This window comes from Sipha flava, unplaced genomic scaffold (assembly GCF_003268045.1).
Source record: "Sipha flava isolate LNK unplaced genomic scaffold, YSA_version1 120_pilon_pilon, whole genome shotgun sequence".
NCBI classification, from domain to species: Eukaryota; Metazoa; Arthropoda; class Insecta; order Hemiptera; family Aphididae; genus Sipha; species Sipha flava.
Window position 1 is genome coordinate 1 of NW_020271746.1, and position 58,018 is coordinate 58,018.

A 58,018-nucleotide genomic window follows, 5' to 3' on the forward strand; every position below is an offset into this window, starting at 1 on the left:
GTAGATTTATCGTTTTAATGTTGGATATATATTTTTGTCTATTTTCTGAGAGGTATTTCTTGGTTTTTTATATTGTTTAGATGATTTGTATTAAGTGTTGTATAGTTTTTATGTTCTGGTTTTAATTTAGATAATATCATTATTAAGGTTTGATATTTTGTTGATTAATTGTTTATTTAGTTTTTGATTTAAGATTATTGATATATATATAGTTTGATGTATATATTTTATGTAAATTTTTATGATTGGTAATTCTTTTTCTTATAGGTTGTTTGTAGGTAGGGTTGAACAGCTATATAATTATATAATTCAAATTAAATCAATCAATCTAATTTTGTTTCAAAATATTTAAATTTAAATTCATTTTTTTTTATGTTTCTTTTTCATAACCTGGATTTTTTTTTTGGATCGACCCAAATCAATTTGCCTCCGGGAGCCGGGGATCCCCTTTTCGTTTCTACTTCTGAACTGTACACTTTGAATATTTAATGGTATAAAAATCAAATTCATCTAATTTACATAAAATATTTAAATCTTTATATCCTACGACAACAATTAACTAATAATTATAAAATCTTAATTTGTATGTTATGTTTCTTTTCAGAACTTGGATTTTGAATCGTTTCAATCTAAAGGAGGTGTCCTTTGAGAGCCGGGTAACCACATGTAATTTTTTTTAATTGAATTTTATACATTAAACGTTTAATGGAATAAAATTCAAATTCATTACTTTACATAAAATATCTTGAAACTTTTTTTTCAAAAAATTATTTTTCAGGAATTCATCAATTACATTGAGAAGAGTAATGGAAACAAGATTGGAGTTATGTATATTTAAGTATTTCTTTTTTTATTTATAATAGATTTACTAGGAAGAGCGCAATAGGACTTGTGTTTTGGCTTTCAATAAGAATTTAATTATTTAAAATTTTATAATCTTAATTTTGTCTAGAGTTGGATATATTTTTTTTTTTTTTATAATTATTAGTGGTTTTTCTATATATTTTTTTGATATTTTAATTATGTAGTGAAGAAAATGTGCTGACCTTTAATGAGGAATTCTCATTTAACTATTTGATGTAGGATTATTTATTGTTCTCTGGCTGATCTTTTTTATGACTTTTGCTAGGTATAAGTTTGATGAACTGTTGGCGTTTGGTGTTGGATATATTTTTTGTCTATGTTTATGAGTCTTAAATCTTGAATTTTTTTTTTTTTGTTTCGCTTATAGGTAGGGTTGAACAACTGGTCATTTGTTTTGCCTTATAATAAGGAATTTTTTATTAACTGTTTGTTAACTTGTTGATTTATTGTTTTTCTAGTTTTTGTTTTATGATTAAGATAGGTATTTGTTTGATGAATATTTGGCGTTTTGGTGTAGGATATAATTTTTGTCTATTTTATGATAGGTATTTCTTGGTTTATTAAATTGTTTAAATGTTTTGTACTAAGTGTTGAATAGTATTTAAGTATTGGTTTTTATTTTGGTATTATCATTATACGATTTGATGTCTTGTTGATTTATTGGTCTTTGGTTTTTGATTTAAGATTATTGATAGGTAGTTGTTTGATGTATATTTGTAGTTTTGGAGTTGTAGGTATATATTTTATGTGTATTTAAATGTTTGTTAATTATTACATCTTATTGGTTGTTTGTAGGTAGGGTTGAACAGCTGGTCATTTGTTTTGGCTTCTAAATAGTGATCTTCTTTATACGGTTTCATATCTTGTTGATTTTTTTGTTCTTTTGGTTTTTAATTCAAGATTATTCATCGATAGTTGTTTGATGTAAATTTGTCGTTTTTGAGTTGTATATATTTTATGTGTATTTTTATGTTAGATTTTAATATTTGGTTTATAATATTGTTTAGACGTTTTGTAGTAAGAATCGATTAGTATTTATGTTCTGGTTTTTATTTTGGTATTATGTGTTTAGGATTTGATGTCTTGTTGCTTTATTGTTCTTTGATTTTTGACTTAAGATTACTGATAGGTAGTTGTTTGATGTTAATTTGTTATTTTGGAGTTGTATATATTTTATGTGTATTTTTATGTTAGATTTTAATATTTGGTTTATTATATTGTTTAGACGTTTTGTAGTAAGTGTTGATTAGTATTTATGTTCTGGTTTCAATTTAGGGATTATATTTTAACAGTGTTATAATTGTGTTATGTGTTATGTCTTGTTGATTTTTTTTCTTTTGGTTCATGTATTAAGAGTTTTGTTAGGTAGTTGTTTGTTGTAAACTTGTCGTTTTGGAGTTGTATATATTTTATGTGTATTTAAATGTTTGGTAATTATTACATCTTATTGGTTGTTTGTAGGTAGGGTTTAACAGCTGGTCATCACCATTGGATTTGAATTAGGGAATTTCTTTAACTCATTGATGTTGGTCGTCATTTTTTTCGTGATTAGATTAGGTACTTGTTATCCCCCAGGGGAACACGTAATTACGTGTTTACGGGTCTTAGCGAACCCGGGGTCCTGAGCTCTTGTAGGTTGTAGCTAGTAATGATCAGTTGTTCAACTCTTTTGTCTTTAATTTAAGGAAATGTTTTTACTTATTGTTATAGGTCTGTTTGTGTGCTTCGGCTTCTTATTGTGATTTGTTTAGGGATTTTTAATCCCCCAGGGGGACACGTTCTTACGTGTTTATGGGTCTTAGCGAACCCAGGGTCCTGAGCTCTTGTAGGTTGTAGCTAGTAATGATCAGTTGTTCAACTCTTTTGTCTTTAATTTAAGGAAATGTTTTACTGTGTGTTATTGGTCAGCTTTTTTTCTTCGGTTTATCATTTTGATTTGCGTTAGTTATTTTTTTGATTTATTACCCTTTTTATAGTGTTTATTAGTTAATTATTTATAATTTTATAGTGTTATAGATATATTTGTTGTCAATTTTTATGAAAGTTATTACACGGTTTTTCTTAGGTGCTATTGAATATTATTGAATTCTCTTTACTAAATAGGGAAATGATTTTTACTGTTATATGCTTGGTTTTGTTCATTGGTTTTTTTTTTTTTGTGGTTTATTTTAGATATTCGTTTGATGGATTGTTCATTGTGTGGTATTGGATATATTTGTCTATTAATATGAAAGGTATTTTTTGGTTTATTACCAACAGTTTTTTAAGTTTTGTTAAATTGCAATAGTATTTATTTTTAATTTCAGAACTTGAACTTTTTTTTTGGATCAACATAAATCAAGGATTCTACAGGAGCCAGGTAACCACTTATTAATTTTATTTGTTGAATTATATACATTAAATGTTTAATGGAATAAAAATCAAATTCATTACTTTGCATAGAATATCTAGAATTTTTTAAATCAATCAATCTAATTTTGTTTTAAAATATTTAAATTTAAATTAATTTTTTTTTATGTTTCTTTTTCAGAACCTGGATTTTTTTTTTGGATCGACCCAAATCAATTTCCCTCCGGGAGCCGGGGATCCCCTTTTCATTTCTACTTCTGAACTGTACACTTTGAATATTTAATGGTATAAAATCAAATTCCTCCAATTTACATAAAATATCTTAGTAAAACTGATATGTTTCTTTTCAGAACATGGATTTTTCCTTCTTTCAACCTCAACAAAGTGTCCTTCGAGAGCTGGGTAACCATTTATAATGTTTTTTGTTGAAGTTTATACATTAAATGTTTAATGGAATAAAAATCAAATTCATCTAATTTACATAAAATATTTTATATCTTTATATCCTACGACAACAATTAACTAATAATTATAAAATCTTAATTTGTATGTTATGTTTCTTTTTAGAACTTGGATTTTGAATCATTTCAATCTAAAGGAGGTGTCCTTTGAGAGCCGGGTAACCATTTGTAATTTTCTTTTATTGAATTTTATACATTAAACGTTTAATGGAATAAAATTCAAATTCATTACTTTACATAAAATATCTTGAAACTTTTTTTTCAAAAAATTATTTTTCAGGAATTCATCAATTACATTGAGAAGAGTAATGGAAACAAGATTGGAGTTATGTATATTTAAGTATTTCTTTTTTTATTTATAATAGATTTACAAGGAAGAGCGCAATAGGACTTGTCTTTTGGCATTCAATAAGAATTTAATTATTTAAAATTTTATAATCTTAATTTTGTCTAGAGTTGGATATTTTTTTTTTTTTATAATTAACAGTGGTTTTTCTATATTTTTTTTTTGGTTTTTTAATTATGTAGTGAAGAAAATGTGCTGACTTTTAATGATGAATTCTCATTTAACTATTTGATGTAGGATTATTTATGGTTCTTTGGCTGATCTTTTTTATGACTTTTGCTAGGTATAAGTTTGATGAACTGTTGGCGTTTGGTGTTGGATATATTTTTTGATGTTTATGAGTCTTAAATCATGAATTTTTTTTTTTTTTTTGCTTATAGGTAGGGTTGAACAGCTGGTCATTTTTTTTTGCCTTATTATAATGACTTTTTTATTAACTGTTTGTTAACTTGTTGATTTATTGTTTTTCTAGTTTTTGTTTTATGATTAAGATAGGTATATGTTTGATGAATATTAGGCGTTTTGGTGTAGGATATAATTTTTGTCTATTTTATGATAGGTATTTCTTGGTTTATTAAATTGTTTAAATGTTTTGTACTAAGTGTTGAATAGTATTTAAGTATTGGTTTTTATTTTGGTATTATCTTTTTACAATTTGATGTCTTGTTGATTTATTGGTCTTTGGTTTTTGATTTAAGATTATTGATAGGTAGTTGTTTGATGTATATTTGTAGTTTTGGAGTTGTAGGTATATATTTTATGTGTATTTAAATGATTGGTAATTATTACATCTTATTGGTTGTTTGTAGGTAGGGTTGAACAGCTGGTCATTTGTTTTGGCTTCTAATTAGTGATCTTCTTTATACAGTTTCATATCTTGTTGAATTTTTTTGTTCTTTTGGTTTTTAATTTAAGATTATTGATAGGTAGTTGTTTGATGTATATTTGTAGTTTTGGAGTTGTAGGTATATATTTTATGTGTATTTAAATGTTTGGTAATTATTACATCTTATTGGTTGTTTGTAGGTAGGGTTGAACAGCTGGTCTTTTTTTTTGACTTCTAATTAGAGATCTTTTGACGAAATGATGTCCTCTTGATGTGTTATGTTTTTGGTTTTGTTTTAAGATTTTTAATAGGTATTTGTTTAGTGTACTGTTGGCGTTTTGAAGTTGTTTATATTTTATGTGTATTTTTACGTTTGATATTTCTTTTGTACTATTTCTAGGATTTTTTTAAGGTCGTGTCGAATAGTATTTAAGTTTTGGTTTTTATTTTGGTATTATCTTTTTACGGTTTGATGTCTTGTTGATTTGTTTTTTTTTTTTTTTGTATATGTTTTAAGATTTTTGATTCGTATTTGTTTGATGTATATTTGGCGTTTTAGAGATCTATTTATTTATATTTTATGAGTGTATTAATGTTTAGAAATTCTTACTTCTTTTTGGATGTTTTTAGTTAGTGTTCAACTAGGTATGAACGGCTGTTCATCACCATTGGTTTTGAATTTTGGAATTTCTTTAACTCTTTGATGTTGGTCTGATTTTTGTTGTTCGGCATTTTTTTCGTGAGATGTTTAGGTATTTGTTATCCCCCAGGGGAACACGTTCTTACGTGTTTACGGGTCTTAGCTAACCCGGGGTCCTGTACTATTTGTTTGGTTGTCTATTGTTAGGAATGATCAACTGTTCAACTTTTTTTGTTCGAATTAGGGAACTGTTTTATTTATTTGATGTAGGTCTGTTTTTTAGTTTTTGTGTTTTTTATTTGATGATTTTAGATAGGTATTTATTTGTTTAATGGATATTCTTTTTTATGGTGTTACATATATTTGTTATCAATTTTTGCTACCAAATAGAAATATAATTTTTAAGTTTTAGGTATGTTTTATTCCTTGGCTTTTTTTTTTTTTTGTTATTTTTTTTAGATATTAATTTGATGGATTCTTCTATATATGATATTCAATATATTTATTTATTTTTATGAAAGGTATTTTTTGGTTTTTTTTTCAATTATTTATTAAGTTGTGTTCAATTGTATTGATTTTTATTTTTTTTTACAGAACCTGGATTTTTTTTTTTGTTAAACCAGGGATTCTTCGGAAGCCAAGTTGCCATCAATTTAAATTGATCTGTTTAATTTTGTTTCAAATTATTTAGATTTTAATTCATTTATTTTTGTTTTTTTTCAGAACTTGAATTTTTTTTTTTAGACTGACCCAAATCAATTTTCCTCCGGGAGCCGGGGATCCCCTTTTCGTTTCTACTTTTGAACCTGACACTTTGAATATTTAATGGTATTATAATCAAATTGATTTAATTTACATAAATATTTTAGAAATTCAAAAGAGTGCAGCAATTCAAATACCTTGGCACACTAATTACACAGCAGAATGAAATAGGTACGGAAATAAAAGCAAGATTACAAGCTGCCAATAAATGTTATTTTGGCCTGACAAAGTTATTAAAATCTAGAGTAATCTCGAAAAATCTGAAGTCCCAAATATACCAGACACTTATCAAGCCAGTGGTGACATATGGGTCAGAAACTTGGACCATGAGGAAAAACGACGAAAATGCTCTTTTAGTGTTTGAAAGAAAGGTACTGAGAAAAATCTATGGACCATGTAAAGACGAACATACAGGTGAATGGATAATACGTAAAAACAAGGAACTTCAGGATTTGTATCAAAGACCAATCATTAAAGAAGATATCACCAAAAGAAGACTGAAGTGGGCAGGACATTCTTGGAGAAAAACAGGGTCATTGATAAAAATAGTACAAGAGAATGCACCAAAAGGAAAACGACCACTTGGAAGGCCGAGGTTACGCTGGGAAGATAGGATCAAAGAAGACATAGAGAAAGTGAGACCAGGATTGGATTGGAAAGAGTTAGCTTTAGATAGAGAAACTTGGAGACAAATCTGTTGGACGACATGGTCTTGAAGGCCGAAGTCATGGAAGAAGAAAAAAAAAAAAATATTTTAGATCTTTTAAATCGTATGACTACAATTATTTAATTATAATTAAATCCTAATAGGTATGTTTCGTTTCAGAACTTGGATTTCTTACGTTTTAACCTAAAAGAGATGTCCTTTGAGAGCTGGGTAACCACTTATAATTTATTTTGGTTGAATTTTATACATTAAATATTTTATGGAATAAAAATCAAATTCATTTAATTTACATAAAATATCTTGAAACTTTTAAATCATTTGATTAAAATTAACTAATAATAGTTAACTCTTGATAAATCACTCCCATAAATAAAAAATCTAATTCAATTTAAAGTAATCAATCTAATTTTGTATTAAAATATTCTAATTTGAATTCATTTATTTTTATGTGTTTGCTCTCTGTTTCTGAAAATGTATCATTGTTTTGACAGGGTTCATTATTATATTGAGCTGCATGATATTAAATACACCTATGTGAATACTTTTATTGGATGTCTTTAAACCATTGAGAATTTAATATTTTAATGTTAATTAAATATTATGCTACCTATTTTAAATCTGAATCTGAGCGAATTGCGTTTATGTTTTAATACAAGTAGGATATTCATAGACAGTTTTTCAAACCATTTATCGGTTAATATTTAGTTGATTTTTTTTCCCTTTCTTATTAACATTTTAATTGAAATGTCAAAAAGTGAAAACATTTAAAAACTTTTATTCTTCGTCAATCACGGAAAAGTTTAAACTTATTCTTGCAAACAAACTCTCAATATTTTAATTATATGAGAAAAGTTTGCGACTAATTTATTTTTTAATAAATTATATTCTGGTCGACAGAAGTGGAGAAATTCAGAATTATTTAAGCCTTAGGATCTATCTCAAATTGCAAGTCTGTATAATCTGCAAGTCATCAAATATATGATAACAACATTTTTTTGACATAACTAAGTCATCGTTAGTTAAATCACAGGTCGTTAAATTTGTGAATTTAATTTTTTTTTTATGTTTTTAGATAGTTATAAACATATGTCTCTTATTGCTTAACAATTTGTTAATTGTTTATTAACAATTCGTTAATTGTTTATTAACAATTTGTTAATTGTTTATTAACAAAGTTAATTAATTAACATTATAATTAGTGAAATCCAATGCTTGCAGGAATTATGTGATTTATTGTTCATCGAAATGACACCTATCAGTTCAGTTTCCGAGCACAAGTTTCTAGTCATGGTAGATTTCTCTGTTTTAATACTTATTACCAGTTGCATAATTGTGGTAGGGCAAGGTTCCCCCTTGGCAATTTTTTGAGAGATAAATGTAGAAATTTGCCCTCCCCCCAGATAACCCAACAGTACAAATAGCACCTTTTATTAATGAACTCTTATGGATATTATTTAACAATATTGGTACCTAGTACTTGCTACCTACAATTTATGTTTATCCATACCATAAAATGAGTTAAAAGTCTTATGTAAAATCAAATAATTAGATATACTGTATGAAATACGTACAATGAAAATATGTTTTAACTGGTGAGTGGGAGAGGTGTCTGGGTTTTGGTAATAATAAATATATTATATTCCCTCCTAGATTTTTATTTAACCAAATCAATAATGAAATATTCTATTTTATTTTAAATAATATTTATGATGAACTCAAATATTAAATCTTAATTTGATATCATCAATTGTAAGATACTTAATCAGTTGCCCTTTATTTTAATTTTCTTTATATCATGCAATATGTCGTTTCGTTATCACTGTATCATTATCTTATCAATTATGTTTTAGGACAAAAATATTATTGTTATTAACCAAATTAAAGATTTTTAAAGTGTGGAACATCGTTCTTAAATTAAATATTTTAAACGTTTAACTAAAAGTACATTTCTGCGAAACGAGTGCATTATGTTTAAAGTTGTAACTTCATGTACAAAAGTTATCGTGCCTGTCAGAAGATGTTTTCAAAGTAGTAATTACACATGCAGACTCGTCTCGATTCCACAAAAATATCAGACACATTTGCAGTTTGCTGCACGTTCAATTGGGCCGTACATACGTTGTCTGCCGAGTTGGACTAATGTCCGATCGTGTCATGCAAAATCACCTGAGCTGACTCCACGTGAAAAATTGAAAAAAGCTGCTAAAGAATATGGTTCTGTATTAATTGCATTCCATGTCGGCATTTCATTGATATCATTGGGTACAGTATATTTTTTAATCTCGAATGGTGTTGATGTCCAACAATGGATTGGTTGGATGGGTATGTCAAATGCAGATGAAAGTACTAAAATCGTAGCTGGAGCAAGTCAATTTATTATTGCGTATGCTATTCACAAATCTTTTGCACCAGTGCGCATTTCAATAACCCTTGTATCTGTACCATTAATTGTACGATATCTCAGGTCTAAAGGAATAATGAAAATGAAATAACATAGGTATTAACTGATTAACTAATTTGTTTGTATCTATGTGTAATGTATCTATGAATAAGTATTTTATTGTATGTTTAGATTTTTATTAAGAAAGGTTTGTTCATTATGTTAAATATGGTATTATACTGTTTGAAATATTAAATATTTTTGTATTTTAACTGTGAAAGTTATCATTACTTGAAAAATATAGTTTATAATTGTTATTAGTAAAAAATATCGGTGATAATATACTTGTATATAAACTAAGATATCAAAGAGAAACTATTGGTACTTATTAAATTTAATTCTTTAATTAATGATTGTGTATTTTTTTAAATGTTTACATTTATATATGTGTAGGTATACAAAATATGTAGATAATGTAGATTGTAAGATATTTGTTGAAATAAATTGCATTAATTAGTAGGGTAATAGCACCATAATTTTAGTTTTTCAATTGTATATTTTTCATAATAAATATATTTATTTTAAATTCAATATACAATCATAAAATATTTTTTAAATTATTTTTGCTTTTCTTGTTTACCTTTGATGATCGTTAATTGATTAAATTATCAAGTTCTATAATTTACATTCCAAGGTTCATTTTTTATTTTAATGAAATTAATTAATTCTACTTTTGGTATCAGAATTATTTTTATTGTATTCTAAATACTTTGAATGTATAACATTTCAGCTAGTAAACATAAAATGTTATCTATTTTTAAATTTTATCATACTGTATTTAGATTATTGCAATAGAATTTGTAGTTTCAACTATAATACAATAATAATAATTAAGTTTTATGTCTAAAGATGCAGTTTTTCTTGTTTGTTAATGGGAAAGCATAAGACAGCATTTTAAAACTATGACTTATGAATTTATACTTAACTTTATATTGAAAAGTACCTAAAATAATATCTATAAAACATTCCTATCCAAATTATTCTCCTTTTTTAATTTGCCTGCTGTTAATTTATTCCTGAGCATGAAATTTTAAATAATAGAATAAAATAATAATAAATAAATAAAACATATTTTATATTCTCAAATCTACACATGTAGTTTATTCTTATGTAAATCTTAAAACTATTGTTATGTATTATAGAACAAAATAAAAATTAATCAGTACTATATAATGGAAACAACTTTAAATGTCTTCCTAACATAAGATTATAACAATTAAATAATATTAATAATAAAAATATAAGAATAGGTATGTCTCATTTTAATTGATACAAAATAAAATAAATATTTATATTACATCAGATTATCTTAACAGTGAAACATAAAAGACAAGGGTTACTTTATAGTATTATAATTTTAAATAATGATTTTAGTTAAATTATAAAAAAAAGAAATGTATAAAATATAGAATATAAAGTCAGATTATAATTATAATAATAATAAATGTTGTGACCATGGTTAAAAAATATAAATAGTGTAAAGACATTAAGGTTGGAAAAAACCTATTTAAAAAAAAAAAAAACACGACAATATTAAAAGAAGTATGCATGAACATTTTTCTTTTTCTTAATTTAAGGTTGAACATTTGTTTAATATTTATTAATATGTAGTATAATAATGCACATATAATTAAAATTTAATAAATAGGTATTTGCGTATAACAAAATCAATACACTTCTTTATGTTATAAATTGTACATCTAAAAATACCACAATATTTTTGAAGTAGTTATATAGTTATATATAATTCAGTTTTAAACATACAAGTGAAAAAAAAAAAAAAATTATTCATAATTAATGATGAACCTTAATTTTAAAGCAAGCAATACAAATACATACATATATAATACCCGATATGTTTGGTAGAACAACACATTGCAATTAAGTTATTATAGCATAATATTGATCAGTAGTGCTGAATCCCATATTGAGGTTGGGATTTGGCCCAACATCTTTTGAAAATTTAAATGGGACTAAAGTTATGGCTGCTCATGCATTCATTACAAAATTTAAAGCGAACATCAATTTTTTTTGGATAAAAATCACTGACCACTATATCAAGATCTTTTTAAATATTTTTCGCCCAACTAAATTTTTAGGACTTCAGCATCACTGATGTTGATTATACAAAGCAATAACAATTTAAGGTATACAATTATATAATATGTTGGTACATATCGTATGTATAAAAAAAAAATTAAAGTAAGTATAATAAGACAATAATGAGCATAGGCTTATAATGTACATACAAACACAAAATTATTTAGTTTCACACAAAGAATCTTTACAATATCCTGTCATTAAAATAATTACACAAAATATGAGTAATGTATCTCTTCTAAACAGTGGCAAAATCATTATTTATATAATATATAAATACATTTAATGGGTATGTTATAGTTGAAACCTTATAACTTAGGATGTATATTTCAGATTTACTTTATTTAGTTTTTTTAATTTACTAAAATTGAATTCTTTAAATAAGATTACACATAAAATCCAAGATATACGAACAGATTTTATTATTCACTATTAACTTTAATCAATAAAAATAATTTAATATTATAATTTTGTAATTTTAATAATTAATACAATTCTTTTACAATTACCAATTCAAATATATACCAACATCTGTTTTTTATTATTATTTGCTTCTGTCCTACATCATACTAGCAATTTGTTTTGTAAATAAAATTAACATATAAACATGGACATATAAAAAAAAAAATAGATTAAGAAGTACCATTTATGGAAATAACAGAAGTAGAATTGGAATGGAGGAGAGGATGATAATGTCGACGAAAGAATAGTTAAGATATGAAAACAGAGAAAATAATTAAATATGAGGATGGGAAAAGTAGGGATGGATAAAAAAGATCCGATGTATGTCGCAATATAATTAGTAAGAGATAAAATAAATGGAAAGAAAGGGTAGCGGTAAATGGAAATGTAAATGAAAATGGTAAAAGCGAAAGAGATAAAATGAGTCAATTGAGGAGCGGAGGGATGTTTAAACTTCGGAATCAAAGGAAAAATCAGAAAAAGGAAGTCCATGAGTCGGACCAAATTTTTAATAATTAAATATATTTCATGTTTTTACCGATAAAATGTGTATTAATATCTTGGTATGGATTAGTTAGGTAAAATCTCGAAAATCCAAATAGTATACATTCTAAGTTTATTTTATCAATATTAATTTTAGTCGTCCTTCAAGTGTAACATACACACACAACTGTCTGTTTCAAACTCTCTAGAAATTGTTAGTAAATATGAATTACGTATAAGTCTTTAACACGGCATTAACATATATAGATCAGGCCATTATGTCTTTCTTTTTTTTGTTGGCTAAATGGAAATACAGGAAAATATGACAGCCTACTTTAAATAAATATTTATGCAAATTTATAAAAAAATATTAAATTTATAACACACGGCACACTGCAATTAGCAGACATATATCACACACAGATAACATACAATTAATAGTTATATTATTTCATTTACGATTTTAATATTATAGTTAACGGATACAATTTATGCAATTACAAATAAATACAATATAATATAAACGTGCATAATATTTAATATATATTAAAAAGATCTATTTTTGTCGTTTATAATTAAATTATGTAACGAAATGCATACAATAGTATGTACCTACGTCATTATTTTGTGCACGTATGTATTTGAATGCAAATTGAACAGAGGAACTATTAAGGATTAATATTATAATCTATAACATTAATAAACTATGATTGCTTATATTATTATTCACGCTCGTTTTATGTAAGTATATATCAAAAAGTATAAAGTTATGAATAGGTATATATAGTATATAATATTGATTTTAAGCTTATTTGTACAATAAATAGTATAACACACTAAATAATATATACTCGTAGACTCGTATGAGGAAGCCTGATAATAATTTAAATTTTTAAATTTACGTGTACGCACTTATACAAGGGAAATTTGCGATATTTGAGGTTTTCTTGTGGTGATAGAAAAGTATGGACCGGAAAAAGTATCCTAACAGGGTTCACCACATAGACAACTGAAAATGTTTGTCAGCATTTTGAAGCACCTTAAGTCGAAATAAAAAAGTTTACTAACATAACAATGTTCATGCAGTCAGTTATAACGACGATGATACAGAAGCATAGAACTATACAAATATATAAGATTAACATATACTTAAAAGGTACGCGATGTAAAGGAATGTCAGAAGGGATCCTTGGTAAAAATCGATTTCCAATAGATTAGATTGAAAGATAGAAGAAATGAGTTGCGGGTCCATTTTATTTGCGTTTTGTCCTGTTGTTCGTGATTGACGGCTCTACAAAAATAAAAATAATAGTTACAAAGGTATCAAAGTGATAAATTTATTATATATATTATTGTAAGTGAATAGTAACTCGGGTGTTATTGAGTTGTTTATTTCAATTGCCCTAGACCAATAGGGCCAAGAGGAACATATATTTGAGGTATTGAAACCATATTAGTAATATATTTACAATTACAAAAAACTAATAAACATCGATGTAACAATAACGTTAAAGCTTTGTTAAATTGATATTTAATTAAGTGAAAATACCAGATATCTTATATAACAAAAAATGTATACAAATTACTAATTAAGAAAGAAATTTAAATACATTTTTGTTTAGTTTTCAAACAGAAATTTAGGGGTTTTATTCTTAACTAATAAATATATGATGTTTAATATTCAGTCATCATGCATCGCTGGAACAAAGAGCATTGTGTACTTGCATTAGAATGGATTATTACATGTTTTTTCGTTAGAAATTTGGATTACTGGTTCGTGAAGCAATGTCAAAATTCTCGTGTGAAAAATAACGAGACTATTAATTCTGTCGTTGAAAAAGTTCCTGATCCTAGACCCATGGTAAGAAAAAATAAAAATATTGAAAGAGTACACGTTGCTATTAATTTGAGTCTATAGCTTTCAATAATGACCTCCAAATTCAAAGAAATTTGATTTCTATAGTATAGGTATTTTAGGAGTAAAATCTACGACTACACGCATCTGATGCTCACATGTTATCGGTGGAACCAAATAAAAGATGCCCTGTAAGTAATTATGTTTGTCGCATGGACATCTTATTTTGGATAGAGTATAAGTACATAAAGGTTTAAGTTATTAATACTATGATACATAAGGATATTAGTTATCAATACATGGTATATGACGGTTGGCATATTCACTGAAAATCAAAAATGTTCCACGAACTATTAAAAAAGGTTATGAAGGTTGATTAACTTTTTATCTAAGTGATTAACCTTGAATGAATGATCAATTTTTTTAGGTAACTTAATTGTATTCAATGTAGCGCATTCTTAATAAGAATGTCATAAAATCATAAAATATATAACATTAGAGAACAATATCAGCAAAGATATTAATTTCCCTTTTTATCAACGGTTATGGAAATCTCAGTTAATTGATTCTGATCGCTATATTATACAGCCATATTCATCATCATACACAGTTTAATTTAAGAGTTGTAGTGTCACTATTAAGCCTTTCCAATGGTCTCTGTCCAAAGACCAGTCTAACATTGCGCTCTCATCTATTAATTTTACATCCTTTTTTGTGGCGTCATTCCATCTTGTTCCCGGTCTTCTCAGAGGCCGTTTTTTGTTTATTCTTTCCGTCAGAATATTCTTTAATACATCCCCATCAGTTTTCCTTACATGTCACGGTCACTCTCTTATACAGACATAATAAAAAAAACTTTCGATATCTTACCTAATCAATATTTATAATGCAAGAATATAAATTAAGTAATTTAATAGGGTGAGACAACTGTATATAAAACTAGTTGATTTAGAACTGCATTTAGAAACATTTTTGACAAATAATAATTTTCTCGGTATAGTGATTATGTCTCTTAAAATGTAGCATAATAAAAAAAATCATAGTGTAATTAATTATAATAGTTAAATAGTATTTATTTATTTTGTATGGCAAGTTATATCAGTAAGAATATTTTATACAATATATTTTGTAAAATATGACCAGAAAAACAAATCAAAGATAATTAAGATTTCATCTATTAATATAATAGCATCTTATTTGTTAGTGAATTTTATAAAAAATGTATAATTTGGTCTTGAAAATATTTTTCTTTACAAATTTGGTAATAGGAGGTGTCAAATGTTTATATTTTATGCTTAATATTACAGTTGTAAATTTGCATTTAAGTTTTAAATAATTAACTAACACAGTTGTTAACACAAAAACCAACAAAGAACATAATAACACTAATCACTAATATAAATTGTAATTGTTTTGTGCATTGTAAAAGACATTTTCATTATATTATTCTAAATGTTTGGATTAATAATATTCCTTGAACTGAGATACTGAGTAGCAATTAGTTACTCCCTATGAATAATCCTCGAAAACCTTAATTCAAAAATTAAGTATTTTTAAGACATTTATATAAGAAATATATCAAATCTACTAATACAATTGAGTCATTAAATCATGTTTTTAATTCAAACTAAATACTTAAAATCCTTAGTTTAATATTAATTTTAAATATAATATAATTAGATTAAAAATATATATATATAATAATAATATTTTATAATTAGTAAGTTACAAAGTCAAATATTCTTGAATCTAAGACCTAGATTGTACATAATATATACATTTATATTTATATTTTTTAAATAAAGAATAACAAAATAGCAACCAAATTAATAACACAAAGTTTATAAAATTGAATATATTGTGAGACAATATCATTTTAAATAAAATCCCAAAAAAATGTAAAACAAAACTTCTATTAATTTATATATTTTATAATAACTATTGTATAACCAACCTAAATGTATACTTAAAATTTCAAATTCTGACTGCTGTGACCCATTAGATAAAAGCTATAATTTAGATTTAGAAATGTATGTTAATGTACATGTTATACAAAACATTTATTATTATTCTACTATTAATATTCACACAGGATCATAGAAGTAATAGAGAATGGCCAAATTTATATTAAAAATATTAACACAAAAATATTCTTTAGAAAAATTAAAATGGATACAGAGCATATAAAGATTTTATATAGCATGGGCCAAAATATACATGAGATTTGATTATAACCATATTATGTATATTTACTTATCCTTCTCTAAAAATATAATAAATAATAATACTAGTATATTTATAAAATAAATGTAAGTATAATAGGTTTTTATATTCAAAATATTGTACATTATATGTAGTATAGTAAATATAAACAATTTTTACAATTTATTAGTCACACAATATATATAATATACACATACATACACACACCCAAGAAATTTAACTATGTATAAAATAAGTGTACATACATACACATAATATAGTTAAATTCAATTTACTGGCAAAAGTGAATACCTACAGTTTAACTAGTAGTGGTTGTATGGCAATTTTAAACATTCATCTACAGAGTACATTTAAATATTTTTTTGGAAGAATAATGTTCAATACACCTTTTTTCCAAAGTAATTTTAATTTTTTTTTTAGGTAGTAAAAAAAATTCATTGAAGTGCCTTATAGTTTTATGTATTTGACATATATTATACATAAAATTATGTACATAACAGATTGAGATGAAAATAATAAATTAGCATTCTTTTTGTTTTAATTTTTATATTTTATTGATGCACAAGTGTACAAAACAAATTGAGTAAGACGTGAGTCAATGAGTTAGGTATAACAAGAATCATTAGTTTACTGCAATTGAGTAAAAAAAATGCTAAATATAGCATTTACATACATATTTCAAATAATAATTATTTTTATGAAGATAACTTAAATTTTATAATATCATTTTCATAAGATAAATATTTACTAACATTGGTCAATGTGAATATTTAAAAAAATGTATTAGTTTTCATGGTGTACAACTAATATATTCCCTGTTTTGCTCAGAATCTAAAATTAAGTACTTTGTAGTTTTTATATTTACTTTTGCCACAAATTTAAAATAAAGTTGTATATTAAATAAGTGTTTTAATTCTTAGTTCATTTCACATATTTTATTGGTACACCAAGTAGTTTTATTTTTATTCTTAAAATTGTCTATGAAGGTTCATTTTTCTCACTTTTCATTTGATCATTTACATTTTTATAATTATTAATTAAGCTATTCATCCAAATGAGTATATTCGTGATTTTTTTTTAAATAAAAACTAAATGTAACTAACTCTAGTAGTTTGACTATTTGTAAATTTTTATTTAACTTTTAAATTATTATTTTTTTTTTTATGCCTAGTAATATGTTTATATTATGTTAAACTAATAAAACTAAATTGTTTACTTAGAGCTGTTAGGTTTTCATTTAATTTTTCTAGTGCATTCCAATTTTTTTTTTTTATTTAATCTCACCTTCTGTCGCTTCAGTACACGTGCATCAGTTTTTCGTCTTGACATGCCCCTTTACTGGGCCGATACAAACCTAAATACCCTTTTGGCCACTTTGAGTGAACAAGACTGTAAATTAAAAAACAACCATGGGGGATTTCATAGATGGAATTTTACAAAATAAATTTAAATAAAAATAAATAAAAATAAAATAAAGAAATCTCGGCCAATAATAATGAAGTGCCGTTTAAATTAATTTTATTTAAATGCCAAATAACCCAAACCTAAGTATGATAATTATTTTGGTTGTATTTGGCATTTGATTATAGTGTATTTGTGAGAAATTTGGAATTTATTTTACCTTCTAAACACTCTACATATGACGAATGACTCATCGGCTAAACTTATCTTATTCATGAGTTCTATTCGTATATAACTATTATTTTACTTTTCGAGTAAAATAGTTTCTTATAAGTACACAATAAAATGTGGCTGTGCGAACTAAATTATTAAAACATACCTCGTGTTTATTTTTCGAATTTGGATTTGAATCATTTAACAGCATTAATTTCATCTGATTTTTTAAAGTTATATTCTCGTTTTTCATTATCTAATTATGATTTTACTTATTAATCAACTTTTTATTTACTAATATATAAATACCAACTAAATTCAAAGTTTATAATATTTACCTTTAGTTTGATTTGTAGATTTGTTTTTCTCGTTTATTCTTTGCCAACTATATTCAGTACCACCTCCATCATCATCTTCATCATTTGAAGAGTTGTTCCATCTTTCGTTTTCTCTGTCACTATCGTCATCACGAATTTCATTCTTGAATACATTAAAAAATAAAATTTATTTATTGGTTAATATCTCATAATGTAACCTAACATGTTCTATACTGAAATTTATTTAACAGTTCTAAAAATATCATGAATTTATAAACATTAATATTATTTTTCAATGAAAATACATTAAAATTAAATTGATTGACAATATTACATATCAACTATCAACTATAAACATACATAAATAACAATAGATTCTAATATATATAAATATTGTACATATGTACAATTGAAATAACAGTTAAACATTATTGAATTTTTTTTTTTTTTTTTAAGACTGTTGGGATTAACCAAATGTATATACTAGCAATACCTAGATTAGTGAGACTATTGTATATTCATCTTTATAAGAAACTATATTTAAACTATGAATGAGTTAGATTTATTGAATATGCTTACAGTTGTAGGTAAAGTAATATCACTGTTATTTTCTGATACTACTTTTTTTGGAAGAAAACTATATGGTAAAGCATGTGGCAACAATTCTTCTTCTTCTTCTGGCTTCTCATTCCATTGTCTTTCTTCATCTTCAACACCCCCCTGTAACCAAGAGTTATATTTATATTTTAAATCAAAATTTAATTTAAATTTTTAAAGTAATGTAAAGAAAATAGTGCATTAAAAAATAAAATTAATTACGTGAGGTATGGCAATATCATGGCTATGATTATTTTGAACACACTGAGCTCTATTATTATCAGCAAGAACTACATCCATGGACATAGTTTCATTTCTTCTAAAAGTATATAATTTACGTGACTCTTCTTCGTCATAATATTGTTCTTCATAATCTTCTTCAAAATCTGGACATTCTGATTTAATATTAATATCATTTTCATATGATTCGGATACATGAGATTCATAAACTGAATCTTGATCATATTCATCTTCTTCCATCATTTCAGGTTTAACTACTCTTGATACATTAATTGGAGGAGCATCATATTCCTCAGCATTTTCCTAAAAATAAATTATTGCAAAAACATGAAATAATTATAACATAAATAAAATTTTAAATGTAATAAATTAAAAAATAGTTAAATTTACTTCTATTGGTTCCCTTTTGATTTTTTTCCTTAAACTCTGTACATCAAATTCATTCATTTCATTTGGCTAAATTAACAATAATATTAAGTTAAACATTTGAGAATTAAAATAAAAAAATAGCTACTTACTAATTTGTCAACTTGTCCTGGTGGATTTACATTTCCTTTACCACGCCTAAATCTTAGCACGACTGATCGGCTATCAATTACTAAATTATATTTTTCTTTATATGCTTGTATTGCATCCTCAGCATTAGAAAATTTAATAAATGCATATCTATCGCAAACACAGATTTATAAATTTAATATAATTAACCAATAGCTGAGCACAAAATATATTTAGTTATGACTATTAGAACTTACCTAGTGTACTTCATTTTTTTAGCAAATCCAATATCAACTCTAGTGGCTTTTGGAAATTCATCTTTAACAGCATTAGATGTAATATTTGTTGGTAAATTTCCAAGATATAATCTAAAGTAATTAATATTTTATAAATTAGTTATAAAATTACAAATTATATACTGACATTTATTGCAGCAAGTGTAAACCAGAATTTTTATCCAATGAAAATTTTAAAGTTAAGACAAAGTATGTTTTAATTTTTAATAGTTTTAATATAAGAAAAAAAATATTGGTAATATTAAATATTTGATAAATAAGCTTATCCTTCATTTAAAAAATAAAAAATGAATGCACTATTAAGTTTATGCCATTAATCAAATTATTAGAAATTACAATACTTAGCTCATTTTTTTTTTTTTTTTTAAATAGACTTTATGATTTAAAATTATTTTTAAATACATATATACTAAAAATATGACTAACAATACCATTTTTAAGGTTAAATTACTAAAATGTATGATACTTACGTGTATGGATCAATGCACTCTGGAAATGCTTTTTCTTCAAACTGACTTTCTTTAATTTCAACACGCAAATTCTCATGTTGAAAAACTGTCTTATTCAGTTCCTTTGCAACATCTTCAATATTTGCAGTAGGTTGTACTTGTACATAACAATACCTAATAAAATGAGAAGTTCAAAAATCTTTAACTTAAATTTAAATCTTATATTAAATTATTCTTTAGTCATAATAAAATTAATCTTACCTCGGATTACATGGTGTGTGGAAATGAACAGATTTAATATCTGTATGAAAATTTTGAACAATTTGTCGTGTAATTTCATGATCTGGAAATCGGATCATAATTTGTTGATTATTTTTAGGTGTTCGAAGTTCCATTTCAGCTGCAATAGCTTTTACTGCATCTTCACGGTTCCATGGTTTTTGAGCACGCTGAGGTTCACCAGATTGTTGTGATTTTAACTTGCGTTTTCGTGTTTTACATTCTGTCACAGCATTTGTGTCCTTAATTTGTGTAATAAAATACAATAAAAAAAAAAGTTGATGAATTGAGCTTTAAAAATGTTTACAATTGTTATTTGTTAGATTTATATATCGAACCTGATTAGTTCCATTGGATTGAATTTGAACAGAACTACGAGGTCTATTCATTCGCATGTGTTGTCTTGGTATAAAACGTGGTCTTTGATTAAACTGTGGCCAGTTTTGAGTAGATGATGTTGATGGTGTTTGTGGATTTTGAGAAGAATTACCAAAGAAATTGCCATTCTATTAAACAAATATAAATATATAATAAATATGTTTTAAAATTAAACATTAGAAACTAACAGCATTTTGCGAGAACTGTCTAGGATAGTTGTTTCTTGGAGTGTTCCCATATTGATAAGGTGTACGCTGGCGTGAACTGCTGTTGAACGACCTCCAGCGTGTCAAAGGTGATCTTATAGTACTATTACTAGACGAACTGAATGTGGTTAGATTATTACAAGTCGTAGTATTTGTCACGGTAGTCTTAGCTTGTGGAGCAGGGTTTGCCATACGAAACTGTGTTTGCCATGTATTAGGAAAGGCTTGTTGAGGCCAGAATCCATGGGGATGTGTTGGTGGGGGAGACGTGAAATCTGTTTGCAAGTGTATTTGGTTGCTGTGTGGCGGAGGCTGTTGTGGCACAAAAGTAGGCAATACTTGTTTAGGTGGGCTCATGATGGCCGATTTGTTTTCGATAGACTGGTTTTCCACTGGAAAAAATAATAATCATAATAAACACAAAAGATAAATTATACATTTGGGATTTTCTGCAATGGGATTATTCGTGTAAATTTAATGTCTCACTTGTATTCGTTTTGTCAAACGTTTTTTGTGAACATTACAAAAATCAGTACCAGGTAGATGAAGTCAAGGAAATAGGTCAGTTTTAAATGTACTACTGCGTTACAAAAACGCATAAATCGATAAATTGGTACAAACGAAGCACACAGACATATACATACAACACCAATTACAATAACACAAGTTACTTCGGCGCAGCAGCTTGTCACTACTATTACTCCTGGTGGCGGAGATCGTGGAAAACCGTGATAAGGAGAGCGTTTAAAAAAAAAAACAGTTCGGCAACGTTGCAAAATGTTGTTGTGTTGATAGTGAATATGTACGGTGTCGCTGTGATAATAAAAAAAAAAAAAAGAAGCATTTTGTTTACGTTCAACATATTTTTTTAACCCAAGTATTATTCGGTTTTTTGAACGTATATTCGCACAACGTATTTTGAGTGAATCATGTCGGGGTATCTAGCTTTATGATAGTCACCCGGTAATGTCAGCTTCACTGAATGTCTAGCCGGTCTCATCGTCGCGCGCTCTCACGTAAGTAACCCAAAATTTATGTTGAAGTCAACGTAAATCACCGGCCCGGGATAATGGACTTAGTATATTCGATATTTCGAAAACAAGCTTGGAAAACACAATTTCAAAATGAGCAGATGGAAGAGGACATGTGCTTTAAATGCCTGGCTAAGATCTCCGCCAACAATATTGTCGCTTGGGTAACCACATTCGATCTTGACGATCACGTCAACATCAACTGGGGATCACACGTGTACATAGCTGATCTCAACGTGCCTTGGAAGTACCACAAGATCACTTCCAATAATTGTACCGTCACCACTCTAGAATGGGACATGTATGGCTATTCGCTTTTGATTGGTGACAAAAATGGTGCTGTATCTATATGGACTTGTAGTACTGATCATAATCTCACCAATTGGGTTCAGGTAGGTTCAAAAGATTTTCGTGGTGAACCAATCATTGCTGGCACTTTTTTTCATTTGGGTAAAAAACTAATGCTTGTCAATGAAAAAGCTGATAATATCAACTATTTTGAAAAATTCAACTATGTCAGGTTCACTCCATCTTTACGCACATGGGGAGGCACTGGATTACCAGGATGTTTAATAGTATCTGCTACAGGCATGATTGGAGCTCTGTTAACTAATGACAGTGGAGAACCTATGATTTCGGCTACAAACAGTTTGGCTGTAGCTAGGTATCGTATATCTGTTGTTGATATCAGTTATCGACAAAATGGAAATTTCTTGATTGTCACATCTGATGGTCGACCAAGATCACCAATTAATTGTTATGAAGTATCAATAAAGCTAATAAATGAAAAAAGTTGTACCATTATATCACAGTGGTTGCCTAGCTTTTTTTTAACATTTAATGAAACTGTGGATAGAGTTATTTCACATGTAAAATTTTTATTACGTGAAGGTTCCGAATCTCTTGTTATTGGCAGTAATAGCAGCAATGGATGTATTATAGAAACATGGGAATTAGTCAAAAAAACTAATCCAATAAACAAAGTATTTAAAAAAGTCATAACTGAAGATCATCCAACTGTGAGTTGGATAAAAAAAAGCTCTTTCACTGTAGGAGCGCAATTAACAGCGTTAGCTACACCGAAAATGTCCATATCCTACAACCAATCTTCTAGCAGTCAATACGTGGTTGCTGCCTTTAGTAATCATCAAGTTTGTTGTTTATCTAGAGAACTAACGCAACAGTGTTTGTTTGAATTAAGTAGTTATTGTGAAGACAATATTGGAAAAATAGGCTTGCAACATAGTAGCAATATTCAATTTTCAGACTTAGACATTTCTTACCTGGGAAATGTGTTTGTTGTCTGTGACAATATGGGTAATTTATATTTGTTTCAACTACTTTCTGTAGCAGAACTGAATGGGCCTTTAACTGTTGCCTATGCTACATTACAGCTTGAATATTGTTTGGTCACTGGTTTAGATTGGTGGGATCTGGCAATATCATTAAGACCTAACATGTTGGAAGCTGTGTGCAATCGTTTTAGTGAAAATTTCCTAAAACAATCCCAGGTACTTCAACAAAAAGAGTACACTACATATTTGAGTATTCGTTCTTTTCTTTACAAAATGATGCCTGGAGCACAATCAAAACGTTCTGACCTCATGCACCTGATGACGCTTCATTCCATATCTAACGCATTTAAAAATGTGTTACGTGTCAGTGATATTATGGCTGATAGAGATCCTGTTGAAAGTTTATCAAATGTCCTGAAGGAACCTATTATAGACATAGACAAAATTTTACCTAGTCTAGGTGGTAAGGATTTTACTGTAGAACCCAGTACTCTTCAATCACTTCATCAACTTATCCAATGGGTAGCACAGCTCGCATTAAATGTTGTTTCCAGAATACCTGAACCACGTGATAATGTTGGATATAACTTGCTAAATGATTTATATGCCATTAATACAATACGAGAGCTCTTAGTCATGATACGCATTTGGGGTCTATTAAGGCCTAATTGTTTACCTGTATTTATCAAAAACATTGACAATTTAGATGTTTTATCTGTTACGTTTCGTTTACTTTCACGGTTTGTTCAACTATGTGGTGAAAATGATGAAATGTTATTTGATGAATGTTATACACTTCAAAGTCAAGTCAATATCACTCCTCTTTCATCAGTTGCTGCAGGAATTCATGAAGTTGCATCTCCTGCTCTTTATTATCAGCATTTACCATTAAAGTTAGTATTTGGTCAAGAACCAGACTGTTTGAGGTATAATACATCTTCTATAGATACAACATATAATGGTAAACAACATTCAGATTATGTGAAAGATTATGATGTCATAAGAAATGTGTATATAGGTAGATGTCCATTAACTGTGAAACAGTGCAATAGATGTGAAGGTAAAATGCAATTGGTAGGTAATTCAAGAACTGCAGCAATTCGAGTATGGGAAAATAGGTGGGCCAGAAATTGTAGATGTGGTGGTAGGTGGCGGACAGTTAAAGTAGGAAGCCAGTAAGTTTAACAATAAAAAATTATATTGTTTATATAAAATATAAAACTTGAATATTCAATAGTATCATAATTTAGTTCAATTTTTGGCAAACTTTGGTGATTGCAACTTCATAGTAATACATTTATAATCCAATATTAATTAGTACAAACTATTTAATACGGTTGGATAAAAATAATAATAAATATTTTTACTGTTTTTAACTGCAAATACAGTTGCTAAATTATTTTAATATTGACAACTTTATCATATAAATAAAATAATTTGTTTTTATAAAATATATTAAAATGTATTTTGTTAAATTTTTTTACTACACAAAGTATTTGATAACAATATGAATTAGATTTTATTCTTATTGTATCAACATCAATGAAGTTATATATTATCAAGGTAAAGAAGTTTTTTTTATACAATATTTAAGTATAAAAGATCTTCCAAATTAAATTTTGATCTCTGAAATTTTAGCTAAATATGATTAATTTAAGATTTACAGTAATCCCTCGTTATCCGCGGAGGTTAGGTTCCAGGAAAGTTGCGCGGATATCGAAACCGCGGATAACGAGACCATAAAGCAATGTAAAACGGGAAGTTAGGTTTTATTTACATACAATTTTTAATTTTTATTAGACATTTTTATTTATTTTTATTTTTATTACACAAAAAGGTTAATATGTTTTACAATTACATATTATGTATTTATTTTTTTAATATAATTTATTAATTATTTATACATACATACATAATATATTAGGAAGGATGAAAAAAATTTGTAATTGATGTTTGTTTCCTTTTGTTTTCTATGTCTTTGCGAACTTCTTCGTAAGGCACCAGCAATTCTTGGATTCCTCTTTTGAACTTTAATGCTCTTTCAGTGAGTGGATCCGTCATAAGAACTTGTTCAGTTAGTTGGTTTGCTAATGAAAAAATCTCTTTGATTGATTTAGAGGAGAAATCCGGCTTCACAGGTTCTTCTTCCTCTTCATCATCCTCCGATTGTTTTGGTTCGTTCGGGGTTTCGGTAATTTCTTCTAGATCCTCCAATGTAAGTTCCTGATCATAGTTAAACATCATTTCTTCTATGTCGTCTCTATTTACCTCATCAAAACCTTTTACGTTCCGAGCAATTTCTACGATTTGATTCACCGTGGTGTTCAGATTGTCAATTTTATCGCTTTTCAACACAACTTCTGGCCATAATTTTCGCCAACAAGCATTTATAGTCGAGGGCTGAACTTCATCCAGTGATTCTTTGATATTGACGAGACATTTAGCGATGTCATAATTTTTCCATCCTTGTGTAACTGTAAGTTCTGGATCTTCTTCTAAGTTTTTTAATAGACGTTGAAAAGTTCTTCGTACGTAATAGGCCTTAAACGCTGCAATCACCCCTTGGTCTAATGGTTGAAAAAGTGAGGTAGTGTTTGGAGGCATAAACATGACTTCAATGTCAGAATGTTGAAATTTTAATGAGGGGGGATGGCCAGGGGCATTGTCAATTAGCAATAAAGCTTTAAAAGGGAGATTTTTTAATTTTAGGTACATCTCCACTTGAGGAATAAAACAGTTTGTAAACCAATCACTAAAAATTTGTGCAGTGACCCAAGCTTTATTATTTGCTCTCCAAAACACTGGCAAGTGATTCATGTCTTTAGATTTGAAGGCTCGTGGTTTAAGTGATTTATAAACGACCATTGACTTTATCATGAAACCACAAGCATTAGCACAAAGCAATAAGGTGAGTCTGTCTTTAGCTGCCTTGAATCCCGGTGCTGTTTTTTCATTTTTTGATAAAAAAGTTCTTGATGGCATTCTTTTCCAAAAAAGACCTGTTTCGTCTGCATTGAATACCTGTTCGGGGGTGTAACCACCCTGTTCAATGACATTTTTTAACTCTATAGGAAAATTTTTAGCTGCTAAATGGTCTGCCGAGGCAGACTCGCCAACTAGTTTGACGTTGTGAAGGTTACACCGATTTTTGAATTTTTCAAACCAGCCTTTGCTTGCGAGGAACGACGAATTTTCGCTATCCCCCTTTGATGAACTTGTAAAATGTTGATGAAGTTGTTTAGCCTTTTCTCGTATAATTATAGAACTGAGAGGAACTTTTTTTTGGGTCTGGTCTTCAATCCAAATATTTAAGGCTTTTTCGGTCTTCTCTACCATAACATCACGCGTGATAAAACACGTTTTACTGGAAATAGGGGCACTTTCCATAACACTGCGTCGTATTGCCACTTCATTTTTTCTTATTTCTCGAACACTAGACTCGTTCATTTCGTACTTCCTAGCAAGTGACGCTACGGTATCACCACTTTTTATTTTATCCAAAATTTCAATTTTTTGCACAAGTGTCAAAACTTTTCTTCTCCTTTTCATTGAAATTTTAGGTTGAGAAGCCATTTAAAATGAAGTATGTATGGTACTGAATTAATTACAAATATAAATTAAATTAAATGTAGTAATATTTACATACAACCGTACACGTGTCACGCACTAATATCAACCAACAACTGAACAATTTTAAGATATAACAAATTAACCGTACATATTAAGGTATGTACATTATGTAGCTTATCTGTTATAATAGTATGGGTATAATAAAGATAAAATTTCATCGTATGTATAAATAAAATGTTATCGCCGACCCAACCGTGGATAATCGAAACCGCGGATTAAAAATCCGCGGATAACGAGGGATTACTGTAATTTGATAATGTATTTACTCTTTTAATAATATTGTTTGATAATTAAATTGTATATCATTGGGGATTATTATTTATGCTAAATTTGTGTAACTGATGTAATTTATTAAATTTGTTTATTTTAAGTTACTTAAGTGTAATATTGTTATCCTGATTTAACTTACATGATTATGTGTATTTTAGTTTATAAATAAATGAATAATAATGTTACATTATTAATGTAATAACAATAATGTAATTAAATGAATATGCTATTGTATTTACACAATTATTTGTTTAATTTTTTTTTTTTTTTTTGTTATATATTTTTGTTTGTAAATTATTGAAAGAAAAAGTCATTATTTGTTTATCCAATATGAACAATTAACTTTATTAAATGTAATATATTACAATGTTTCTATCAATTTTTGGGTATTTCATCTGTAGAACTAGTTGATTCATTAGTGATTTTTGTTTTAGATGTTTGTCCAGAATAATCTGTAGCTAAATATGTCATTAGATCAGTTAATCCTTCAAACTCTGTTCGAGATTTATGAACAGTTGGAGTAAGTCTTGGAAGCAATGAACCTATTTTCATTCTGAATTCATGCATCTGTAAAAAAAAAATTAAGGATTATTATATTTTTAAAAAGTGATAAAATACAGCAATAGAAATTTGATTAAAAAGTCATCAAAATATCTATTTAAATACTAGATGAAACCAATTAGTTTACTAAAATATTAAAGTTAGAGATGAAAATGTATTATTATCTTTTTATGTATGTTAAGTATGTTTTATGTATGTAAGATATTCATACTTGCTTGAATAAATAAAGAAAATATACTGTTAAGAGAAAAAATATTAAATAGAAAGAAATGATTATATGAAGGAATATTCTATGTTCATATTCATGTTTTCCTCTCATATGATATAGGAATAACCTTTATTGAATTGTTCTTTCATAGTATTTGCTTTGTTGTAATTTGTATCAGCCTTCATAAATCTTAATAATTTTATCATCTCCATTAAAAAGGAAAAGAAAAAAAGAATATAGCATACATGGCAGTATTACTGAAAAGTAAGAAAATAAATTTTATAATTTTTATTTTAATATTGAATACCTAAATATCCTCTAAGAAGAATTAGTGTGTAGAATTATTTATTATCATAGTAATAATTAATAGACTTAAAATAAATATAAATAACATAAAACAACGAAAATATGAAAATAATCGTACAAAAATTATATTTATAAATTAATATTTCATTTTTCTTTGATGAATAATTTACTACTATTACCATTTACAGTATTTCTTTTATATAATTTTTTAGATAAATAAAACACTAGTATGATACCATTTTCTTTTAATAGAAAAAAAACATAAATACAATCATCAAACATTTACATTTACTGTTTATCAATATCAACATATATCTATAAATATGGAATTAACCAATTATTTTATACCCTACTTTAGAGCCAGAGAAATTATAAAAATAATTAATACATCAAAAATATATTCACTTACATTTTTCTGTTTAATAATACATAAAAAAAAAAAAAAAAAACAATGGTATAAAAATGAAGGGCATAAAACACTTAAAAGTATTTTATTTGTGTATATGTTGTTATTGCCATTGATCTTATAATATACTAAAGTATATTCTAAAATTAATTTATTACATTTTCAGGCAAGATACCAATGAACATTTTGTAAAATTTAGGTTAGTAATATTTTATTAATTTACAATAAATCATAAACTTTATGTAATGGAACTAAATATGTATGAAATGGCTTTCATGACATTACTTAACATTTTTTTACATGAGGATAAATCTTAAGACTTGGTGGGTCAGAATCTCTCTTATTCGATGTTATATATATATATTATAATAAATATAAATACACCTATTATTGGTATAAATATATTTCTATAACAGAATAAATATTTAGTTTTAAAAATTTTACAAAATCATTATTGCTACTATACTAAGATTTTTTAGACAAAAATACAATAAAATATACTTACATCATTAGCACCACTCATTTTCCATACACCGTAGAAAAACAAACCACAGCCACCAAATGCATAGAAAGTTCCCCATTTTAAAGCTCTGATAGCTAGTTGCACACCAGTTTCAGCCGAGGGTGCTGGGGGGATTTGACCTTTAGAGAACATATTGGGATCTGTTTTACGAGCTGACGCCAAAGTTGACGCAAACGTGAATATGCCAGCACCAGCCGCAACACATGTTAAGAAAGCGGCTGATGCTACAACGTATATTACATCATTATTGATCACATTACATTATTAAAATTAAATTGTATTTAAATTAGGATTTGCTCATCGTTCACATAATACATTAATAATTATACCTAGAGTATCGCTCGATTTATTTTTGTTTTGTTGTGATTTAGTTGCATAATTGTCTTCTTTATTTTCATTAACCATTAAAATGTGTGTATTTAAATTCTATTAGAATATAGACTTAAATATTTTAAACTTTTAATAAAGAATTAAGAAAAATACCGGCATTTTTAAACATAATAATATAATTATTATCACTGGACAAAGTAATGATAACATATATTTAACCTATCAATCTGGTATATTAGTCAGTGTATACAAATTGAAAAAAGTTCAAGTGATATACCCCCTTCATTGGTGTTTGGTTTTCCGTTTACATTTTCAGGCTTGGGCCACACTATAGTACGAAATGCGCGCGTTATGATGAATGTGCTTATTAACGTGCGTATAGAGCGGTCGCCTGGCGCGGATCAATGGGGGGGGCATGGGAGCGATGGCCCTCCCCCAAATGTCACGAAACAAAACGGAAAAAAAAATTATAAAATTATATGTCAAGCAAAGATAAAAATTATATTTTTTCTATTGCAACTATGTATTGAAATGTTTTCAGAAACCAAAAGAAAATTAGATGTCACTCTATAATTTTTAATTTAATTTCATATTTCTTATTTTTTTATGGTTCTTAAACTAAAATTTTTCTTTACAATGTAAGTACCTACTTATTTTTTTTTAAACTTTTAGATGGTAATACTTATAATATTATAGAATGATTGAATTTTATATATTGTATTATGTTCAAACTATAAAATACCCCCACCCCATATAAATGACTCTGGATTCCCACCTATAGTTTATAAATAAATAAAATCGTTATCGTACAACATGAATTCCTAATTCCTTGTGACCTGCGTCTCACGTAGTGTATTAATGTTAAGCTGTAAAGTTGTTTATGATAAATATTAGTTTATTTTTTATTTTGCAGTTATTGTTACATGATCTTCATATTAATTACTAAGTGTAATTTAATATAGTTATTAATATTTCAATTAAAGTAGTTCAAATAAATAAATACAATTTTTTTGTTGTGCAAATGTTGTAAGCGTCAAGACATAAGGAGTGGTAGCATAGTTGGAGATGCTGGAAAATATTGAAGGGGCTCAAATACCTGGTAACAAACAGCTCTGTGGGATATAATTTTCAAATTAAAAATTTGAGGGGGAAGGGGGGCTTACCCCCTATCATTATCCCTGGATGAAAGGTCATTCAAAACAATGAATTACCCGATAAAATATTTCATTTCATCACGACACTGTGTTAAGATACCTCGGTACAACACTTGGAACCCATCAGAAAGAGAATGGAATTGCCGAATTCTAGGCGCTTTTCTTCTGAATTGGTCTCTAAAATAATTAGTCCTCCTAAATATGCAATTGATACTGGAATTTTTTCAAAAAACAATCGTTGAAATGGAAAAAAAAATGTATGTTTGGCTTTAGCTAGATAGCGCTATAAGTATATTTTTAAGAATTGGAACATCGTTTATATGATTTAAAATAACGTCCATTACTCTGGTCCCCCCAATCAAAAATGTAAGATTTTTTCATGTTTATAATTAGTACGTAATATGTACGTATTTGTAAGACCAATTTCGGAATTTGTACGGAACTCGTTCATCGATAAAAATTAATTTATTGCGGGAAGGGTTGAAATAACGGGCTGCATCCGAATTGGTTCCCGAGATTTTATGTATTATACATCCGAATTGGTTTCCGATATTTTATGCATTCTATTTTTGTAAAATACCTTCGATAATGGATTATGGCTATGGATTCTCCTGATAGTTCAGTTAATCTAATAATTTCTCCATTCATAAGTATATTTATATAAATAAAATAAGAAACACATTATGCGTAAATAATGACGATTTGAGTAGTATGGTTAAATATCTAGTTGTTACTTGTTAGTTATTTCCTGCACGTTACGTGTTATATACTTTTTTTAATATGAAATTCATGTTCAGTGAAAAAAATAAAAAACTTGTGGTGTTAGATGGTTTTAAATTTGGATATCAAAAACAGCAGGTGATATTGAACGTTGGATATGTGTAAAAAGAAAATGTAAGTCATACTTAAAAATAAATAATTTAAATTCAATTGTCGATAAAAGTATAATACATAACCACGAAAAAGACAGTGATAAAATACTTAATAGAAAAAAGTTAAGTAATAGTTCAAAAAGAAAAGCTCAAGATGTATTATATGAACGGCCAGCAAAAATTATTCGTTGTGAAATGGCTAAACCTGATATTGAAACTATAGATGCAAATGATTTAGGTAGAATTCGTAAAAATATTCATGCTAGTCGATGTAGTACAGAACCAACGTTGCCTAAAACATTGAGTCAAATTCATGAAATATTAAATAATTATGATGTAAAAACTAATCGGGGTTAAAACTTTTTAATTATTAATGATACAAAAACTAATATAATTGGATTTCTTGTAATAGTAATTTGGAAAAATTATCAACTTTTTTCAATTCATGGGGTAAAAAATAACTATTATGCTCCTCTAGTTTTCTTCATACCTCCAAATAAAACTAGTGATACATATACAAATGCTTTTCGTTTTATTCAAAATTATCTAAGCCTAGATAAAATATATGTCTATTTTGATAGAGTAATTCATGTAGCTGCCTCTGGAGTATGGCTTTTGGCTCAATTAAAAGGTTGTCGATTTCATTTGGGCCAAACTTGGGTTACAAATATACAAACACTTGAACTTTCCAAAAAATTTAAAACTAAGGGTTAGGATAGGACGATGTTAAAAAATGTTTTTTGGTTTATCCTTGTTATCACCCAAAGAAATTAATTAATGCTATACTGACGATTTAATGACAATAAAATCTATTAATGAAAAAATTGACGAATTCTTTGATTATAACAAAATATATACAACATTATATTCAATTCAAAAACAAACACACATCAAAACTGAGATGGAAAAATTAAAAAAAAATGAAATTCAATACTTAACTAATTTTTGCTATACATTTTTACCACAATAATAATAAATAAATAATAAAAAAGTCAAAATTATATAATTCAATTAATATACATAATCAAAAAATTATAAAAATATATCTTAACTTATTTTCGTGTTATAAACAAGCATACCTACATCAAAATAAGCATAAATAAATTTCATAAAAATAAAATTATCATAATACCTACTTAAAGAAACAATTTTTAACCATACCTACTAAAAATAGACAGTCCTAAGTCTGTATGAAATGGGAAGGAAAATTTAAATTACTCTGTAAAAAAATTGGGAATCAATTCGGTTATACTCTCCGTAAGGAATCGGGAACCAATTCAGATATATTCTCCGTAATAATTTGGGAACTCATTCGTATTTAGCGGAAATAACGTTATTTCAGCCCCTCCCTCCCGTAAAAATACACATTTTACAAAATTTAAAACTAATTTAGTTGTTATTGAAAATGTTTATTGTGTTAAAATATTATGTTTATTCATATTTATATAGGTACCTACATAACTTACCAAATATACATTAAATTAACTATAATAGGTATCTTTTGAAAGTTACTAATAATTATGGAGCTATCATAGTTTTTTTATAACACAAAAAATATTTAGAAAAAAAAAAAAATCAAATGTACCTACCTCTTAAATGTACAAATATTGTGCAACTATCAACTCATGAGTAACATGGCCTTAGAATTAATTTATGAAACCTAATTTCATGAGATATTTGTTTAGTTCTTATTATTTTATTTAACCATTGCCAATAGTGTAGATGAAACTTGGTTTGTTAATTTTTATTCTTCACGTTTACGAGAAAATTTTCAAGTAGATGTTTTCATACTCGTAATATCGCAAATAAAACTATACATATAATGTAGTATTTTTAAATATTTTATATCTTTTTTTGTTGAATTTTAATTTTAATAAGACCTAATAGGTACGTCTACATTTTAGGTTTTAAAAAGGTATTATTTGTTCTATATTATATAAATATTCAAGGAAATTATAAAGTATAACTGGTATTTAAACAACACAAGTTTAATAGTGTGAATACTTTAATAAAAGTTGACTGTTAAGAGATGTTAAATTATTTTTCCCAAGAAGGAATCAAAAACAGTGAATATATATTTGGATACTATGAAGTTCTATATAAAATATTCTCACGTATTAAGCAAAAAATATTAATAAAGTAATAAAATAAAATAAAAAAATTATAATTGTTAACTCACATAAATTAATATATAAATAAATAGTTTTTACATAGAAATAAATAAATAAATGCTTAGTCAGGATTATTATTTTGTATTTGTATGTTTGACGGGTATAGAATTAAAAATTCATCATCAGGTATATTATAAAATATAATAAAATCGCGACTTATAAAGTTCTACTGGTTGTACATCACAAATATAATAATACTCCAAGATAAGCATTTATTTAATTATTTATTTATATATGTATAAACTATTTATTTATGTATTAAAAATACATTAATGCTATCAAATATGATATTTTCATATTCATTATTATGATTACAATGACATTATTCATCTTAGTCAACTATTATATCTTACATGAAACAATAAATACATAATTTAGGTGTTTATGACGAAATCATAGTCATTTTTTTTTTATAAAAAAACATTGTTAATAAATAATGAATGGGAGAATACCATGTTATATATACATCCAATTAAAATTATTAACAATAAAGTTGGTCAATTACACTCTAACCACTAAATTAGATGTGCGTAAAATATTATATAATTATTCACATGCTAGAATTGTTGATTTTAATAATTTTTTATTCAAACCAGCAATACTGTGGTTTTTTTGTTGACCATACGCATACAACAATTATTAATTTGACGATAGAAAATTACTCTATTATAATATGCATTTAATAAATTGTATAACTATAATAATGCAAACATAATCATGTTCTATTAATAAAATGTTAAAGTTTTAAAACTTAAAAATGTACTCACGAATCAATATAAAATACATTTTTATAGTAGCCGAATAGTATACTTATAATTATATTTTTTTTCAACCTTCTTCCTTCCCCCAAATGGTTATTTTTGCCTTTTTTACTGGATATAAATATAATTTATTTTAACAGCAGTGACTTTTTTTTTACGTCTGTAGTCTGAGCTACGAGTATCAATAATTATGTGTTTTATGAATTATGAGTTAAAACGCTACTGGATTGTTATTTTCATGTCTTTTCAAACTAATAAAAGATATTTGTTTGCAAATATTAATTGATATTATTGTATTTTTAAAATTAAATAATAATTATTCTAATACAACATTTAAGTTTTTATTCATACTTTTGTCGTTTGAAAATGTTGAACATAAGCTTGTATCCTAAATAAAACATTCGGTTATGTTGAAGGAAATATTAAGAAGTTAGATGTAATAAAAAATTTTACGGAAACAAGTTAACGACCCTGAAAATATAGGTTAATCAGTTAAATACAATACCTCGTGTATAATGGATGTTAGGGTGAAATTAAAAAAAAAAAAAATCTTAAATACCTATCTCCTATCGGATAAGGCTATTTTTTTTAATTTTCTGAATGTAAAACATAAAGTATTTACCCAGTTGAAGCAATTCCTAAATGTTTTCATTTCACACAGATCAGCTAATAGTATTGGGAAACGTGTATCCATTAAGTGTAAGTGTAGATAAGTATTATATAATTAAATTTTGTCAACAACAATTTGTAGTTGTACGTATTTCAGTAAAATATATGTGTAATAAAAATAAAAATAAATTAATTTTGAAGTCTTAGAAATTAGTTTAATTGGTATGGATTAATTATGAAATCGTACTCCTGAAAAGTAGTTACATTAACACATTCAAATTTTTATATTATAATTATATTTAATTTGATTTGTTTCATTGATTATTAAGTGTATTTTATGTATAAACATTAATTCATAGACACAATTTTGTCTATAGGCGAGGTGAAAGTTCAAACACACTGGACGCGCTACTCTTGTCGACAGATTATCTAACATAATGATGTGTTTCTAAGGTACGTGATACAAGTGTATTATAGAACTCTTCAGGTTAGTACACACGCGGAATCTTAACGGAGGTGTTTTCGCTTGTGCTCACTTCGTCGTCTTCGAATCACGGTTGTTATTTTGTTTTGTCCGTTCCATTTTCTGGCATGTTCAATTAAAAATGAAAACCAAACGTGAGTACACACATACATATATAATTATACATATTAAGCGCGTATTCATTTTTTAGTTAAAAAAATAAAAAATAAATATAAAACAAAGTTTTTTATTTAATTTATGAATTTGGTTATGAGTTTAGTATGTGTATAAATACAAATATAAGCTGTGCGGGCTATAAATAATTGGGGAAACTTTTTTTAAAAATATTTAGCGATTTTGTTACATGGAAAACAAAACAAGCTGAAATGTATTTTGCCTTAAATTTTGGATCGATAAATTACAATAAAACGAGGTGGTCATAAATTCTGTTAGGTTGCAACAATAATATTTTAATAAAACGATACCGGCAATTTAATTCATAAAACAATGTATTTAGTATTTATATACTCTGCAGAAATATTTGTACGTATAAATTTATATTATTACTTGTCATTTTGGAATGCATTCGATTTGATATGTTCTATCGTGTGATGAATACATCATAAGTTAATAAAAAATATGGTATAATTCATGAAATTTGTATACGAGTATTAAATTTATAATTAAAATTTTAATTTATTTGAGTAAAAATTTCAAGAACAGTTATTATATTTTCATATTTTTTGTACTATAAAAGGTATTCAGTATATATACATAACTATATTTTAATCTAAATTTCAAATATCACGAGCTTATAGTATTTAAAGTTAATTTGTTATGGACCATGGTGTACTTTACCAACTAGGAATTATTAAATAGTTTTCTTTTCATTTTATGTTTCATAAATATTTGTATAGAACTCATATTTATTTTAAAATATTATTGATTTACATTATAAATAATAAATTAATACATTTTAAACTTGACTTTTCGCAAGAAGTGTAGTTGCTAAATTACAAGTATATTTGCTATTAATTATATTTTACAGTTAAATTATTATTTTTTAATTACATTTACTCATTACTGTTATTTTATTTATTTTAAAATATATAAAGTTACTATAAATAAAAATGAGTAATGAGTCATAATTGGTTAATTTATAAATTGTTATCTATTTAAAGTTAAATCAATTAAAATATTTAAAAATGTTAAATTAAATACCTCAAACCTTTATAGAAACTAAATTTGTATGATTTTGTATTGAATTTTGGTTTATTTTGATCTTCAATTATATATTTTTATATTTTTATATTTTAATACATGTACTAAATATTATTATTATGTATTAATTTATATATTTCTTTGTGGTACACCATATAGTACGAGTATTTTGAATTAATTGATTTGTATTCTTTATTTAACATCGACAAAATTATATTTGAAAATACGAGATTGGATTTTGGCGTACATACTATAAAATATTTAAGTAGTATGCACTTTGTGTATCTAGTCGATAATAGTGGAGTGTAAGTAAATGTTAAATCAGATTTTTTGTTATATTTCATATACCCGTATTCATAAATATGTAACTTCATTGTTTTATCTAGTGTATACTAAAATGTATCCTAACCAACTTGTCAATTAGTTTTATTCAATGGCGGTTTTGCAGGGGAGAGGTTTGGACCCCAGGTCACGCGTTAAGGTACTGATATATTATATTTTATATGCGGATATACGCTTATACGATTATACATAAAACTAGATATTTCAACTTTATCTCTATATTTTTGAACGTTTGTTACAGGTATTGCCTATTTGGGTATTTATATTTTTCTTGAAATTAAGACGTTTTAGAATACGTATAAGATAATGTAAAACTACCCCTCCAGAAAAAATTCAAAAAGTCACCATTGGTTTTATGTAAATGTCTTAATTTTATATTTCTGCCCATCATATGGATATTGTAATAATTTTATAACTTCTATTAGGTATGCAAAACTTTGATATATATAATATGTAAGAAGACCTACTACTAGATTTAAAAAGGATAATATTTCTTAGAGTATCTCATAGCCTTATGCCTTTGGTATTATATAAATTTATACCAAATCATAAATTATAACGGTTACAAACTGTGCACATTTTTATGGTTATTATTATTCTTAAGCAATATAATATAAAAGTCTAGTAGGTATTATTAAAAAGTATTTTTCTATGTAAGCTAAATATAAGTTTTAGTCATTAGTATTATCCTTGACACCAAAATTATAGCTATGATCATTACGATATATAAAGTTATATTGCTTATAAAATAAACGGAGCAAAATAGAGGATGTACATTTTAAACCCTTTTAATTTATAACATCTACACATTTTATTTATACACTCTAAATGTTAGGTATTGACATTTTATAGATGTCTATAAATTATTTATTTATATTAAATTAATTAGCATAGAATTTATTATGGTCATTCAAAATTGTATATTGGCATATTGCTATAATGCTAAAGTTTCATTATTTTACTACAGTGATTTTCCTAAAAATGAATTTTAACTACAATTTTCGAGCAATAATTTTATATCTGTGCAAATTACGTATGTATGTGGTAATATGTTGTACTTCACGACTAAATGTTTCTGAATTTACACTGAAATCTGTGTCATAACCATCCCTAATATCGATTTATTTCCCCTGTTCACTTAATTATTGAGTAGTCGTGGATTGAAGTTTTAAGTATAAATTTGTTAAATTTTTTGCGCTTAAATTTACATCAATAAGTGTTGAATTAATGGTTCGGGTGCACAGTCTCGTTAATATATATTCGTGCATTTAAAAATCCATCTCATAAAAGTTTATTGCTTTTGGAATGTTTATACATGGACCAGGTAACCTGGTAATATGATGTTAATAACTGAGAACATCTTCTCCATTGTCATAATTGTGTCCCGATAACAGACATCTCATAACTGATGTGACCTTCGTTGGTTTGGCACATAGTTTAAAATGTTCGTTTGCATAACATCTTAATATGTACTGCTGCAATTTTAGCTTCATCGGTATTTGCCAAAAATTGATTTATTCTATTTGTATTTTCGCCAATTCTTCAGAATGACGTTGTAAAACGTTATTTTCGCACGCGGGACCAGTTTTTTTTGAACGATATATGTATATATTACAATCATTATAACCATTTCTGTCGCATAGTATAGCACACGGATAAACAAGCTAGAGCAATATTTCCGTCGAGTAATTCTCATATACACACCGTCTTCGTATGCTGTATAGTTTCCGAAATCCATTTTGAAATCAATGACTTTTTGCTCGTATAGTTAAGTTAACACAACTGTAATATTGTCACGGAGAATGTGTTGTTCGAAGGTGGTGTTGTGGTGATAATAATATTTATTTGGTCGAAATAGTTTTCTTCGCCGTCGTTGTTACCGGGCCGAGTGAAATCCTCAAAAAACCGGATTTGCAAGAGCAAAAGTAATAATTATTTTTCGTCGCACGCGCGGATATCGGAGGTCGCGCCGAAGTGGATGCGCCGCAATTCCGGTATACACGCTGACCGTTGCCGGTTGTGGACATCTTGTATAACGCGTTTCTTACACGGGATAATCTAACCCGAGGGAAGGATCAACCGGGATCTGTGAGTAGAAATCGGGGAAATGTATTCTTCACGGGATGTCACCGTCGCGGTCGTTGGCAAATATTTGCGAGCAATGCAATTAGAACAGTGACGGAAGGAAAACGAGGAACGTCACACGGAACATGCACGATCAAGTCGTTTTATAAAATATTGGAGAGGACAAAAATGTCGGCGAACGATCAATATGATTTACGATTGTTGTCTAAAATAAAACACGTAAAAAGTCGTGCCCGAACCGGTCGAATTGAAATGTTGTTTTTATTTTAAAGAGTATTCGTTGGTTAGGTTAGGGGAGCCGATCAAACGAATCCGTCCGCACGATTTTTACGGCGACGGAACATTGAACACGATGACATTTGCTAATCGAAATAAACACTCGCGGAACAATCTAATCCATCTGTTATTCGAAATGACCTATAATAAATTACAGCAGCATACGTATATATATATATATATATATATATATATATATATTACTGCACGAGCAGTAGATCGGTGCGGAGGGGATTTTCGCGTTCACCGAATTTTATAATACGCGTATTATCGTTTCGGGCGCTCGTGAAAGAAACGTGAAAACGAACTACAACTGTTATTATTATTATTATTGTTATTGTTATCTGTTATCTGTTGTTGTTGTGTTGACGCGTGGACGTGGACGCCTTCGCACGAAGACGGTGACGACGAGAACGGTCGTGAAGACGATGGAGACGATCGACTGCGGCGGTATTCCGACGACTGACGACGGCCTTGACTCAGTAATATCATTTCGTGACCGTCGAGACGGGCAAAAGGCGAAAGTGTTGAAACGTAAAAATATAAACAAACGACGTGCCCCGTACGCGTTTTCAAGTCACACGGGACCCGTATAGCGACGTTCGCACAATGCGTACACACGACGCATATATAACGAAATATATTCACGATCACTTAGTGAATCACATCGCGTAACCCGATTCACGTGTTTCGCGTTCTTCGCTCGGGGACGATCTTATTATCGTAACGGTTCGCTGTCACAGCTCGTGGTCCATCACGTGTCTGTTCGCATTTAACCTGTTGCTAGTGTTTTTTTTTTTTTTTTTTTTTATATAATGATATTTTTCAATATTTATAGTTGAATTTTTCGCATGTCACGTTCAAAATAATTGGCGGCAAGACGTACCGGTCGGGTTTAGATTTCAATCGTAACCGGGTTTTACTGTTTTCGATTGGTTTTGATCGCGCGAAATCGATTCACATTCGAAATCAATCACTTCAGGTTCGTATATAATGTTGAATCGTATTATTTTTATTGTTTATGATAAACATTAAACAAGTAAACAGATCATATTCGTTTCGCCAAAGGGTTTTAAATATTTTCTTGGGAAAAAAAAAAAAAAACATGATTTATTGAGATATCTGATCGACGCAATCGAAGATGTTAAATTCTCAAGGTATACAAACACTAGTATTGTTATAGGTGTATAATGTAATATGAAGTCGTCGTTCCAGAAAATGATTTTATTGCGAGTACAATAAAAGTATAGATGTGTAATAAAACTGAAAAAATAACTATAGAATAAAATAGTTTAGAGCTATTGCCTTGTAAACACGAGTCATAAATTTATTTATTTTGCATAACACATATCGGCTTATTTAAGATAGAGAAGCGCTAATTATGTACTATAATTTAAACAATAATAAATTAGACGAACGAAAAATTATAACAATAAATAGGTATTAGATAAATTTAAAACTTAAAATTACAATGACATAACAACTTTTGAAATGTGACAAAACTCTATTCTAATTGTAATGGTAACTGGGTCCAGGAACTTTATCGCTCATTAAAGTGTTGTTTCAAGGCTGTTTCGATTGCCTCTGTTTTAGCTTCATGTAATTTTGGTATTCCTCCTTCAAATCTAAATAAACTAATTGATTGGACATACTTCCACAATGTGCTTAGTAGTTTGTTCGATTCTACAAGAGCATAGAGAGAATTGTTCCATTCCCAATTTATGTAGTAAGTTTATACTTCTGCCTTGCTCGGTTCTTATTCTGTTCAAGATTGACCATAACTTCCGAAGGAGATCAAAACTCGGGATTCATGTTTCTGGAATTTTTATCAAGGTAACCCCAAGGCACACCTGAGTCTTTCCATCGTGTTTTTCATTTTATCGATAAAGCTTCTACTGGAAATGTAATATTGGATGTTTCGACTTAAGCCTCTTGTGTGGGTATGTAATAATATCTTTATATAATAGTAGTTACGAATTTCTTTTAATCTTGTCCACTGTGCGTTCTGCATGCATCAGTCTTTGCATATTCAGTGGAACTACTATATTTGCCAACACCGGCAACCGTTGTACTTGGATTGTTCTTATCGTGCCTGTTATAATTCGCATCGTTTGGTTGAGCTCCGTGCCCACCTTCTTGCAGTATAAACTCCTAAACCACACTGGAGCACAGTACTCAGCTACACAGTATACCAGGACTAATATTTTATAGTGCCTAAATAATGGGTTTAAGTTCTAAAGACTTAAATTTAGAATATAGATTCCCATTTGTCTTTATTATTTCATTATTTATGTTATAAAGTTTTTATAGTTAGGTAAACTTATCGCTTGTATATTTTACAGTTTAGAAGATAGATATTTTATAAGAAATGTTATTTATTATTAGCACAAGTAGTGATTAAAAGTTTTTTTAAAATAAAATTATTATTGTAGTAATTTTATAATAGTTCTTTCACTTTGTTAATAATTCAAATAAGTTATTTTATAATAATAACTTAAGTAGTTATAACCCAATATATCAGTTTAAAACCATAAATACTTTACGAAAAATATTCATTAATACTTGTGTTATTATATTTATAACTTATAACTTATAACTTATAACTATTAACTGGAGAATGAGTAGATTCAAGCCATAAAAATACAAATATAGATTTGGTAAAAATAGTTACATTTCTTTGATTAAAAATTTATTGTTTGAGCTAAATTTACTACTAAATATCGTTGAATGTATTGAAAAAATTTCAATTAATTTTTACAGACCAACAACTACATTAAAATAAAACATGTTCATATCAGTGAAGTAGTTTTTCTGTTTTTTTATAATAAATTACTAAATAATTAGCATGATTATTTTATTTAAACTAATGTTTTTAAAATTTTTATTTCATTACATGATATATTTTTTAATATTTTTTTTTTCTGGTAAATATAATAATGAAATTATCTGCGGTATAAAGGCAAATAAAGATATTATTTTCACAAAAGATCAATTTTATAAATTAATGTGTCAAAAGAGATAGCATTTCATTGAAACTAGTACGTATATGATTCATTAGTTAAATATTGATATAAGACTTTTGAATTAGGAAAACTATCATTTTTAATCCTAAATATGGTATATTAAATAGTATGATTTGCATAACATTCAATGTAAAATAAAAAAAATATCTAAAATGAAAGACTATGTCTAGAAATTCTGAGATTAATAGGTATGCATATATTATTATTATAGCCATTAAGAGAAAAATTATGTGCTCTGATCATTATAACCATAATAGATTTCTGATAGAACATGTTGTCTAGAGGGTAATTTGAAAGAGGGTTAGGTTCAGTTTACAAATTTTCTATCAGCTTTCTTTATTACTGTAAAAAACTGATGAAAAGTTATAAAAAACAGTAACACGCTCGTTTTCAAGAAAATATAATTTTTTTTTTCGTAACTCAAAAAATAACAATAATTTGCTACATTTTTATAACATAAAAGCATATAATTTTCAGTTTTTATAATAATATTTTTGTAATGATCACATAAAAATGTATCGAATGTTAAATTATACGACCTTCTGTTTTGATAATATCAAGTTTTCAGAGTGCAAATGCAATGAAGTCCGAAATAATTAAATACAAGGTCTAAAAATTAATTTTTTTAAAAAAAAAAAGTAATTATATGTTTATTCAATGTATCTTAATAATAATGAATACATTATATATGTATACATACACTTATTTGTGTAAAGGAACTTTAGATTTTCAAAGTTGTGTATGGTCACTAGAATTGTAATTTAATAACTTATAATATTGAATGACTTATGAAGAATTATGAATTAAAACAATAAAAAACCTTTTTGCATTTGTTCAAAGAAATGATTACATTTTTACTATTTAATTATGATATAAATAAAATATAAACATAAGATTACTGTTTTGTGTTACATGAAATAACATATGATACCAAGATACCAAGGTAATTACATTAAAATAATTCGACCACGTAGAAAATAAATACATTACCATAAAAATATTAATGTTTTATTTATGACCTGAGGTCATTTGATTTTACAAGATTTAATTTTTAATTTCAGATTGCAGTATGCCTCGGAAAAATAATAATTAACTTTTACATTTTACAATAATAATAGATAATTTATTTTGATCATCTACAACAATAAATACTATTTTTTAATATTAATTTTTCATTATATTCAGCAATACTAATATAATGACAGGTAAATAAAACAAATAAACACTTTTTAAGAAAATCCGTTTATAACGAATTTATTTTACCCTGTCAAGATGGGTATTCTGTATTTAATCTATGCACCTATTTTCAATTAATACAATTTCTGGATATATTGAAGAATATAAACTCAAATTTTTTTTTTTTTTTTAGATAAACGAGTAAAAAAATCTTTAACTTTCCCAGTCTTACATGATTCATTTTTAAATTAACATAAAACATTTCTAGCTCTGCAATTTATGTGATTAAATTTACTAAACATTTGATTATTTGTATATATTTGAATACATATCATTCACTTATTTTTTGAATATATTTTTTATTCTATAAAGTAATATATTAACATAAAATATGTATATAATTATCAATATTGTTCGTGGATCTTCTAATTGTTGAATAATTCATACATTAAGATGGTCTCTTTTATATGTTTACCCTCAGATATTGTTATACTGGATCAAATATTAAAAGAAAGTTGGTTTAATAGGAGGGGCTAATTTAAATAGTATTACTACATTTTAGCATGTATTTTGTCGTTAATTATTTAAACACAATTAGAAAGTTAGTAAATAAAAAAAAAAAAAAAACCTACCAATACCCTTGAAGTATTTAAATTTGATAAAATAATAGTGCAGAGAAAGTATAATATATCAATATATAATTATAATTCATTTTAAAATCATTAATTATCATTAATTATGTATAATTTTCTATTTTGGTGTTGATTAATATTATTTTAATATGTTAGTACAAGTGTAAATAATTTTAAATTTTTATTGAATTAAAAGAATAATTATTTTTTAGATACTATTTTGGTAGCTTTTCTAGTGTCAATATTGATATATTCATCTAAGTTTTATTTAAGTTTATATAATTAATCGCAAATGAGAAAACATGGATAAATTTCCAAAATTGATAAAATAAAGATTCATAAATGAAGTTAGAATTTTTTTTTGGTATAATGAAAATGTATATAATTTTAGTTTAACACTAATTTGAGAAAATGTTTGAACTTACGTAATTTAAGACAAAAAGTTTTTTTCCGGTTAAGTTTGATTGAAAGTGTTGAAACACGAAAGAAAATTGTACACAAAGACTTACTTAAAACCTTACGAAAATATCATGAAAAATATTTTTATAATTTCATCATAGTATTGGGACTATTTATTCTTATTATTTTATAATTTTATCTAATTATTAAGTTTAACAAAACACAAGTTATAAAAATTCGTAATTTTTGATGGGGTTTTTTTAGTCATTCAATTATTGTAAAATGTTCTTTTCCGTATTAATATAAATAGTTTAATAATTAGTTCTTACAGAAAACTAACTTATGAAAATAAAGTATCTATATTTGTTATAAACACATTACCTTAAAGTTTTCACTCGCGCTTATATAATACATTTTTGTAATAGTTATATTAAAGGTTAACAATGAAAAAAATCAAATAATTTTTAATATTATTTATGCTTTATAGTGAATATCTATGCATATTGATACATATATATAAAATTAGTATACTGAAAATTATTATAATATTATCATTGATTTTATGTATGGTTTGATATTTATTTTAATTTTTTTTAATTAAAAAAAAATATAAATATTTAAAATTAATTATGTATTTTATGATACTCCAATATTAGAAATGAAAAAACCCAAATCGAAATTACGCGTTTTTGGATGCGTAACTAATCAATAAAAAATAATCCTATAACCTGTTAATCACTTTTGGGCTTTTAGAATACCTTTGTTTGTTCTACTAATATTGATTCTTGAACGTGCTATTAAATATTGTTTTAATTCCATTTTTTTTTTTTTTTTTTTTACCTTTCCAAACGTTTATTTTCGATTATATAATATTGTGGTATACAGAAATGATATATTCAACAATGTACAATAACTCTCAATTGTTTGCAGATGGTTAGCGAGTGGTGGGCGCTGGTGTTGATGTTGTCTGTAGCCTACGGACACGCGCCTTGTCAACATTCATACGGCGGGTGTAGATCCAATGAGCCCTTCGTGCCCGCGCCCGTCGGCCAAGTCCCCAGGTGCGTTCAGAATTATCATGATGACGTCACATTTTGTGAAACTATCGACAGATATCCAGAGTAAGCGTTGCCAAAAACATGTATACGTATATTCGATATTGAATGCAAGGATAGTAAAACATTTAATAATATTGCTTAAATATTGCAGTGTCTAAGATCTCGTATAATATTAAAAAAAACAATTAAAATGTTAATGATTAACAATAACACTTAAACGCTTCCTTTGTTACACAAAAGATTTTGTTGTTTAATTGAAAATTTTTTAATAAATATATAATAGGCATAAAATATATTTATATTTTATACGGAAAACTAAAATATTTTGTTGCAGACGATTGATAACTTACCTGGTCACGAAAGCGGATAAAAACTTTAAAACTTTTTTCAACGAAGAAAAACTTGTCGACAGACCTTACCACCAAAAGTAACTATGGATCGATGTAACTTTGTAACAACTAATAAAATAAAGTTTTAAAATATACAACGTGTTTCAATTTTGAACATTTGATGTTTGATTTCTGCAGTCAAAATATAAATAATAATCATGAAGCATATGGAAATTACTACGATTACCAAAATGATACTCAAAATGAATTTGCTGGGTACCCGGATAGGACATACGTTCTACCACAAATATCCCTCACTGAATCTCCACCTATAGAGAAAAATCGACCACTTATACCCAAGTAAAGCATTGATATACGATTCATTAGGAAACGAAAAAACAGTTTACTATTTAGTCGCGCAGAAAATATTATTTATTTAGTTTTTATAAATATTTTTATAATAAAATACAGTTATTAAGTAACGGATTGATTGCATTTTTTAAGCACCAATCATGGAGGTGGTTATAACAGAAAAAAAAGGCAAGAGGATATTCAATTATGCCAAGTTAAAATCAATAATATATTTCCTAAAGCAGCTTTAAACACCCAAGGTGAATGGAAATACGTAGCTAATATGGTACGGACAGAATCTGATATGTATACACAATCCATTAGATCCGAAATTTGTGCGTAAGTAAAATATTTGTAAATTATTTTGAAACTGTACTATTAGTATGCAACCGTTAAGATCCATACTCAAATGTATTATTGCTTGCCTATTAACAACGCCGTTTAAATATTTTCAACAATTGTAATACATCCAACATTATTTACTATTATTGAAAACTTAATTTAATCAACCTAATAATCTATTAGAAGTATTTAATAAAATGTAATGGAAATTATAAAATTTAAATGGCATACTCTATGTATAATTTAATAAATTATAATATATAATAATATAATTTATGAGTGGTATCTATCATGATAGATATTATAAAATAATTATATTATATAATAATTATGAATAATTGTATTTGGAATAAACTGAAATGCTTAACCTCGCTAAAATACAGTAAAATATGCCTTAAGCAGTAACACTGATTTTTTTTTTTTTTATGAAAATCTACTACATTAATTATTTAGATACATTCTGAATGAAGTCTGAGAAAAATAAGTACGAATTTAAAATGTAATAAGTAATAATAATTAATATAATACAGTCATCACATAAAGGTTTATATAGGCACTAAATTATAAATAAAAAATAGTATTACAGTAAGTCATAAAAGTTTTGTTCGTTTTAATAAAACTACAAAATCTTCCCTGGAGATATAATACTGTGATGTTTTATATGAACATTTCTGTAAAATTGTACTTCTTAGATCATAAACAGGATATAATTATACTAATATGGTAATATAGTAATAAGTATAAGAAAACCAATGTTAAAAGTAAATAATATGTAAAATTGTAAACTAATTAAGTTTAATAAGGTCTTAGTTTTAAAGAAACTATCAATATTTAACCGTACTAAAAAAACAGGGAAAATTATATTTTTAATTTGTTCACCTGTAAAACGTAAAACTTAAAAATAATTGTTTGGTACTTTTATATAGGATTCCCTCACTATTAAATATGCTCCATCATTTTTTTATAATTATGGAAATGATCTTCGTTTATAGAGTAACTAACGTCGATGGAGCTAAAACGAATGAATAATATTATTATGAGTTAACATATAATAATAACAAGTGAAGTGATTTTAATTTTACGGCAAAGTTATTAATTTTTCTATTTAGTTTAATATTTAAAACTGTTTATTCAAGATAAGTCTTAACTTAATAGTTTTTAAAAGTATTGAAATCAAAAAACTAAGATGACACCTATAATTTAAATAGGGATTTATTGATACCTAATATTAAATCTAGGTAAAGCTAATTTAAGTAACGCTGCTTAATGAGTATTTTCGAAAATCATAGGTATATACAAAAGCAGTAAAAAGCAAAAATAAATGTTTTAATCATTATTATGTTTCAAAAATATCACTGAACAATTGTTTGTTTTTATATAACTGAGGTAGACATTTTTAAATGATTCAGCAGTTAATAATAAATATGATCAATACAAATATAACTGTCTTATTTTGGATTGTAAATTATAACTTACATGTATGGGTGGTAAAGGTCATAGAAAGAGAATGACTGTAATAAACCATGTAGGTAGTAGCATTGATTATAAATATTAGTATAGTATTTATAATCAATGGTAGTAGGTAAACGCCGTCGTTTTTTTTATGATAATATAATCAGTGAATGTTACTTTTATTTGACTGTAATCACCACAATTTGAATAGTATCTGAATAATTGGTATAATGTTAAAATGTATTGTTTTTAGTGAAGCAGATCAGCCGTGCAACGGAATCTGCGAAACACCGCTTGGTTTCAGCACGTCGTGTAAACAGAAATTCGTTCAAAAACGGTTGGTAGCATTGCAAGGGACCGGAGATAATTTGTACGTGGACGTTTTTTGGTTTCCACATTGCTGCTCCTGTACCATAGCCAGAGTAGAACTATAGTGATGATATATATGTAATCCTACTATTTTTTACGTTTTTGCAACTGGTATTTTCCTCCTAGAAAAAAAAATTCTGTTTAAAAATATAATACCCTCTATTGTGTTAGACAAACCATTATTATACACGTATTTAATATAATATATTTAAGTCCACTGTGTCGAGAGTTAACATGTTTATCATAATTCATAATAGTATATAATATTATATTAAGCATTCGATATTTAACTGTACAGTCACGGAGTATTCAAATGATGTTATAATATTTACTCATTGTTATTTCAACCGTAATTAAACATTTTATGTATTATTTACGACTTGTATTTTTTTCAAACAGTTATTTTTAATGTTTCATTTTGTAATTTATAACACGATATTACAAATATTTTTTAGTGCTTTTAACGTTGATGATTATGTAAAAATTATATTTTAGAAGTATACAATTATTAGATTTTAAATAAACGTTTTAAACGTTCTAATATACTTTGATACTTAATATAATATAATAAGTAACACACAACGTTCACTTTCTTTCGAATAATTTTATTAATATGTTATAGGATTTCAAATTACATTGTTACTGTTCGATGCTATTTAAGATGCGATTGATGAGAATACCGCATTAATTGATTAATGTGCTAAATAATTGTACACGCGAACAATGCATTAGCATAAAATATACTAATTCTGAATCAAAATAGTAATTATTAAATATAACTTCGATACCATTATATGTATGTATATAATACAGTATTACAAAAATTAATACTGTTCAAATGTACTTAACGATTTGATAGAAACAACAATTAGATTTAAACTAAAATGGATTAATTATATTTTTAATAATAAAATTATTAAAATATAGGTTCTTTACTTAGAAATACGAAATTCCAAGTGATATCTATGTTAGAAATCATCTTAGGTATTTATAACTTCGAATTATTGATGTAGAGGAACAGGTGTTTTATCGGTCTCTTAAGAGACCATATGACAATGCAAGAGACATATTCTGTATAAAATCCAATTTACACCAATAGGTACCGATATCGTAATAGATTTAATTTTTATTTACCGGAATTTGGGAAAACATTTCAAAAATCGATTTAAATAATTTGGTGGAAATATAAAATGTCAAATATGATTTATACATGCAGCTTATCGTTACTTGTAGTAAAAAGCCATAATTAAGTAATGATTATAAATTATTGAAAAAGTTACTTACATCATTTTAAAACTTTGAAATCGTTAATTAATTTAAGGAAACGTCGAATGCCGTTGTTTTAATAATTAATTAGTATATGAAATTTGTGTATTTCTTTGAAACTTGATATAGGAGCGTGAAATTTATGTTTAAAAAATTGGCATCGAAGTACAAATGGTAAAAAATATCAAGTAAAGCATCACATCATTGTTAATTCTTTGAACAAACAATTTTTTGAACATTATTAGAGATGGTGGTAACCGATTTGCATGTTTTGCGAAGCCAAGAAAAAAGTCGGTTATTTTTTACTGGTAAGTCTAGGGCATAATAAATAGTTGGTCTGTTTCAAATCAAGTCCGTTTCGGTACAATTGTTTCGCCATGTATACACAATCGTATGAATTATACTAATTTAATTTTCCCTTTACCATTTTTAGTTGTTTATAATACCGTTCAATCGAGAGTAACGAGTCACAGACCATAGCAAAATTACAATATGATATTAAATAGTTTTCCAAAACATTACTAGTGAGTAACAATGACAATAATAGTGGTGGAGTGTAAATATTTAAAATTTAAAATTATTACACAAAAAATCAGTTTCTACTGTAACAACGGTTAGTTAGTTATCGTAACTGACGACGCATAGTAAAAAAAAAAAAAACTGTATAAAAGCGTAAAAGCGCGATTAACGTAGATCATTGCTAACAAAGTTTGGGCGCATAAACCGAACGAACGCGTAAAAATAAATAATTCGCTCAATCAATCAATCGTATAAACTTTGCACAGCGCGAGTCGCATCAATATAATAGCGTGCGGCTGTGCGGCCGACGGAGCGTAATTAAATTAGTGGCTTACACAATTAAAGGACAAATGAATACGGACAGAAGGACATAAATAATTTCGGTACGTACACATATGCATGTATGGTACACGGCACTAAATGCGACGGCAAATATCACCCCTGCGCGTATTATACGTATACGTTGTGCATAATACGCAGTTCATGCTGTAAATCACGTTACGAATTTTTCACGGGAAATTCGAAAAAACGCGTTCGGCGCAAATGTGGCTGCCGTCCACTATGTACCCGTGTGCAGTAAATATATATATATATATACAGCTGTACATTGTACAACCGTGTACGCTGTATACGATAATATAACGTTACACATAATACATATACATATATATATATATATATACCTATACGGACACGGGGAGAAGGACGACGTTTGGACGAATACCCCTCGGCCGGCGGTGGTTTATCGATACAATTTAATGTAAAACGCGCGTACTCGGATTCTCGTTGAATTCAATGACTCATAGCAATTATTGTTCCGAATAATACGTCCGGACGTTGAGATGAAAAAAAATAAATATATATGTTGACGAATAATCGAAATCGTAGGTCGATCAAAATAAAAAAAAACCCCGTATCTAGCCGAAAACGTAGGTGTATAAAACTATAATAATAACGTGTACAACGTGCTGTCCGTAAACTGATTTATTTCCTTTTTTCGATTTACGCACGTTGAATCAATTGAAATTGTAAATGAAATTCAATGTGATGAACGACACATTTTTAAAACTAACATTCATGGCTTAGATTTTCTACTAGACACCTAATCCTAGTAGATATTACTTATAATTTGAATAGCTGTATAGTAAAACATAAAATATTTTCTGCGCTCGACTGCAATTCTCCGTTCATTTGAAAAAAAGTACACGATAAATATGACATTCATTCAAAAATTGATTTATCATTTGGTCAAATAAGCTGTTGAAAACTATTAGTTAAATGATAAACCAAAGTGATATTGAGCTATTAAGACATTTATAATTTTCATCTTAATAAACCAACCCGATAGTTTCATATTTCTTATATAATATATGGTACCTACTCTAAATATAATTCAGTTTTTTTCATATTACTTTCATTAAAAAAGACAACTCACCAGAAATACATTTTTAAAAAGATTTTTCTTTTAACTCCAGAATGTTGCCTTGAAATTGTTAAGAAAATGATGTAACATAATTTTTTATATGTACCAATATAAAATTAAAATACATAATACTGTTATAATATTTATAATATTAACGGCAAATTAATTTGATGTATACATTTTATTATATAGTTTGTAAATTTTATTATTCATTTTTATGAAAATTTAGAGTGTTGTAAATATCAAGTGTCCAATAATTTATAAAATAAATAGTTAACGGATTTTGATGGAAATTTCTTCAATTGCTTAAAAAATATAATTAGTATTTTTTAATTTAAATTGTATTATTTGTAAATTAACTTTAAATTATTTTATATTATAAATTAAATATAGAGTTACGATTTATAAGAAATAGTAATATTCAACATTTGCCATTAATTTAATGGTTGTATTATTCATTAATTTAATTTATACGAAACATTAATAAATATAAGCGGTAAAAAACTATTATGATTACATATTAATATACAATGCCATAAGTCAACAATTATTTCACATTTAATTGAAATTGATCAGTAATGTAGAAGTGTACAAACTATTAAAATTCAAATAATATGTCCAATTCTAACTGGAAAACATAATTGTCATAAGCGTAAATTGGGCTCAATTTATGGTGATGCAGCCGTATATTCTCAGTCCATAATTTTCATCACACCAATAATTCTTAGTAAATACCTTCCTTATAAACTATATATATATATTTATAATTATTTTAACAGTAGAACCTTTCTTATTGTAATATTACAAAAAAAAAAAATCAAACATTTTTTATTTTTTATTTTAAATTGAGATAAAGTCCTCTTTCGACAGATGATGGACCAAATTCATCAATCACTCGGTCCAAATTAATGTTATTTTTTTTTTTTTTTAGTTGTGAAGTAGCTAAACTACTAAGCCTTTCTTTGCCCATTATCGTTCTTATATATTTTTTTAACCTCTTTAGACAGGAAAAGGATTTTTCACAGCTTGCTCTATTAGTTAGTATCGTTAGGAATATTTTAATGACTCTGTTATTTATTAAAAGCCTTTTTGAATGTCCTTCTTTCTATTATATTCTATTTTTGATTCTAATTTGTCAGATACTGAATTAATTCCATATTTTTCATTAAACATTCTATTGAAAATTCTCAACTCTGTCAACTCTGTAAGTAATTTATATTAAAGTTATATGTGCTACAAACTATTTTTAATAGATCTTCAGATAAATCTTCAGACTTAATTATTTCATTTAATCTATTTAAGTTATCCATTTAATTTTTTTCAAATCGATTTTCAAATTCTTGTGTAATGACATCAAAAACTTTAAGGTATACGGTAATACGATGGTTGTTCTTTATCTTAAATACTATTCGGCTGTTTACCACCATCTAACTTAAAAGGAATATTTTTCTTTCTTTTTATTTTAGGATGCTCAAAAGTTAATAATTGGAGACTGCAAATATTTTGATAAAATGTAAGTTTGTTGGAATACATTTTTTTAAAATAACAAACAAATTATAAATTCAAAATGTCATAGATTATTCATCAAACTTTTGGTTTCAGTTTATGAATTTATATCATAATCATATATGTAACATATCAATGGTCTCATTAAAGTTTAAATAAACAGATTTCAATACATCAGTCCTGCAACTCCATCTGATTTCACATAACTTTTTTAAGATTTTTAGTCCATTTATCTTAGATGCTTTTGAACACAAAAAAATCATGAGTTTCATTGCGTTAATAAAATTGGGTTAGAATTACTAAAGTATATATTACAATTATCCTAATATTTTATATAAATAAATAAATAAATGCTTAGCCTGAAGTATTATTAAATTTGTAAAGTGCAAACGGTTTCGAATTAAAAATATAAAATAACAATCCGGACTAAGGCATTTAATTATTTATTTATTTCTATATAAAAAAACTATTTGTTTATTTACTTATTTATTAATTTAGGAGTGTTAACATTTACTAATTTTTAATTTTTATTTTATTTAATTACAATTATTCGTATTATAAAATTGAATTTTAGATACTGTTTCGCGAATAATGGTTTTAGAATGTTCGAAAAATAATTATTAAAAAATTAATAACGATTATTTATGGTTGTATTTGTGTACGGCATAGAGGTATACTACTACAGCCGAAAACTCAGCGGATGTTTTTTAGCGACTCCCAGTGGAATTGATGGCAGCTGCGGCGGTTGCGAATAATTGAGTTTTTTACGATCTCATTTTGATAAAACGTATTCGTAGACGATTAAATATAACTTTCTCGGCGATAATTTATGCGCGTATCACGTATAAAATTTTCTTTCATAGAATATTGAAGTACAATTTCGTCTGCTGCTCCCACTCTAAAATCCTGTTGTATCACACGACGTGTGTGCGACGTACCTATTACGGCTGCATACGATATGAGTCCTAATATAACTTTTCATGATGAATTAAATCCCGGATTGTCTTAGGGTATATACCAATTGAGTCCTGTACGATTCTAGGTATAATACTAATTGAGTCGATTTTTTAATACTAACCGAGTCCCGTCAAATAAAAAAAAAAACATTTTCCTTCCCATTCTTACAGACTTAAGACTGTAACAAAAAATGCTACAGGTTAAAAATATTTTTAATGTTTTAATTTTTTATAATCTAATATTACATGGTACAATATAAAATGAATAATTGGTGTATAGTTAAATAAATAGAGGTGATAAAATGATAAAATAACATTTTTATATTTGTAAAAATGTATTGGATAACATTGTATATATTCAAATCTAGTTATTGTGTTTGATTGCGACGATAGAAATAAAATCTAAGATTCCCGGCCTGTATAATATGTTACAATATTATCTGACGAAAGTCATACAAATGATATGAACGATATCACGTCTTTATCCTATACGTATATTAGGGAGCATCTATATGCATGAGCGCAATTTGGGGGGACTAGGGGGATTAACCCCTTAAACATCCAAATCAGCCCCACTAATCACCATCATGATTAAAACGAAAAATAAAAATGTTCTACATAAAATAATAATTTTATAATTATAACGTTAGTTGTTAAATAAATTATTATATATTATAAAAATGAATTATTATAATTAACGTTTCAAAAGTTTTGCAATAAATTTCGTTTCCAAAATCGATCTAAATTATTAATGTTTAGGGGTAATATAATAACTAGGGCTCGGATTTATATGTATTAAAAAAACTAAAATATGTAAATATATATGTAATAATAAATCACTTTATATGTGATTAAAAAATGAAAATATGGAATACAAAAAAATTACAAAAAATATAAAAAATTTCTTTATAAATGACATTATTAACTAATTTACTTATTTTACTACTATTATTCATTATTCATTTTGATTATCTTGGTCTTGAAAGCAATGAGATACCATATACATGCTCAAATTTTCAAAGTTAAATGATCTACGATTTGGTCGTAACACAGATTTGTATCGACTGAAGGAGCGCACGACTTCCACCGAGGTAATGGGTACAAATTTCATATTTGCAATGTCCAAAGCAGTGAGTTCAGCCGGAAATATTACCCCGTTCATTTCGCAATGTGCATCTCTAATTAATTTTAGGCAGTCTAAACCAGGATTTTTATGTAATACGCTGTGCATTTTTTCTTTTACTGCAACTCCCAAGGGTCCTTGTACTTGTTCTATGCATTTTTCAGCTTCTTCTATAAGTCCTAAACTTTGAACTAAAGTCATTTTTCTTGTTTCTAATTGTTTTATTGTATCTTCTAAAAATCCAAAATTAACAGATATATAAATTAAATTATTTTTAATATCATCTATATTTAATAAATGTTTCGCTTTTTGAATAGAAACTGCTGAAGTAGAATCCAACGTTGATACAACATCTTTTATTTTTTCAAAGTTTTCGCCATAGTATTTGACTGCATTCAACCATATCCCCTATCTAGTAATTATTGGTTCTGGTGGAAGACTCAAATTTGGATACATTTCTTTCAGCTTTTCTACACGACTTGGAGCTTTTAAAAATATTTTTTTGACCTCAGCGATTAACTTGTCTACTTTACTAAATTTAGCTCTAATGGTTTCTCCAATTCTATGAAGTCCATGAGCTAAGCATGTCAAGTGAATCATCATTGGGTAAAATACATTAATGGCCACTGCGGATTTCACCATTAACGGCGCTGCATCAGTTAAAAACAATAATACATTTTCGTGTTTCACACCTTTTGGCCATAATAAACTCATCGAATCGTTAAATAGTTTGGCTATGGTTTTGTGGTTGCATTTTTCTAACTGTGCACAATTTAATAAAAATGGTTTAGAAAAGGTTTCACTTAATTTTCCAACAATAACATTTCCAACCATTCTACCTTCAACGTCTACTGTTTCGTCGATCGAAACCCATATAGGGCCATCTTGAATGATGTTTCTAATAGAATTAAGTGTTTCCTGGTAAATTTCTGTTATGTTATTTTTCCTAAGAGTACTTTCGTCAGGAATTAATTGCCCCGTATACTTTGTTAAAAAAGCATTCAATGATTTATTTTCCAACTTGGAGATTGGAATATCCGCATGTATAAAAGCACGACAAAGTTCAGAATTAAACGAGTTTTTATTACCTGAAGAAGTACTGGCGGAAGTAAAAAACTGCTGTTTGAATTTTTGTCGTCTTATTTTACTCTCTTTGTGTTTGGCGGTCCCTATATGTTGTACTACTAAAAAACGTTGTTCAATGAAAACAGATTTTTCACACGCAGAACAGTACAAAATATCATCATCACTCTGAAAATGTTCGTCTGCAAATTCTAGTACATAGTTTTTAGCTTTTCCAACTTTGGACACTCGAACTTTCGGCATAATTTAACACTAACACGGCCAACTCAAAATTACACGTCTAAATAAACACACGTCCCATTCGTCGATGTGAGTATACTGACTCGCTGTCAGTACTTCAAACGCAAACACGTATTAATAAATCGTTATCTATCATTTATCGAGGTAACAAATGTCGAATATAATATTATATCGACCGTAGATTACGGACGATTAGTTCAATAATTTGGTATTATTTTGTTTACGTACTTTTTGAAACATGGGAAATCATATACAACCAGTGGCGTAGCCAGAATTTTTTTTAGGGGAGGGGCACACAGTCTAAAATTTTACCTTATACACTACCTACTACCAAAAAGATAAAAAAAAATTAACCAAATATTTAATGTTTTTAATGAAAATAATTTATTTATATTTTCAGTCAGTTATTAAGTTAATATATATGTACATAATAATAAATAGTAATTTAATAATAAAAACGGGTTAGTCCAAACAAAATTATTAGTGTATAAAAACAATTGTAGATTGTATAAAATTATTTTGACCAATCAACGAATTGCAATTTTATCAAAACGTGATAACGGTAATAATGATTACTGGTAAAACCGCAAAATATTCATTGGTATAAGCATATTATTGCAGTATGCGTTCATGTATACGAATAAATATAAATCTTTAAAATAAAATCTAGTAAATACAGCCAACGAGGGGGGGGCATGGCCCCTGTGGCCCCCCCTGGATACGCCACTGTATACAACTATTAATAAATCGTAAATTGTCGAAATATGTAGGGAAAAATGGAATTATTGAGAAATATGTAAAAATATGTACTTAAGACAAAATATGTAAAAATATATAAAATAAAATATAGTTCACTAGCTGTCCCGACACGGCGTTGCCCGCGTATTAGTTGGTTTTTTGGCATTTTC

The 58,018-nt window shown here is 27.0% G+C and overlaps 6 protein-coding genes across 12 annotated transcripts; 3 read left to right on the top strand and 3 right to left on the bottom strand.

Annotated features, from left to right (window-relative positions):
- Positions 1 to 8,758: 8,758 nt before the first annotated feature.
- Positions 8,759 to 9,563, top strand: LOC112693940 (protein FAM210B, mitochondrial-like). Its single transcript, XM_025569219.1, has one exon. The coding sequence runs from the start codon at positions 8,883 to 8,885 to the stop codon at positions 9,405 to 9,407; it is 525 nt and encodes a 174-aa protein (XP_025425004.1). The 5' UTR covers positions 8,759 to 8,882; the 3' UTR covers positions 9,408 to 9,563.
- A 3,664-nt stretch (positions 9,564 to 13,227) lies between these two features.
- LOC112693929 lies at positions 13,228 to 22,035 on the bottom strand. Of its 3 annotated transcripts, XR_003149524.1 has the most exons (14): positions 21,836 to 22,035; positions 21,332 to 21,741; positions 21,104 to 21,271; positions 20,748 to 21,007; positions 20,508 to 20,660; positions 19,999 to 20,109; positions 19,765 to 19,912; positions 19,637 to 19,702; positions 19,229 to 19,549; positions 18,989 to 19,129; positions 18,431 to 18,572; positions 18,259 to 18,348; positions 17,763 to 17,867; positions 13,228 to 13,691 (listed from the first exon to the last, which is right to left on the bottom strand). XR_003149524.1 is itself a non-coding variant. In XM_025569201.1 (13 exons), coding segments are annotated over exons 1-12 (1,980 nt in total). In that variant the 5' UTR covers positions 21,837 to 22,035; the 3' UTR covers positions 13,228 to 13,691; positions 18,259 to 18,289. The 3 variants fall into 3 exon arrangements, 2 of the variants coding, with proteins under 2 accessions (XP_025424986.1, XP_025424988.1); XM_025569201.1 differs by lacking the exon at positions 17,763 to 17,867; XM_025569203.1 differs by lacking the exons at positions 17,763 to 17,867; positions 18,259 to 18,348.
- A 123-nt stretch (positions 22,036 to 22,158) lies between these two features.
- LOC112693930 (mediator of RNA polymerase II transcription subunit 16) lies at positions 22,159 to 25,080 on the top strand. Its single transcript, XM_025569204.1, has one exon. The coding sequence runs from the start codon at positions 22,419 to 22,421 to the stop codon at positions 24,852 to 24,854; it is 2,436 nt and encodes an 811-aa protein (XP_025424989.1). The 5' UTR covers positions 22,159 to 22,418; the 3' UTR covers positions 24,855 to 25,080.
- Positions 24,927 to 27,248, bottom strand: LOC112693950 (tigger transposable element-derived protein 1-like). The gene is made up of 2 exons (XM_025569230.1): positions 25,662 to 27,248; positions 24,927 to 24,956 (listed from the first exon to the last, which is right to left on the bottom strand). Exons 1-2 carry the CDS (start codon positions 27,246 to 27,248, stop codon positions 24,927 to 24,929), a joined length of 1,617 nt encoding a protein of 538 aa, XP_025425015.1.
- Positions 27,249 to 27,888: 640 nt separating this feature from the next.
- Positions 27,889 to 30,038, bottom strand: LOC112693943 (transmembrane protein 242). The gene is made up of 3 exons (XM_025569222.1): positions 29,909 to 30,038; positions 29,562 to 29,803; positions 27,889 to 28,142 (listed from the first exon to the last, which is right to left on the bottom strand). Exons 1-3 carry the CDS (start codon positions 29,982 to 29,984, stop codon positions 27,951 to 27,953), a joined length of 510 nt encoding a protein of 169 aa, XP_025425007.1. The 5' UTR covers positions 29,985 to 30,038; the 3' UTR covers positions 27,889 to 27,950.
- An 874-nt stretch (positions 30,039 to 30,912) lies between these two features.
- Positions 30,913 to 49,142, top strand: LOC112693956. Of its 5 annotated transcripts, XM_025569244.1 has the most exons (8): positions 30,913 to 31,008; positions 35,854 to 36,094; positions 40,702 to 40,845; positions 46,024 to 46,214; positions 46,486 to 46,578; positions 46,679 to 46,840; positions 46,985 to 47,170; positions 48,879 to 49,142. In XM_025569244.1, the coding sequence occupies exons 4-8, from the start codon at positions 46,024 to 46,026 to the stop codon at positions 49,057 to 49,059; spliced, it is 813 nt and encodes a 270-aa protein (XP_025425029.1). In that variant the 5' UTR covers positions 30,913 to 31,008; positions 35,854 to 36,094; positions 40,702 to 40,845; the 3' UTR covers positions 49,060 to 49,142. The 5 variants fall into 5 exon arrangements, with proteins under 5 accessions (XP_025425029.1, XP_025425030.1, XP_025425025.1 ...); XM_025569245.1 differs by lacking the exon at positions 40,702 to 40,845; XM_025569240.1 differs by lacking the exons at positions 30,913 to 31,008; positions 35,854 to 36,094 and adding an exon at positions 37,579 to 37,641.
- Positions 49,143 to 58,018: the final 8,876 nt, after the last annotated feature.

Bases quoted from the DNA above. Each gene is read 5' to 3' on its own strand.
- LOC112693940 (XM_025569219.1), top strand. From the start codon at position 8,883: ATGTTTAAAGTTGTAACTTCATGTACAAAAGTTATCGTGCCTGTCAGA.
- LOC112693943 (XM_025569222.1), bottom strand. From the start codon at position 29,984: ATGGTTAATGAAAATAAAGAAGACAATTATGCAACTAAATCACAACAA. The intron at 29,804-29,908 runs GTATAATTATTA...TATACGTTGTAG, and splicing joins TAAATCGAGCGATACTCTAG to CATCAGCCGCTTTCTTAACA. The intron at 28,143-29,561 runs GTAAGTATATTT...TTTTTTTTACAG, and splicing joins AAATGAGTGGTGCTAATGAT to ATGCATGAATTCAGAATGAA.
- LOC112693929 (XM_025569201.1), bottom strand. The intron at 20,110-20,507 runs GTAAGTATCATA...TAATTACTTTAG, and splicing joins GAGTGCATTGATCCATACAC to ATTATATCTTGGAAATTTAC. The intron at 18,349-18,430 runs GTAAATATTATA...AATCATAATTAG, and splicing joins ATCTACAAATCAAACTAAAG to ATAATGAAAAACGAGAATAT.
- LOC112693950 (XM_025569230.1), bottom strand. From the start codon at position 27,248: ATGGCTTCTCAACCTAAAATTTCAATGAAAAGGAGAAGAAAAGTTTTG. The intron at 24,957-25,661 runs GTTCGCAAAGAC...ATTACTATGAAG, and splicing joins TGCTGGTGCCTTACGAAGAA to TTGCAATCACCAAAGTTTGC.
- LOC112693956 (XM_025569240.1), top strand. From the start codon at position 37,594: ATGGCGGTTTTGCAGGGGAGAGGTTTGGACCCCAGGTCACGCGTTAAG. The intron at 40,846-46,023 runs GTTCGTATATAA...AATTGTTTGCAG, and splicing joins TTCGAAATCAATCACTTCAG to ATGGTTAGCGAGTGGTGGGC. The intron at 46,215-46,485 runs GTAAGCGTTGCC...ATTTTGTTGCAG, and splicing joins ACTATCGACAGATATCCAGA to ACGATTGATAACTTACCTGG.
- LOC112693930 (XM_025569204.1), top strand. From the start codon at position 22,419: ATGGACTTAGTATATTCGATATTTCGAAAACAAGCTTGGAAAACACAA.